General features: G+C 37.3%; 1 protein-coding gene across 3 annotated transcripts; it reads right to left on the reverse strand.

Annotated features, from left to right (window-relative positions):
- Nucleotides 1-4,313: 4,313 nt before the first annotated feature.
- Nucleotides 4,314-55,687, reverse strand: LOC149795121 (uncharacterized). 3 transcript variants are annotated; one of them, XM_089964039.1, is made up of 3 exons: nt 55,486-55,687; nt 40,455-40,511; nt 4,314-4,593 (listed from the first exon to the last, which is right to left on the reverse strand). In XM_089964039.1, the coding sequence occupies exons 1-3, from the start codon at nt 55,585-55,587 to the stop codon at nt 4,567-4,569; spliced, it is 186 nt and encodes a 61-aa protein (XP_089820165.1). In that variant the 5' UTR covers nt 55,588-55,687; the 3' UTR covers nt 4,314-4,566. The 3 variants fall into 3 exon arrangements, with proteins under 3 accessions (XP_089820165.1, XP_089820164.1, XP_089820163.1); XM_089964038.1 differs by having other exon boundaries at nt 4,314-4,596; XM_089964037.1 differs by lacking the exon at nt 4,314-4,593 and adding an exon at nt 24,444-24,934 and having other exon boundaries at nt 55,486-55,683.
- Nucleotides 55,688-72,089: the final 16,402 nt, after the last annotated feature.

A 72,089-nucleotide genomic window follows, 5' to 3' on the forward strand; every position in this document is an offset into this window, starting at 1 on the left:
TTATTTTCCTTTAAATTCTGGGACAATTTCGTCATTTTAGCGTTACTTTTAGTCACATCCATTTTGTCGTTGTGCATTTCCTTGATTATAGCTATTTATAGCATCATTACAATTATGCAAGTTTTTGAACACCCCAGCAAGATTTCAGGTCTTGGTAATGCTTTATATATAAATCTCACGCTTGTACTAGTGTATGTATTTTTCTGTCTCTGTTGTGTTTGACCCTCTACCATCATTGTCCCTAGACAGTCCCACCATGTTCAATTCCCCTTGACGCTATACAGACCCACCATGTTCAATTTCCATATGTTAAATTCCCTCGAGGCTATATCCCCCAGGGGTTTCCGTAATGATAAATTTCCCATTACAGTCCCACGATCTATTCCCCATGTTAAATTTCCCATTGTCCCTAGACAGTCGCACGATTTATTCCCCATGTTAAATTCCCATTGTCCCTAGACAGACCCACGATTTATTCCCCATGTTAATTCCCCTTGTCCCTATATCGTCCCACGATCTTTCCCCATGTTAAATTTACATAGTCCCTATATCGTCCCAGGGGTGTTTTTAATGATAAGTCCCATTGTCCCTGAATCGTCCCCCTTCACTACTCTTATGTAATCAGATACTTGCAGCGAATAACCATAAAAATAATAATTACAATAGAATTTGAAGAAATCGGTAAACAGAAGGAATAAGTCAACAAGTTAATTCCATTATTAATCTCATAATCAATAAATCATCCTCATTTCGATCTCACATAACACTTTAACGTTTATTTTAAGATGAAAGCAAATGCAGAGACGGGATTATTGTTGTTATTTCTTGTAGAATCTCAATTTCCTCATCATTTTATTTATTTAATTTCCATTTTCCTTCAGTGTTCGTCTTTTTAGTTTTAAAAGGAATTATACAATCCGATTGTATCGATGCTTTGCTCGTGCAAAAGCTGAAATATGCAAAGATTAAACGGACGATGCTGATCTTTTATAATATGACAGTTTTGTCAGCGGCAAGAAATCACATAAAGACCATTACTGGTTGAATTTGTTCGTTTGAAAATACCATACTCAAATAAATTTTATATTACACAATACTCTCCGGTCAATACAGTGAAAATAAATGTCATGCTTTAATTTGTAAAATTGTAGTCCTTTCCCCGAAGAGTCTGCCTGGTTGCGTATAGATGGAATGTCGTTTAATCAACTCTAACGTAGGACTTTATTGCCTGTACTTGTTTTTCACCATCCGTCAAGCGGTTAAGCAAACTCACGTCTCAAGACATGTTCCAGAACGCTGCATTCCACTCTACGCCAGTCATATGGTGAACAATTTGCAATGGGCATTGCTGAGAATAAATATAATATATCTTCCACTTACACGTCTGTTTGTTGGTGTATTGGTTGATTGGATGTGCTTGTTTGTACGTATTCCTAATCGATATGCCTTTTTAATCTAACCTGGATTAGTTTTCTAAATTTTTGTTCTATAGCGCCGAATCCGAGTTGCTATTTAGCAGGAAATAATTCTGTGTGCAATTTCGAAAAAGACTCGGAAAAGTTTTCGTGCAAGACCTGTTTACACGGGAAATAGCTGTTTGTAGCATCTTTAATTATGTTGAATATAAATCACGCGGTGCAGTAATAAGCAATGTAAATGCGTCTTATATAGCTGTAGTAAAAAATATTAATATTATTATTATTCCTTGTTTCCTAATACGGCAACTTATTCACGTGAGGGTTTTACTTGGCTCACCCCATTCTTTATTGCACGGTCGCCATCAAAACGTTTACCAATAAAAAATACATGTGTAGGCTAATGATATTCTTGACAACAATGAATTGACTCAGAGGTAGATGTATAGTTGTAGGACTCACGGTAATAATTCCGTTCCCATGGTAAACCTATGCAAACACCATAATATTAAAATTCAAAAACTTAAAATTTCTGAGTGCTCATGATCAAACCTATATTTATCAGTATAGATGAAACATGGATGTCAGCTTCTGTGTAGAGAAAAGGATCTGCGTGTGTTTGAAACGTGTGCTTTTAATTCCGCACCAAAGAGTCAGGTACTAATTTCAGTTGTTGTTGTTGTTGTTGTACGGTTTAACGCCATTTTTCAGCACACGGCTATACATGGCGGCCAGTATTAATGGTGGAGGAAGAACTCGGGAAAACCCGGAAAGAACCACCGACCCGCTAGAAGCTACTGGCAAGCTATTCACATACCCACATTGGCCGGATCCGGGACTCGAACCCACGCAGACAGAGGTGAGATGGCAGTGATCTGTAACGGAGAGCGCTTTAGACCACTCGACCACTCGGGGCCCCACTAATTTCAGTAATGAGTGTTCCAAACCAAAGACTGTTAAAGGACTTAAATTCCATCATCAATGTCTCTATTTTGTTTCACTTACAACTATGATAAGCTGTCAAAAGATTCTTTTTCCTCAAACATAACTTACAATATTAACCAATCCTGGCCAGCCAAACCGATATATTCATTATTTTATGTTCACCCATTTCCAGGCTGGTTCCCATTTTACCATACAATTAGTACCCTGTGTCCTGTATAAACCCTGCTTTTCTTGACGGCCCAAGGAATTGTAGTGCAATACATAAGTATGCAATGTGCATAGTTATGCTTGTCAAAGATTACATCAGTGAATATTAAATTACATTGCAAGATCATGTCCACCTAAAGAGCAATGGTGCATTTAACGCAACATTTAAATATTTGAGATTTATCTAAGAAAATCAGAAAAAATATTAAAATAAAGCTTTTTAATAGGAGTCATATTTTCTAATATCACCACTTATCTCTCTTGAAATTAATACTGAAATATATTACCAGCCTTGTCATATTATGAAATTAATGAGTAAAAGGTCAAGGTGATCAACTAGATGTACATGTATTATTACAGTAAAAGAGATTTAAATGAAGAAAACAATACCTAAAATTCCTCCTAGAAAACATGATTTAAAACCAAAGTAAGGCAGATGTAAGTCCATTAAAATGCAAAATATGAACTTTCAAAACATTCACTGAAAGAAAGTGGGAAGCAAAGTCACGAGAGGTCATCACCACTAAGCATGGTGGAAGAGAAATAAGTGATCATATCTGAAGCATTACGTTTCAAAACACAACTAGGAAATACCATATTGCTTACCATAATTACTCTATAAATATATACTTGATATATGTATTGCTTAGATATAAACCAAAGTCCAAAACACTCCACCTAACAGTCAAATTTACACATCGTACCCCCTTCCTCCTTCTTGGCAACAGTTGATAGATCTAAATATGTGTTTAATATCCCACTGAAAGTCACTGTGGTTTACAAAAGGTATTAAGTTTGCTTGTTATCCACACATATAACCGTATGATTGCATTTATAGTACAGTTAATTGCACTTGCATATGTAGAGTCACTGTGTATTGCTGAAGCTGTCTATAGGACTCACGGTACTAATTCCGTTCCCATAGTAAACCTATGCAAACATCATAATATTAAAAATTCAAAAACTTAAAATTTCTGAGTGTTCATGATGAAACCTATATTTTTCAGTATAGACGAAACCTGGCTGTCAGCTTCTGCATAGAAAAAAGGATATGATCAGCGGCATTTTCTGGACCTGCAAGTGTTTGAAACATGTGCTTTCAATTCTCCACCAAAGGGTCATGTGCTAATGAGTGTTCCAAACCCAAGACTGTTCAATGACTGAAATTACATCAGTCAAACAATGTCTTTATTTTTCTCACTTACAACTAGGATAAGCTCTCAGAAGATTCTTTTTCCTGACACATAACTCACATTATTAACCAATCGCGGCCAGCCAAACCCATATATACTCTATTTTATGTACACCCATTTCCAGGCTGGTTCCCAATTTTCATACAATTAGTACCGTGTGTCCTAAACGGATGATATATATATGTATGTATGTATGTATGTATGTATGTATGTACATGTGTGTGTATGTGTGTGTGCGTGTGTGTGAAATACAGTTGTGTATTTACCATAAACGTTGACGGAAGTATTCATATATTCTGCTTAAATAAAAAACGACACGTTTAAGATAGTGAGATGGCATTTTAAATCCTACGTGCTGCGAGAAAAGGTCACTGTGTCCATCCTAGTAACACAAACTGTTTGAGGAAATTTGAGATGTTTAGTAAAATTGGGTGCTAGAAGACAAAGGAATTGTTTTTGTTGGGTTTCCTGACATATTATAATGATGATTCTGGCATTTGAAGTGCACAAAGCTTACTGGTAGTAAAAATAAAATACGAAAAACTTTAAATAACTTAATGTTTATTTAACTCACCACCAACATAACTACATGGGCAATGTATCTAAATAGTCACGTAGACAGTTTTATCTGTGTAGAGTGAAATGTTGTCAATCGTTATACATCAAATTGTACTATATGAGTTCCATTTTCAAAGGAAGTAATTAGCAACGGGTTTATGAAAAATGTTGTCGGGATATCAAGATGACACGTCACTATTCCGGTTTCAAAACACGGTACTTGATCTATGAACATTTTCCACAGAAGTCTAGAATAACTTTGGCATTTGCTTCTTCTTCTGGAAAGAAACGAATGACAAAATAAAATATATTTCATCATTACACATATATAGATTAAGCACTAACTGTTAGGCCGGAATTCTTAATATCCGTCACAAGTCATTCTACAGAATTATAGCATTTGCTTTTAATAATATTTTTTATGATATTTAACTTTTTGTGCATCAAGAAGTATTATTTTTATACAAAAAAATCATAATTATTCTTTGTCTTGCTATTTCAAATGGCATCAAATTTTCCCGCTGATTACCTAAATCATTATGCAATTCAATAACAGTTTCTTTAACGCGCATTGTATTGACATAATACTTTTGCAGGGGCATACTGTGATATACTCTGGGATAAATATACGTTCTTATTTTGGGGTTCCTCTTTCCAGTAAGATGCTGCCAAAACGCATATCACACAAGAAATTTTTTGCACGAGTTTACTAAATACTTCATCTATTTTTTCTCATTAAATTCAAAATATCTTTTCACTTCTTAAATATGCATGTAGTTGCTAAACTTAGATAAACTTTACGCCATGCTTTTCTACTTTCATAAAAAGTGACGTATACTGAGACATCTAATAGGAACAAGGAGAATGTCACGTTTAATTTTCTCAAAGTAGCCAACCTTTTTATTACAGTGAAACAAAATACCTCTAAATTCTATATGATAGTTTTGCTTGGAATTCAGATGAATTAATAGGAGCAAAAGGCAAAACAAGATTTTTTATTTTTTTTTATTTATAAATACAAAACGTATTTAACTTAATTCAGAAAGAAAGCGATTTCTTCAGCTCGTCAATATTCTCGTCACAGTAGTTAAAAGCAAAATAAATGTAAAGAGGCATAAACGGAGAAATAGACAGTATTAGACAACGATAATGAGATTTTCTTTCAACAAATAATATTTTGCTGCCCATCTAAAACGTGTTTGTTTTTATTATCTTATAGTGAGCACCAAATAGTATGAATAATTCTTTCAAAGCATTTATGGTCAATTTAGGAGAGCATTGGGATCCATCAAGAATAGAAAAGCGTCATCAGCATATTGACCCAATTATTGTTAATTTATGCCAAATATTACTCCACATACATCCACAAGTTGCTTAAAATTTATAGTTAAAATCACAAAGCACAATGATAACAAATATGGTGTAAGGGAATCTCAGTCACACAGCTTTTTATAGTCTAAAGAAAGATGGTTTATGTTTATTTTCAAAGCACTACAGTTGCGATTATTACAAAGTGATTCAAACCATTCACAGACTTCTTTCCACGTTTAATTTGCAACTAGACAGTATTAACCTGTGTGTATTGAGTAATATAAAAATTTATATAGGGTTGGGTATTTTTAGACAAAAGATTCAACCAGTAATGGAATTCATGTAATTTCTTGCCGCTAAAATGACTGTCACATTATAAAGGATTAGCGTTGTCCGTTTATTCTCTGCCTAATTTAGCCTTTGCACGAGCAAAACATCGATACAATGAGATTTGTATAATTCCTTTTAAAACAAAAAAGACGAAAGCTGAAGAAAAATCAAAATGAAAGAAACAAATACGGAGAAAAATGAGATGCTAAAAGAAATACCAACAACAACCCCATTTCTGCATTTGCTTTCATCGTAAATTAAACGTCAGCGTGTTAATTGTGATCTTAATGATGATGATTTATTGATTATGACAATTAAGAGAGTACAGCTGAGAATTAAATAAATAACTTGTTGACTGATTTCGTCGGTTTACAGATTTCTTCAACTTTTATTTGTATTAGTATTGTTATGGTTATTCGTTAAATGTTATTGATTGAACGAGTAAATATATATTTTTTATTGAAAGCTATCGTCAATCACTTAATTGATTCTCGTAGCATGCTTCGTTACATGCTCTTCAAATGTGCCAAAAACATTAATATAAGAAAATAACATAGTACTTATTTATATATAAATTGAAAACTATATATAGATAGCTGTGGAAAAGTCTGGTGTCTCGTGGACTTGGTCTCTTTGTCTTGACTTTTGTCCATCCCGGATCCTGAAACAATTGCTAGGTACGACCTAATATACGATGTGGACACGGCCCTAAGACAACAGCAAAGTTATAATGATACAGATAGATATACATCACGTAAAAAACTTTTCCTGTTTTTACTAGTGACCAGGCGTAGGTTGATTAGCGATTCCGATATGCTCTTATTTGCTGAGGAACTAAAAAGATTTATTAGGGCTAGCAACCGGTCCAAGACTGGAATGCTACAAAAAGTTTGTTTCGCGTGCATATTTCCTCACCTGAAAAATCATAGTAGCTGCCTTTACTATTACTACAGTATATTCTCTGCTGAATCAAGCAAACAATGTGCAATAAACAACGGATCTGAAGGCTATCTTTGAAAATTTCACGAAGGCGCAGAAACTGAAACAGAAGTCAGCAGAACGGTACTCGATTATGCCTACCACAGTAGGCGGCTCTGGGTTGGCCACAGTTCTTGGTTTTTCTCCATTTACCTCGCCTGAAGACGTAGTCAGAAAAAACTTGGCAAGTATCAAGATTACTTTACCTTCCCTGTCTCAGAAGAACGTTATATGAGCCTGTAATTAGAACGTTTATTCATATTTCCATGGAAGAGATAGTTATTGGCAATGGTTACTGCGCCAGAAATACAGACGGCTTTAGATACTGTCCACATGCTTATACTGTAGGCTTCTTGAATTCAAGCGTCCCGTCGTCCGAGACTGCAACTAACTACCTGATTATGATTTGTCGCATGAATAATCCGGTCTAGACGTTTATGTCACAGTATCATAGGGACTTCATGTAGACATGATTTTTCTCACGCGTTCGCTAAGCCAGTCTGGGTTTTATCAGGAGGAAAAAATTAAAATCACATCAGAGGCTATGGCAGACATGAAGAGGATCCCATCCAATCATAAGATCAGGCATCAAAAGATTGTTCGGCGAATAGGATCATTTTATTGGCTTAGACCAATCTACCTAAGCAGAGGTATCATCGTTTCTGAAGAAAAAAACCCCATCTGAATGGAATATGCGGCAACGTTATCATAAGCATCCAACACCAGCCCGGCTGTATTGGTACAGTGATCGCCGATAACACCAACACATATCCTGTAGGAAAGCTAGCCGTTGTATAACCCTGAAAAATTTTGAAAATCAAGTACACTTATATTCATCTATTGCCTGTCTACGGCAAATCGAGAACGCTATATCAAAATTGCGAAAGATTATATTTGAAGTAAAGACAAGAAAGAATTAGAGACAAGAAAATCAGAGTGCTATAATGTATGATATTTACTTCGAAGAAGAATGGCCGCATTATAACGTTCGTAAAATAAAGTAGCATTTGCCCCATTGTGGAACGTAGAAGGCGTTCGCTGGATGATACATTGAATGGCTCATACATTTCTGTAAAGGATGATCTCGAAATAAAATAACATATCATCCGTGCAAGGAAGATCTAGATCACATTGATTTTTACGCGGCAATTGTCATTGAGCTTGAAATATCAAGACACATATGGGGCGATAAGTACAGCAAACTTGGCGGCAAGAAATCTTTGAACGATTTTGTTTAAACATGTAATGATGGTACAAGTTTTATTTCACATCGCATTTATTTTGTTTCGCCGTAGGTTAGAAAATTACCATTAGTTTCTGTGCCAAAGCATTAATTTTGAAGCTGCGGTTCTGATATTGTTTCGGCATATATTATTTCATATTTGCTTGCAGAAACATGACTTAGTTCAATCACGATCATGTCGACGATTTGAATTCTTTAACCAAGCCTGTCATGTTTTGGCACGGAAGTACGTCATGATCTGATTTAGAGTTTTCGTTTATGTGATGTAAGCGTGTTCCCACATAGCCTTTCTGCTTTAAATTCTAGGATCCACTTGTGTGAGGGCGGTCTACGCTACGTTCCCAGCGTCAGAAAAAAAAAAGAATTTAGAAATGATCCCGTGCAAGCAAAGCTGCAGCAGTTATTGCATAGGATATTGCAAACAACAAAAATAATACTTGTTTGTAATAAATATACGATTTCATGAGCAGTAAGCTCGTTTGTGATAGGCGATAATTTCTTCACGCTGTTTTTTTTTTTTGATGTGTCAGCTAATATTATTGACGTCTATATCTTTCGTCGTACATAATTTGTTTCAAAATTAAGAGTTATGCTGAAAAAGCAACGAGTTACTAAGCATTACCAAAGTTGTATTTTATAGTAAAACCTTCGCGCAGAAGCTGCTATCAAATTCTCCGTCCTCCAATTTTTTTGTTGCTCTGAGCATCACCTTGTGGAGGATCAATATTTTGTGACAACTCGATGAAGTGTTGACTTTCTGACTGCACTTCCGTATATTTGATAGACGCAACAAGGGAACTGACATCAATACCAGACTGCATCAAATACGACTTAATCTAAAATTAAGCCTCCGCTAAGTTTTATCCTTTTTTTTATTGATACAGGAACCGCTGCCTCAGGGTTTGGCTTTTCTGCTCCATTTGTTGATTGTATAATTTCAGGTTGTGGCTTCGGCGGCTCAAGCTTTTGCTTGCGGTTTCTGTTTTAATTTTGCAGATGATACATGAATAAATACCGGACACGTTTTCGTGCAGACTATTATGTTACAGTAGCATGGTATGTGTTTCATGTTTCTAAATAATGCTTGATCAGAGAACCAAGAACACAGTTTCTTCGTGGTAATTTCTGTTTAAGCCGATGATCTCTCCTTACGCATAGCTATTCGCCATCAAACTTAGATCTAGTAAAATCAATAGGGGCTTGAAGATTATTGTCATCATATATATGCTTGCAGTGATATTTAAAATAAGATAATGAGTACCAATTTAAACAAATGGCGACAACTCAACGTATAATTTATCTTTGATCGGCTTGTAAAAGGTATTTAGTCTTAATTCAAGATAGTCTTCATGCTGCTTAATATAGAATGTGCGGTCTCGAAGGTGATTATTTCCACAACTGGATAGCCTGACCCAATATAATATCCACTAGGTATACTCTTATCCGTCATCAAACTCTACAGGAGCTAATTTGTTTTATATTGATAATTTTCCAGTATGTTCAAGAGCCGCATCAGGACACTTGCTGACATAATCATCATAAATGTTGCACTTTACGATGAGGTAATACTCTTCTGCAATCTTTTATTTTAGAATTTCAATAACTTCCATCTTGATATGGTCGCTCAAGTTTTGGCTCTGGTTGTGAAATTACTGTTTCAGGCTCAGGCTCGTCATCATCAGGTGAATATCGTTCCTCAGTTTGTTTATCAGAAACATTCATCACCTGCATTATTGTTTCTACGTGAGCATAGTCTACTTTTGTTCATGATCATAATTTAACTTGAGTTTCTGTCAAATCGTCTTCAGCTGAAACTTTCTTGCACTTATCGTTTTTTTTTCTTCTTCAGATTTGATAATCTGGCCTGCTTCTCCATGCAGCCGTGATCTTAGCTATGGGCATATTTTTTACTTTGGCACTGATACTTTTGTATTTTTGTTTCTGGTTCCGCCGATTGTTTCTAAGGTTTCATTGTTCAGCTCATTCACCATACTTGACGTAATCGTCTCTATCTTGTTAACAAGCTTGACTAACTCTTTATCATTGCTAATCTTTTGATTACCCTATCATTCGTATCATATTCATCTAGCAGCTAATTTTCTTACATATTCGCGAATAAAATAATATTGTTCATTTTAGCGTCTACTTTAAAAGCAACTTGATTTAAACGAATCAACTTGGCAAGTTTTATGTGGTGCCTATCATGGGATAGCTAGTTTTGGCCAGTACGTACTAAAACTCAGTTGCATCATGCGCTTTCTCAAGCAATAACTTCTTATGTCCTCACAGATTCTAACTTAATTTTGATTGGATTCAGTTTTCAAATGCTGCGTCAGGATGGCGTGCACGATGTTGATGTTCCAGTCAACATCAGTGAATTAAACAGTCGCTGATAAATTGTTCTGCGGCCGAAGGATCATATGATGTGACAGGTGACAATAACCATGCGATTTATAGTTACAATCACAATGCGCCACCCGGATCACTAATGACAATCACGCTTTCGCCGAAAATTTATTATCCGATAAATAATATCTACACTATACAAAAATTGCAAAGTCAATTACATACCAATCAGTAAGGAATGTGAAGTTGAATAACGATTGCGTAGCATGTTATTTGCATCTGTGGATTAAACTTAAGCAAGGCGCTGAAGTTCTTCCCGACGCTCTTTCCGCAGTTGCTCTAACATCAGCTGAATTTGGTGAGGGTATACTGCTTTTTCTCGCAGAAAATCTTAATTATAATATTGGATTTTCTACTACACGTAGTCGTTCTGATCCAGATAATGAAGCATGCATGATGCTGCTTTTGAGTTCTATTTTTGCGGGTTTTCGTTCTGCCGTGAAATAGATTCAGTGTTTTGAGGCTTAAAGCAGCACCTTTCTTTGGTGAGAGATAATCAAATCACTTGTAAGGATCACGCAGCAGCTGGCGCGGTCAATTGACAAGCTGTTTTACAAAGCCATATATCTCGATGCCGAGGTAAATCCTTCTTCAACCGCTGAAATGAGTTAGCACTTTGACTAGATTCAGCAATACGTTTATTCTGAGCACAAGCATCGCGAATCTGCTTGCGCAATAATCAGCAACATGGAGAATAACCACGTGCATCGACAGCGAGTTGCGACGACATTTATTTTGTAGCGTTTCAGCGTGCCGTACGCAGCCAGGTATTTGCCCATTTGAATTTGACTCGTTTTGCTGTCGGAGTAAGCAGAAAATAATATTCCGAGTGAAATTTGATCCTCTAAGTACAAATTATTGCGAGAGTGCTTTATGCTTCAAGAGTCAATGCAAACATATCCGTTCGTAGATACGAAAACTCAAATATCATTGGACGCGTATTTCGCTTGGAATTACAGCGGCCTCTGGAGCGATATCAGCGCCACATAAAATTCAATGAGCTGCAGAGAATTTCGATACATGAAACAATAGTTTTATTTAGAGCTTTGTGCAAACAGATCTTAGAATTTATCTTTGTCAAGAACAATTAAACTCTCTGCTTCCGGAGGCAGTGTGTTATCAATCAACGTTCAATAGAACAGCTGACATTTGCCCAATATAAACATATGTTGATAAATCTCAGCATGACAAAGTGAGAAAACAAAGTGCAGAAGGAAAATGCGCTATGTTAATTTGTCTGCAGCGCAACTTGCAAAACAACTGTTTCCACTATGTATTGTCATCGCTACCAGGATAAACTCTGATCGTAGAGTAGACACGAAAGAGAGCGATACGAGTGCAGTATCCTGGAACACAAAGGCGCAGACCAGATTTCATCCTGAGAAATATTTGAAAGGATGCAAAATTATTTCTCCGCGATTTTTTCAAGGAGATACTGCTCGAGATAGTACGCTCAATGAGAGCTGCGTAGACAACATATAAAATAATAAATTTGGTCTCCTTTGAGAACAAGCTTTATGTCAGCGACAAACTGGTCTTTATAACTCATCAAAATTTAGCATGTTGATAGTTCAGCTTGATGTCACTGTTGTATTGATTTTATCAGATCACGATACCAAGGAAAATGTGCCCTTGATATGTTACTCGAACTTAAAGCGCCGCCGACTTTGATGACACCCAGTTAGTATTGAGTCTTAAAATTTAAGCATGATTACAACTTCGTGTGCTTATCATGGAAGAAGAATACGGATAGCCTGGAGGAAACATTATCTCAAACTAAGAATGATCATTCCTTTCGTGGTGAAATCAATATATGATGAATATTGAAAAGAAAATCTATGTGTGTCAAAGCACCTGCTGGAAATGGTAATATCTAGCAGCCTGTCATCGTCTTAAATATTTAATATCAGATAAACGTGTGCTAAGTTTTTCCTGATACAAACTTCAGTCGTCCTGGATAGCTCTTATGTTTTCCTGACATAAAAATATATGCTGGTAACTATATCAATTGTAATATTAAAGACAATTCCTGTACAATAAAAGATACCAGACCTTAGTGATGATCTATTGCTCGTCCATTGTATGAGTAAGAACTATCTCTAACATGTGTATGACAGGTGAGACCTAAACCGTTTGCACCCTACAAACAATTATATCTACTAGATACGTACTGAGAAATAATTGTGCCGTATTCTTCCAGATTTTATTGCTGACTACTTACTTGCACACATAAACCTTATCCATCAGCTCCAGCGTCAGAAATACTTCAAGGATGAGATAATATGAATTGACACATTTCTCTCGTCCTGGAAAGTTCAGTGTGAGATAGCCCTCTCAAAAGTTTCGTTGAATGGCGCTAATTCCTAATACGACAGGTTAGATCGCGCTAATTTATTTCTGTTATGCTATTTTCTAGATCGCCTATGCTACCTTGTATAATTTATGCTGGGTACTTTCAACATGATTGTACTCGAGATAGTCACGAACAATCGCTTCTTCCTTTTCATCTGAGTCGCATATATTTAGTAAACGTGGTTACAAAAAATCATGCCAAATACAATTATTTATATTAAACACATTTACCTAGAACGTACAGAAATTATACTTTACGATATCGCGTCATTAAATCGAAATGCCGATGCATACCGATCTCACTGCAGTCTTGTCAACGGGAAATTCTAAAATCAACCTGTTAGCAAATCCGTAGCTTGAAAACCAGACGTTGGGAAATTGTAAAACCTACGGATGTTTAACTTGGGTATTGCTTCCAACGGAGCAACAATACATGCTGCGTACGAGTGACCAGCCTTTCTTCCGCCATGGCAACAATCAGCCCAGACGCCATAGTGTATGCTGCGCCAAGAAAAACTATTTGTTGGCGCCTCTAGAAATTATATTAGAAAATAATATACTCATTCATTTTTATAACAAATATCCATAAACTGAACTTAGGTATTAGGAGGCGTGCCTTTGCTGGCTATGACAAAACCACGCATATCAGTACCGTATGACATTTTGTTTACTGTGGCGAAGTCAGCTTTAAGAAAGATTCTATAAAATCAGTTTCGTGGATAAAAGTTTCCTGTACGAATCAGCGCTGTGTTTGACAAAACAGATGATACAGATGCAAACATCAAAGCCAGTCAGAGAAGTATAAATGTTAAGAATAACGACAGTAAATGTTTTATGTGGGTTGTGTTGTCCCCGCCGAATCGTGTATTAAACTAATTTTGCAGAACGAACAAACACGCCGTTTATCAAAATACATGACAACTCGAAAAGGCAATCCTGGTACAAGGGTGCCTAAATGGCTAAATTATGTAAAATGAGAATAACACAATAATTGCAACTGATGATTTTATTTCACTCATCAATGAACATTAATTACATAAAACAATAAAATACCTACTTTTGTCTAATTAAAACATGAATATAAATTTTTTAAAATATGTGATCCTGTTACATAACGATATTCATAGATCCGCTTCTGTTGGTAATTGATAGTTTCGACTGATAGAAGGGAATAACAAGGAAATAGAAATGCAGATAGCTTCTTTGTGGTATTTACTATGAAACAATCGGGTTCGTTTAATATCCATTAGTCGCATGAGAGCTATTCGCAATCAGAAACTTTGTTTTCCGTTATTAGATTTGTATCGGTAATGTCCCCCTTATATGTTTTCATAATCTGAACCATCTACACTCTTAAGTCTGGCATAATGGGGAAAAACTATTTGTAATAAAAGTTAGGGATGAGTGCCTTTCGTCATATACTTATTTGATGATGTTTTATTTGATTGTAGTAGATTTTCAAAATCGCCAACATAATATCTTTGAAATATCACAAATGGGATTAAAATATTGATCGTGAGACTGAAAAGCATTGAAACATATACACTACGGTATGCGAAAAAAGTCGACTTCAAACTGTTCGTTGATATTATGATACGTGTTTTAATGTAAGTTATTAATTATTGGCACGACACGTCAGCAAGAAGGATATGTCACCCTTTGAAGCCTGTCATGGTTCTCCCAAACTGACCTTTCAACTATCATTCGCTATTTACGCATACTAGATTCATTAGAAATAAAAGGTTTTCATATGTTTTCATGCTAAATCAGCACTGACTATTATCTGTTAAAATGTAATTGAACTTGAAAAAGGTTGACAAATTATAGCAATTTAGATTTGCGTTGTGTGGGAAAACTTTACGGAGGCGTCAGAGTTTGGTGTTTGGCCAATAATGAACAGGAAACAAAGAATTGCATGATTTCCAATCGCTCAGGCCTATTCGTTAAAAAAACTTTAACATGTTGATTGAAAGACGTTTCATCAGAATTATAAATGTTATTCAGATATAGAATTGAATAAAAGAAAAGTTTTATGATACAGGGAATGTAGTTAACCAGTTCTAAAAATAATTGTAGCAAATTCACTGTTTTGTCAACTAATGGACCGCAGGGATGAATTCATTGAAACTAACATTGCATTCCACAATGTCGTAAAGTTGTAATTTAAATCTTGGTTTTATATTCTGTCACACGTGTACTATTTAGAATTATCTCTCTCTCCCTCTCTCTGTTTCTTTCTTTGTCTGTCTCTGTCTCTGTCTCTCGCCTGGAAACTTAAAGGGTCATGCTACAACACGGATTTGAAGCAATGTAGTATTATTACTATATCAGGTTTGTAGATCAAATAATCAGTGATACACAGTTACCTTGGAAACAGGGTAATATTACTACATGGGTTATGTGATTACTACATCAGGATTTTGGAGGTCACAAAATGAGTGGTACAATTTCACATGGGAATAGGGAAATATTACTACACGGTTTTGGTGTTTACCATTATGTAGTATGTTTACTACAGCATGGTTTGGAGATTGAAAACTCAGTGTAGCACTGTTCCCTGGAAATAGAGTAATTTTGTTTTACATGGGTTTGATAATTAGCAATATAGTATTGTTACTGCATCAGGGTTTGGTGATCACAAAAGCAGTTTTACACTGTCACCTGGAAATATAGTAATATTACTACATGGGTTTGGGAGATAGCAATACAATATTGTCACTAAAGCAGATTTTGCTGATCCCAAATTATATTTTCACTGTTACCTGGAAATAGCATAATATTACTACATGGTTGGGGGAGGAGACAGCACAATCAATGTTTAGGGATCAATGTTGTATTATTATTAATACAGGTTTTGAAGATCCTAAAATCGCCAGTTACCTTGAAAAAGAGCAATGCTATTATTTTCATGGATTTGGTGATAGACAATGTAATATTGTTACTCCATCAGGTTTCGGAGCTCAAAATATCAGTGCCTGGAAATAGGGTAATATTACTACGTGGTTTGGGGGATAGCTATGTAATATTGTTACTACATCAGGTTTTGAAGATCACAAAATTACGTGCTTGGAAATAGGGTAATGTTACTACATGTGTTTGGATATGTAGTATTGTTACTACATCAGATTTTGGAGGTCACAAATCAGTGCCTGGACATAGGGTAATGTTACTACATGGGTTAGAGGGATAGCATTAGAGCTATGTAGTATTGTTACTACATCAGTTGTAGAACTGTTACTGCATCAAGTTTAGGATCACAAAATCAGTGCCTGGGCATTGGGTAATGTTACTGCATTTGTTTAGGTGGGGTGCTATGTAGTATTGTTGCTACATCAAATTTTGGAGATCACAAAACTTCGGTGCTATGGAAATAGGGTAATGTTGTTATATGGTTTGGAATTCACCATGTAGTAATGATACTAGTAAAATTCCTTTAGAAAGGACAAGCAAACAATTCCTTTTGTTATTCAGACAGCCATTATACGTCGGATATGTAAGGGGAGTATAAGATAGCTGGCAGATTGTTGAGATTTAACACTTAGTGACAATCCGTCACCCGTTATGACGATTCAGTATTGACATATCCATGCTGAACTGACTAGGGAAAAGTGAGTTATGTGTTGGCAAGTAACACATATAATTACAATCCAACACCTATCTTATTATCCAACACTCAACATTGTAGACTCAATCGATGAAGGAAGGTAGAATTCAACAAGTATTGGTTGTCTGACTTGGTCTTAGGTAAAGGTCAGAGACTGTCTACAGTTATTCTGCTACAAAGTTCGTCAAATACAAGAATAGGTTGCAGATGAGCGTAAAGTAGATTCTGATGAGGTTGGCCTACCATTTGACAAGTAAGATCTACAACATTCATAAACAACAATTTTAATTGCGGCCATAAAATGATTTAAGATGTTATGGTCAATCGTATTGGCTCCTACATGATCAGTCAAGGGCGTTTCATGGGTTAGACAAAGGATTTACCATCGAGTTGGGCTTAGGAAGAAAGTTTTGACAACTCACTAACTTTTTCTCTTTTTTGAATTGGGATTGCCATCATTTCTTTTGGGGTTGAAGCTTCTTAACTCTGTTTCAATCTGCTGCTTTAATTTTATTTCATTTCAGAGCCAGATAATGATCCTTCCTAATTACTCCCCAAACACTATTGTCAAACATATCGTATCCACAATATACCGAAATGTGATTTTATTTCTTATCGTAACAAAGTTGATTTAAGTTCTGAAAATAGAATAATATCTGGCAAGCTGAACCAACTCGCGCTTTCTCTTGTTATTATTATATGGTCTTATACAATGCACAATGCAACATTAAAGAGCGAAAACCAAAAGGTTTAGTAAAATTCAACAAATAATTTATTTCCAAAGAATGCAAAGCTAAAATTTAAAAAAGAAGTTTCAGTATTCTGAATTAAATCCCAAATAGTCTTTAAAAGTATATGACAAGTCCAAACGTTAAGAGTGATCCGAATGAATTTCAGTGCTGCTCCGAATGAATTAAATCTTGAATGTGTCAATGTATTAATTCATAATATCTTTAAATGAATTCACAATAATTCCAAAACAGTAACATAGTCCAAAGATATAAATTATCACTCTTTAATTCCAATGAAAAATTAGATAAATAAATCATCTAAAACTTGTAACTGAAAACAACTAAAATATTTATTCAACTATAGATGTTAAAATATGAATAAATAATGTTTGATGTAAATAACATTATATACAGACTGTCACCTACCTTATGGCACAAAATAAATTTCCATCCTATTCGTAAACAAGGAGAGATCTGTTTACTGAAACTTTAACAAACTACCATCCAAATATCAGGTACACCATGTTTTATTTCCAAGGAAGAAAGCTCCTGAGCTCCAAGCCAAGTAAACATGTTTTAAAAATGACATTAGTCAAGTTGGCCCAAATTCCTACCCTCTATTATGGACAAAGGCCAATCACGCAATACAAATTAAATCTACGTAACATGATGGACAAAGTGGTAATTGCACATTGTTGGTGCGAGCAAGCCGAATTTAGAGAGAAATTCAGAATTTGGTACTGCCAAACGCTGTTAGGTTGCATTAGTTTAATTTAAGTAAGTCCGTAAGTTAAGACTTTATTTGGGAGAATACGGGTAAGTATTCTTAAGGAAGCTGTTTCTTGTAAGGCAGTAAGAGGTAGTAGATAATTGAGATAAGTAAATGTGTTGGTGATACAGTCGTGTATACTAAAATGACAACGAATAGGCAATTGGTCAAAGAGTTTAAATCTCTTAGTAGAGAAGAATTAGGTTAGGAAGGGACCCAATTAGCGGAATTTGTAGAGCGAAGTCTCAGGGAATACAGAGAACAACAGGCGGCAGAAAGGAACAGACAAGCCGAGGAGAGAGAAAGAATCAGACAAGCCGAGGAGAGAGAAAGAATTAGACAAGCCCAGGAAAAAGAAAGAGAAATCGAGTTAGCCAGATTGCAGGCCGAAGAAAGAGCCAGGGAGAGAGAACACACGTTAGCTATGGAAAGACTAAGGATCGAAGCTGAATCTAGGAGGGGTGAAGAACTGAATGAACATTCAGGACCCACAAGCAAAGGATCAGAGGTTATTCATATCGTGCAGATAACAATGCCGACGTTTAACGACAGAGACGAAATCATCGACAACTTTTTAACCCTGTTTGAGAAGTTAGCTTTAATCCATCATATACCCAAAGACCAGTAGGCCATTAATATATCTGCATTTTTGCATGGAGCTGCCAAGGATGTGTGTCATAATATGGCACCGATTGAAGTAGATGATTACGACGCTCTCAAGAAAGCGTTATTAAGGCTGAAAGTTTTCTTAAACTTTTCAGAGAGTCGTTTAAGCGAACAACAGAGACACGTGCAATTTCATACTCGCGTACGCGTACTTTTCGATAAATGGATTTAAATGACAGGCACCGCGCTCACTTATAAAGGCATACGGGTAGAGATCTTGAAAGAACATGTACTCAGTACGTATCGGAAAGACCTGATCGTATTCTTAGCGGAGCGAGATTTCGCTACCTTAGAAGATATCTGTGTGATAGCGGAGCGATATGAGAGTACACACTCCCGTCCAACCACCTAGGATGGCAGGGATCGGCCCAGCGTTACTGACATTAGGAAAGCTAACGGTTTGACACCTCATAAGCTGAATGGTCAAAATGGTGGGAAGTCATGGGCTGATAATCTCAGCTAAGGGTATCCCTACTAAGAAAGCTGAAGTGGTATGCTACGGCTGCAACAAACCTGGCCATATTCTCAAAAACTGGAGGAAATATCGTCCCACGATAAATGCAGTGACATCAGGCACTCGTAGAAGGTGTAAACCAGTAGAATGGTCTAATACAGCAACAGCTACGGTAAATGGAGAGAAGGCAACCGTGTTGTATGACACCGGATGTAGTTATCCAGCCTTGGTGGATAGCAAATTTGTCAAAGATTATCTCCCAGTTGTATACATCGACCTTGATTCGCCGTATGTGAAAGGCCGAATTCAAGCAGCGTGCTTGTCTGGATTGTCGCACGACGTAATCCTAGGATGTAGGTATGTGTTGCCACAGCCTAATCCTATGACGTGTACACCTGTGCACGTGGGATCCATAGAGACGAGGTCTATGAAGCGAAAGTCAGGGTCAAAGCCCCCGAACCCCTCGACTATGACCATATATAATTTTCTACCTGGTGAATTAAGGAGACGTCAAGAGGAAGATTCTACCCATAACATGATATGCGGGTATGCAAAGGAGGAATCCGTACGGAACTTGTCAGACGGTGAGGTAGAGTTCGTACTGAAACGGGGTATCCGAAAGGTATAAGCAAGTGATTGTATCTCGATCGAAGAGAGAAGAAGTGCTTAGGCTAGCACATGAGAGTTTACTTGGTAGTCACATGGGCGTGGCAAAGACGAGAGATAGGGTAGTGAGGGAATTCTACTGGACAGGTGTGAATGGGGATGTAGGGAGGTCCTGCCTGTCGTGTGACAAGTGTCAGCGGGTGGCACCTATGATCTCACATCTCCCAGTGCCATTAGGAACCACCCCTCTGATTGATGAACCTTTCTCGTGGGTGGCGATGGACTTGATAGGTCCGATTAAGCCTGCGTCGGAAAGTGGTAATCGTTATGAGTTAACGATGTCGGTTATGCTACCAGATACCCGGAGGCCGTTGCGTTAAAGAACATCGATTCAGTTACGGTGGCGGAAGCTTTGTTAGTTGTTTGGTCCAGAGTTGGTGTACCTGAAGAGATACTAACCGACCAAGGGACGCAGTTTGTTAGCCAGGTGATGGAAGAAGTCAATCGGTTACTTTCCATTAGGCGCCTGATTACTACCCCTTATTATCCGCCGTGCAATGGTCTAGTAGAGCGTTTCAATGGGACGTTGAGGCAAGCTCTGAAGAAATTGTGCGAAGGTCGACCCAAGGGCTGGGATCGATACCTTCCCGCGATACTTTTCGCGTACCTCGAAGTGCCCAAGCTAGTCTAGGATTTTCACCTTTCAAACTAGTTTATGGGAGGACAGTGAGAGGACCCGTGGCTGTCTTAAAATAGTTGTGGACGGATAAAAAGGCATCCGAGGAAGTACGAACAACGTATCAGTATGTTGTTGATCTCCGTAACAAACTGGAGGAAGTTTCCAACTTGGCCCAGAAAAATCTCCGTGACGTACGAGGACGTCAAGCCAAGTACTACAACAATAAGGCGAAGGAACGGAAGTTTGAAGTGGGTGACAAGGTGTTGTTGTTACCATTGGAGCACAACCAACTCCAAGTATCCTGGAGGGGACCGTTCGTTGTAACGGAAAAGAAGGGTGGACAGAACTACCGTGTCCGGGTAGGAGATAATGAGAAGTTGTATCACGTTAACCTCTTTAAACGCTATCGTGAAAGAGAGACACCCACTGAGTTCGTGGTTGCTACAGTTGTGACTGAAGAACCCGAAGACAAAGGAGGAGTGGCGGAAGTACTTTCTAGTTGTCCTTTGACGAGGGTTGAAACTTACGTCGACGTCGTCCTCGACGTAACGTTAACGTCAGAACAACGTGAAAAGGTGGAGGAGATAACTCCACGACTACTCAAGTGTCTTGACAGAAAGATCAGGCAAGACGGATTTGGAAGAGTTCAGTTTGAAGCTGCTGGATGAAACGCCTGTGAAACTGAAACCCCCTATCCACTACCTTTTGCGAAGTTAGAAACTGTACGGGACGAAATTAGAACTATGCTTGATTTAGAGGTCATTGAACCAACCGAATCTGTATATAGTTCACCGGTTGTTTTGGTCCAGAAGAAGGATGGTGATCACCATATTTGTGTCGATTATCGGAAATTAAACAGGATCACAGAATTTCAAGTCGAAATGTTACCGGATCCTGAGTCCATAGTTGCCGGAGTAACCAACGCCAAATATTTCTCTAAAATAGACCTGTCCACGAGATATTGGCAAATTCCAGTTCGTAAGGAAGACCGTCAAAACTTGCCTTTGCAACACCAGATGGGACATACCAATGGGTAGTCATGCCATTCGGGGTCCAGAATGCAACCAGCATTTTCACCCGAATGATGAGGAAACTGCTAGAACCTTTTAGAGGGACCGGAGTTTCAAATTTCATGGACGATTTGTTATTGGTGATACCTACTTGGGAAGAACACGTGGTCTTACAGAGAAAGGTTCTGGAACGACTTAGACACACAGGGCTCACTGCTCGGCCGTCTAAATGTCATCGGATTGGGCTCACTGCTCGGCCGTCTAAATGTCATCGGATTTCGGAGACTGACTTATCTAGGACACACACTCAGTGAAGATACATTAACAGCAGGCATTACTAAAGTCGATCAAGTTCAGATCGCCGCACGTCCAACTACGAAGACAGAAGTGCGATCTTTTCTAGGATTTGCAGGGTATTATCGTAAGCATGTCGCAAACTTCAGCGCTATTGCTAGTCCGTTGACTGACTTGACAAGGAAGAAGGCTCCGACGGAGGTTATTTGAACAGACACTTGTGAGACAGCATTCCAGACGTTGAAGGATGGGTTGACGTCAGACCCCGTAGTGAGACTACCGGACGTGACATAGGACTTTGTCTTACGTACCTACGCTTCTGACATAGGTCTTGGTGCAGTTTTATGGCAAGAACATGATGGGAACTTGTTTCCAGTTGCTTATGGTAGCAGAACGTTATCACCAGCAGAGCGTAGTTACTCTGTTACCTAGAGGGAATGCCGAGCTATTATCTTCGGAATCTCTATAAATACAGCGCTATCTGTATGGGCGAATGTTTTTTTTCTGGAAACTGACCACTAAACACTCGCTTATTTGGCCCAAGGTAAACTGACAAATGGACGTTTAATGAGATGGTCATTATTTCTCCAGCAATATCAAGTTCAACTGCGTTACATTAAGGGAAACGTCAATGTAGGAGCAGGTTGTCTTATTAGACTAATTTATTCTGAGGTGAAGGGGTCACTTCAGGACATGTAAACAATAACTAGGAAATACAGCTTCAAAAGTCGGACAGCACAATCCCTGATTTTACTCTTAAAGAGGGGCCTATGTGAAGTGTCGAATTATGAAGTACAGAAAATTTAAAGATGAATGCATTTAGCAATTAAAGTTATCGCAGTTAAGCCAGGAAAGTCTTTGTGAAGGGTCACTCTGAACTTTGGTCCTTCATCTCCCCCTATGTCAGTGTAAACTTCAAAGGAACAATATTTCTGAACCAGTGAAATTGACCGGGGTATCTTAAACAGTTTTTAGAAATAAACATTTGAGCTACCGACTCTAACCGCTTGGTAGGAACCTATGTCCACTTATCATATTTTCAAAGGGAAAATTGTCACGCACTGTCGTGCACAGATTCTGAGCTGTCTCAATCTGATAAACGGAATTATTTCTTTGGGAAAGATTATAAACCCTTGCCTACGATTGGGTAGAATACATTAGGGCGTACATTTTGGAGCTATCTTACTTTAAAGTGACGACCCTAGTGTAAATTCTTTAGCCTGGAAATTTCCTAGGAGGGGAAACTTTGTCTCTACTCCGTGGAAGCCTAAATATTAGTGCTTTCCTCGTGAAACAAGAAAGGCATGTTTAGTGCTTGGACGCACAAGTCCTGAAGGAAAGAAAGAAAAGAAAGAAATACAGCGACGAGGTACGCAATTTTAGTTTCACGAAATATTATATTATTTGATTGCTTGTTTTATGCAAATGTGTTTGCTATAACTAGGTTTCTATGCTATGTATCGTTTATTCAATTCATGGAAATGTGTTGATGTTAGAGTTGTTATGCAATTTACTTTATTCAATTTTATTGAAAGTGTTGATGATAGAATTGTTATGCAATTTACCTTTTTAATTTTACAGTTATTAGTTCATTGGTAGAATTGATTGCATGCGATCCAAATTTTCATATGTGTAAGAATTCATATGGTTATATGAAATAACTTCCTTTGTTGTTAGGACGATACAGATCATCGTGAGTTAACGATAATTATCTAATTATATCTGATTTTGTAATGCTTGGATAATCATGTAGTTAAGGAATGCCGTGAGTTACATTTCTTTTGAATTTCATGCAATAGTGATCAAACATGTAGTAGCATATGTAAATTAATACGGTAATACTTAGTAATCATGTGGTAATTTAAGATTTGCCACAATGTAATACCGTACTAAGTTAGAATTTACTCGATGTGTGGATAGCCACAGGTTCTGAATAACTTTAAGGGAATTGTATGTACATTTAAATATTATGTATACAGTATTATGGGGTGAATTTGTCCTCTAAGGAACAGCTTTCGGAGAGAAGGACGAGACAGTCAGAAAACAGGAGGACGGAAAAGAAAGACAGAAGGACGAGGCCAGAGTAAAGGACCAGGAAGTCCATAAAGGGGCAGGACCTAGTGTTTGGAAGGATGAACTATGAGACGTTGATATACGGTCAAAGTGAATGAAGGTGATGCAATCAATCGTGGATATTGCACTCTTTCACCTCTCACTATGATGATGTGATAAATCCGAATTTGACACACCTGTTAAATTCTACTTATATAATCTAACTTGAATTTAAATTACCGTTTTAATTTTTTCTGATTAAATTTGTTACTTTCTTGTCGGGGCTCGTATTGTTTATTTCTTACCAGCATTCTCGCTCAGTTCTCTGTTGAATTCCATTCCTCTGGATAACGCAGCCAAACCCAATTAACCATCCCTCTGTATAAGAGGGCGACGTTACAACATTCCTTTCTTGTAAAACGTTTACGGATAGTTGCTCAGGAAATAGAAATTAATGTTCTCGAAAATACAGAAACTGTGAAAGACAGCATGGAAACTTCTAATTATAAAACCGATCAACACCTATAGAATAACGTGAAAAGTTTATAAAGAACATTGACGCATTACAGAGTTAAGTGAAAAACTGCTGAATTATTGCTTTCAGTTTAAAATGAAACAGATTAATATGTATGAGACCGTATAAAGAATCGTATTTGATATTTTTTATTTTCATGGACAAATCGATCGATCGATCGAAAGAGAGGTTTACATGTCATACCATTTTCGAGAACCATTAGTTCATTACTCGCATGGAACTGCATTATTGTTCTAGCAGAAGTATATGACGCCTTAATTGAATCAACTGCCGTAGTTGTCATCATCACTTAATTGATTATATCATATGTTCCAGAGCAGGGGCTCGGCAACCTGTTTGACTTAATTTGCCACTTTTTTCCCGAATAATTACAAAATGAACTAGTGCCTGCCGCCAGTAGAAGAGCAACACTCTTAAAATCGAAAGTTTTGGCTGCCTTGTGCGTGCCACGCAAAACCTCTTGACGTGCAACCATGTTGCACGCGTGCTGCAGGGTGTCGACCCCTGTTCCAGAGATTACTTGGGATTTGATATTGCTTTCTTCGTCGCATCAAGTTTTGACTGTAATCTCGTATATCTTTGCCATTGTCTGTATGCTGCAACGATATTGAAATAGTAGCCAAATATACAGCTGACGAAATTTATACAATGATAAACGGAAATGGAAGATAAATTTGTACAAGAAGAAGGAGAGAGGAAGAAGCGAAATATCAAAATCCAGACAATCAACGAGGAACAGAACAAGAATCGTGCAAGTTTGGCAACTTCAGGAATGTATATTTGATAAAATCTTGGTTGAACTGAAACAGTTCATAGCATTATACGAATCGCTTTCATCAAGCCCAAGAGAAAGGAACCCGCCTTGCAGTACGAATACAAACTAACCATGACAACAACCACCACTACGAATACAACATCCACAAAGACTGGACCAATTCATGATGGACATTTTAAACAAAAGCCTCTTTTCAGGGTGACCCATGTGTCTGGAAGTAGAATGCTAATCAATTCTAATTTGCGTTTGCGTTTGTGTCTGTTCATTTGCATAAGCAAATGTTTGTCAGCAAATAAAAACGTTAGGATTCCCACCTCTTCAGAGTTTGAATTTATTGCAATGGCATAAGTAGTGCTCTATATGTATGTTCGTGATTTTATGTGTGCAGAATAGGAAACAATAGCCATTTATACCATTTAGGCTGTGTGTACGTACGAGTGGTGGTGGTGCGTATGGATGTGTTGGATTGTATAGATAAGTTCTTATCTGAAATTAGTTAAACTTGTGTCCGTACCCACCTAATTCAGCCCGTTTGGTATGTATGTATGTATGTATGTATGTATGTATGTATGTATGTATGTAAACTAGTGGGTATGATCTCAGAGGCATTCGCCAACATTGTGAGCAAAATTGTTTGTTGGAAATGTCGAAATGTGTGCAGGCTGAACAGCATCAGTTCAACATTAACGTTACTTAAACTTCTTGTTTTGTCTGCGTTTGTGAACGGTGGTTTAACCTTGCATTTTAAATTATATAGGTCTCGTTGACAGAATGCACCTTCACGAATCAAGAAAGTACAATCCATATTTACATGTGGACAGTACATTACGTAATAAATGGAGAGAGTGTTATGGAGAGTTCGAGAACCCCCTTTTTGACAGCCGGACAAGACATAATTGATATGCAGCATTCTCATGACTGGAATAATGTTTCCAGTGATCCGTCGTCGGTCTTTTTATTTGCTTTGTTTTGTTTATAATGCTTGCATGGAAGTAAATCATACCCAGGAACTGGAATAGGCGGAACAGGTAAACCTTTGATAAACTAAGTCCATTTGAGTATCTCCACATGAGAATCGTCTATTGCTAAACGTTTAACAGGCTGAGTTTAAAATGCAGACGGGAAATATTTTTAGTACACAAGGCGTGCCATCGGCAAAATTCAATCAGAAACAATACCTGCGATATCAGTAACAGCATTATTATAACGTTCTCATCAATACCAATCATAATTTGTCACAAGAACAACCAGGGCCGGTATTTCGCTTTGATGGATGCATGAGTTCATAAAGTTCAGACAATTTCATTAAGAAAACTGATCGATTAGACCTCTCGATCACACGATTGAAGCAAGCACAATTTAATAGGAAAATTAAATGAAGAATTAAAGAGGCACAGTAAGCTTTCGTCAAAGCCTGTACTATCTTACCGAATCAGCGAATAATTTTAGAAGGAAAGCTTCTGACTAAAAAGAAGAAATCTGAGAATAATGTGTCCCAGTCTCACACAGACAACGAAATCTTCCAAGGTATGCTAGAAATCAGTGGTGAAAGTAAAGAGACATATAGACAATAAAAACAAAATTAGAGAGTACATAAGACATATCTAGATTAATCGAAAGCTAAATTTGAACGAACACCACTGAAATATTCCAGATAGAGTGCTTACTTTGAACATAATCTTCTGCACGTCATGTACCACGTGCAAAAGTTGACTTCTGCCAGACTCCCTCCATTCCGATATATGTATCATATTTCACAGAGCCTTTATTACGTCCATATCCATCGTCAGGACTTGCGAAACATTTGAATCCATCCACCAATAAATTTTAGTTATTTTTGTGTCAAGATGATTACATTTCCCTCATAGCTGAAAATAATGCCAATATTTTCCCAAGAGATAGATTTAGAATGAAGCACAAAGAAAAATATTGTCCCAAACACGAGTTTTTTATTTCAGAGATGGCTCTTGCTATACTAGCAATGTTCGAGCATAATTGAATCAACACTGCATTAAAATTGATTTAGTTCACGAAGAGTAGTTGTGAATCAGCGTAGACGATGAAAGTAGATCAATTAATATCAATTCGCCAAAGGTCAACCCTGAAGTAATGTAACCTGACAGTCGGTAAGGCAACGCGAACTTGATATGCGTATACACATTATAATAAATAATACGATATATAGTACAGCTTCATGCAAGCGTAATGGAAATATGTAAAACAAACATAATCGGGGAACTAACACAAAACATGAAAAAGTTCATTCTTGAGATAACACTGCAGGAAAGGATTCGAAACCTTTCTGGAAAATTATATAAAAAATCATGTTTAATGGAAAAATAACTCGGACAACATAATTTTAACACCTACCCGCTCCAAGAAGTAAAATATAAGAAATATATACAATTTTGAGCAACGTGAATCCTGCCACATCAAAGATAAATTTTGAAAACAACACGCTACTTCCTAAAAAATAAATTTTAAAGACAACACCATGCCACTCAACAAAGGTTTGTAATTTATTTCCCTGTCAAGGCTCCCGTGCTGTTGCATTCTTAGAATGTACCCACCCCACCCGCACCCCACCCACACCCACAACAAAAAACAAACAACCCTAACTTCTCACATATAATGAAAATACAATACCATACCTACACACATAAAATACAAATTACTCACTCTGGCCAACTAACCAACTGTAAAGTTAAGTTTCAAATTAACAATAATAAAGAATATTCGACTTACATGCCGAGGATCAGTTAGAAGCGGAGTCAGGCTTATCAGTATTACAAATCCTGTAATAGTAGTTAAAATAAACACTGAAAAATTAACCACCACTTAATTTGAAGTATAATGAATTTCGAAACAACATATCATAGTTTAAAGCTGCCCACTAATAAAGGAGAGTAATCTAGATTTGAGATATGCAGGACAGTGCCTTTCCAAGTTTCTGAAACAACACAGGTGACCAACCCTACCTAATAAACAACAAGCAACATAACATTGTGAGCATCACTGTGAAATAAAAACTTAAAGCGTAAATGCAGAATAATTGATCAGGCAAATGCACCAATGTGTTGATAAAGTGTCAATATAGAAAAATCGGAAACAATACGTAAACATATGCAATAAGTGAACATACCAATATATTATTAAATACATTAGAACGTCTTCACTTTAATCCAGCGCAACTAATGCGTTGAGCCCAGTTTTGCCCATGATTTGCCCTTGATTTGCCCAGTTTTGCCCATAATTTGCCGTTTAAAAACCCTTAACTTATGAACTATAATTGATATAATACAATTTATATTACATAATTGTAACTACAAAATAAAATATTCTCGTCCCACTACACCAGTTTCTGATTTAGGTAAAAAATAAATTATTTGTGATAAGTAAGTAATGGCCATACCAATGAAAAAAAGCTCACAAGCACTGCGTCTTAAGTAACACTGTTTATTGCTCCATTAAGAGAGACACTACACTAATATTTGGAGAGAAACAAAATGTAGTACTCAGAAAGTAACTTATTCACATGGAATCGAATAAACGTATTTAAAAATATACACTTAAAATCACTTGAAAATGACAATTTACTAAACAGTATGATACATTTTTCTGGCTAAATCATGTTTAACTGGGCGGCATGGGTGGCAACATCCGGATACCGATGCAGTGTTAACATTTACTAGTTTAATCGATACATAGATTTCTCGATTACCTTCCGACAAATAAACCTTAATCGAAATGCCCAATACAATGATATAATGGTCAATTTTTTAATCTGACAAAGAAGAAGATAAATATAAAACAGTTAAATATAACCTGTAACAGTATTTAATGCACAACCTCATCCTGACTGTACAGAGATTAATGGTTAAAAATATCTAATGGCCATGAATAACATAAATATGTACATTAAGGTTTAGAAGAACCTAAAAGTGTGAAAGGTGCTTACCAACGGTATTACAATTATGGCGAAGAAAGAGTTGAATACCTAAGAAATTTATAAAAGTCGGATAAGTGATGAAAAAAGCTTATGCATACTTTCTTCTTCAAGATAGTAACGGATTTAGATAAGTAATATCTACATAAAATCAAAGAATCTTATGTGATATGCATATTAAGCAAGCAAGTAAATAATTAAAACATATTATGATGTCTATTTCCGCTGTTCAAGGAAATTCAAGGTTATTTGTTTTTAAATTTAAATGGACACGATTTGGCTAGTACGGAAACAAAAACAAGATGACTGCAGTAATATTTTTGTTTCTGAAAACTATGATTAAACTATGCTATTGGTGTTAATGACATATTTTTGTTACCATGGTGACGAACCCCGACACCATTAATAGACACTACAATTTGAAACGTCGCCAGATAGACTATAGTAGCAAAGATAGTGCGAAAAGTGCGAACGTCGAATATAATATTGGAATACAGTACTTGAAGCTGATGCACATCATGTGGCAATGCGTCAAAGCTTAAGGCCCTAAGTCTTAAATTGTATAACAGAAACTAAGTGAAACCAATAGTTTTAAGCCAGATCAAGAAGTAAACATTTTATAGTATAAAGTGAACATGTAAGAGATACTAAGAGTATTGTGAACTAAATCCCTCAAAGTGGTAAATGTCTTATCGCAAGTCCAAAAATGTAGAATGAATTCCAATAGTCTTGAGCTTCTTGATATTACACAATAATGCAATCTAGAATGTCTTTGAATGAGTTCACGAAAATCCAAATTGTGTGTAAATATCCAAAATATTAATGATGACGTCAGTATTTCCAATGAATATTGTTGATAAATAATTACTCTAGAATCTTATTTGACTACAGCAATACAACTGGATTCCCAGAGTCTGATCTAAACCTGGAATGAATTATTTGTGTGTCAAATACCTTTTCATGCACACTTTCCCTTAACCTATAACATAATAGAAGGTGAATATTTCCATTTGAAAAATATGGTAAAACTGTCAACAAGACTGACATATAACTCTTGCTATATAAACTTGTTTACAACCTACAATTATGACAAACGTTTGCTCTGCACCGCCAAAGATGAAAGTTAAGCACACAGTATAAAGTATACACAAGAGTATGTATAGAGAAAATGAAGATAACATAATTACGAATTATGCAAACAGGGATGAACAACTGGTACGATTTATATAATAATAACAACACATCATTTGAAAGGTACAGATTACCGAACAAAGAGCGTTTATAATTATTTCTATCATTTCTGGATTTGGTTTAAATCTTTCAGCTAGAATATTATTGTGTTTTATATTCCTGTTCCACTGCTTTGTATTATTTGCTTGATAAATATTATTTTTTAAATATATTTGCAATTAACAAGCTAATAATTGCTAGAATAATAAAATTAGAAGTAATAACCAATACAGAAATATGTTGTTTTTAAATGACTATTTGATTTCACGATTAAAATTGCCAACATTTAGAAATAGCGTTTGCCAAGAGAAATGGAATCTTCTTATCATTATTTGAAACATGTTTTGTCTCATTTAATAATGATGCAACATACATACATACATACATACATACATACATACATACATACATACATATATACATACATACATACATACATACATACATACATACATACATACATTTTATTAATTTTGCGAAAAGAGAGGCGCTCATCAAGTTCTAAAACTGTGCTAACTGAAAATTTCCTGTTATTGGTATCAGTTGCATCTAAAGTAGTTACAAAAATACGTATCTAATCTACGTGGTAATATTTGTATAGTCAGTGTACATAGCAAAGACGCACACAGAGAAGCAAAGACATGACTGACGTCACACAGACGTTTCAACATCCCACTACTAGTAAATAATGAATGTGGATTCTTTATAATAAACATACAACTGTTTTATCTCAAGTAATATAAGACAAATATATGTAATGTATGTGTTAATAGTTAGTGTACACAGCAAAGACGCGCAAAGACAAGCAATGCCACGACAAAAAGACATCACACAGACGTTTTAATATGACGATACTGGTAAATACTGATGTGAATTATAATGTCATAAACATAAAACTGTTTTATCTAATGAAAAATAAGATATATGTAAATACTTTATACGTTGATTCCTGTACATTGCACTTGCTGAAATAAAGTCGTAGAAGCACCACGCTTGTGTTAGGTTATTTATGTATATTACCTACTTGAGATCATATATATTGCTTGAGATTCTTTTAATCACATAGTTTTTAATTCAGTGGAAATTATTTAAATGGAAAGAAGAACGAATAGTTTCATTCATTGTGACATACATTGCACCTTTAATTTGTTGTGCGTAACAATAGTCGCAAAGTTGAACTTGCATTAACGATTAAAGTACATTAAGAACAAGCATCCTTCCGAATAAACATAATATTTTACACAGACAAAATCATTTTTTAACACAGAATGTCCGATGCTCGTGATATCACATTATTTGATGCATCCCTGTCGTTGAGTGTCTTATTCGTATTCTTAACACTTACCATAATTAACTTTTTTTTTTTAAAGTTACACCAGGACATTTTATGGTCAGTCAGAAAAGAAAAAACCAGAGTAGAAGTAACTATTTCCATGTATGAAATAATTCATTATTTAAAGGAAAGAGTGACCAACACCTAAACCAGGACACATTTACAATTCTGATAAGATTGTTTATACAAATTTTGTATCAAGAGTACATAATTTTTAGAGCATTGTAAGTATATAACGTATATAACGTCTCTGCACTGCCTTTGCGCGCTTCTCTTTTGCCAAGTAACTATTTCCATGCACGAAGTATTTATATTATATCAGCGGTAAATATTTTCCAATTTTGTATGTTTGAACGTCCGTTTTGTCGTCATTCCTCTACTTGGCCTGTTTGTGCCCTTCTTTACGCGTCTTTGACTTTGATAGTTTCTATGTCTAAACTGTCCATTTCTTCCATCGAAAAAGTTTGGAGAAAGTTTACTTGGATACTATGGCGTTCAATGAAAAGGAGATATATTGAAAATTTGAAAAGTATTAATAGTATGGTCAATATATCAAAAAGGGATGATGACGTCATTTAATTTGATAGTTGCCAAGTATAAAAATGCAAAGATATTTAAAAAATGCAATAAGAAACATAACAAACAGCTAAGATATTGACGAGATAAAATAAAATTTGAACCCTGAACGAAAACAAAAGACAGAAATATATTTTAGAGGAAATTAATATTCCAACAAAGAAAGAGGTTGTGATGCTAATGGGAAAAAAATATCTTTTGATTGCTTGAATTTTAACTGTTTGAATCGAAACCCTATAATTGGAACGATAGATGTAGATAGACAGTTTGAAAGAAGCATATTTCCCAAGCGCAACTGATAACACAGGTAATAACTTATCCCTGGTATTGTGGAGAATATATTTAATTACTGGTTCTTTCAAATATTTCAAGTATGTTTACATTCGTGTGTAGGTGTGTTTGTGTGTGTGCGTGCGTGTGTGTGTGTGTGTGTGTGTGTGTGTGTGTGTGATGACTAAATATTTTGTTTAGCAATGTTAGCAACACATATCGAACGAGTACCCTTTATTAACACATCTACAGTTTCTGCTTAGCAATGCAAGCGATAAATATAGATTGATCAACCATTTGTAACTACAGTTGAATTTGTTGCTTAGTAATGCTTATCCAATGGGGATCGTGTATAAGTACATTAAAGTATTACATCAGTATGATATCTAAACGTCCCTCCAGAAATTTCACTTGCTATTTTAATTGGGGTAAAGCTAGAACTATAAATCACGTAATTGTTTCCCCATATATTGCTTAGCAATCGAGAAATGTGATTCATATTCATGGAACGTAAAAGTACGAAACATCATAATGCCATGAAACTCGTTGTTATAAATTAACTGACACACTCCAAACACAAAACAAGTCAGGATAGGCAAGGTTCTACGTAGGTTCTGTTTTAATTAAGCTGTATTACTTAATTTGTAATGTACAACCTTCAAACGTACCCAACTGGATGTCAGTTTCTAGTATAGGAACACCGTCTAGACCTGGTAATTTCGATTACCATCTGTTGTAATTAAAGTGTAGTCATGGGAATGCACGAGGTGTTCCATAATCGTTATTAAAATGTTAATGTCCTTTGGAATATTGAGAATTTGGATAAATGCTCTTAGACTATTGCATAAAGGCGGCTGTCCGTAGTTGCTAATACAGTATATACTACAATATCCTAAATAATGGTATTAAAACATGGGCTTTCCTAGTAAAACACATTACGTATTTTGAGACGTAACGTTCATTGACCTCATATGAAAGAATAACCGACTTCAGTTTTTGTATGTGGTCCTCACATTACAGACGCAATTATTGTCTTCAGAAAAACGGCTTGTTTTCATGAACATAGCACGAGTTACACATACCATACAATGCATAAAAGCATGTTTGGATTTTATGGTTTCCTCCTTTTTATGTCGTAAATTAAATTACTTTACATGGCCTGTTTTGTTCAAATAACATAGCGTCTTCACTTGTATTTGCAGTGAATCGTTTGATATTCTTATGGTACGTGTTTAGGCTCGAATAAACAGTAATACAAGAAAGATTGAAAACAACAAGCTTTGAAAAATATTAGAAATAATATATTTCCCTGGAAATTTATTGTAAAAGTGAAAAAATAAGAACTTACGGTTTCAAAAATCAAATCCAAAAAAACAACCCAAGAATAATCCACGAATACAATTTTTGAAGTCCTAAAAAATGTTCTAATGAATTCAAGTTCGAGTGCAGACGAAGAATCCAAGATTGAAGGCGATGACGTATGATGTATCCTGCTGAATGTTGTTGTTTATAATTTCTTGATGAAACACAAAAAAGGAACACTCTGGTGTTGGAAATCCAAAATATTTATTTTTATATAAATGTCTTTGTTCAAGAATTCTGTATTAGCACAAAAATATTTCCAGAGAAACGAATTAATCTTTTATAATTCAAAACATCTGAAGAAAACATAACATATAACTCGAAAATTGGCTATAACAGAAGGAAACGACTTGACATCGAGCGTTTTTAAGCTTAGACTGACTTAATTCTCTCTAAACATCACTTATTTAAACTAACTAATGCGCAATTTCAGAAATGCCTGAATTGCGAAATAGAGGATCACGTGATCATGTTCACGTATAAAAATATCACGTAGCCCCAATGTGACCTTCATAACAACCAATCATTTTACAATTAGAACATAGTTGTTTACTTTACTAAAAATATTTACAAGCCTAGGGTCACGTATTCAATACAGCCTCGATCTGAACCTTATCATTCGCAGAATAAAACTAAATTAAACATAACTTGTTCACGTGGCTATTGCTAATTTTGAATTAAGATCGGGAACCAGGTCAGCCTTATGTTTTCAAAAATGAACAGTCAAGGTAAAACTGTTTTCTGGAAAAAGTATGAGTTCCTAGTATATAGAACTACATTATTTTGAGATATAATGCGATTAAAAAAAATAGAAAGTTTTAAAACTTACAAACAATTAAATTAGATATAAATTAAATCAAATATACATAACACTTCCCCAAAGCAGCAGGGAAGGCGAACAGCCTTTAATTGGTCCACCTGTGGATCGTCAAAATAAGACTTCCTGGAGAAAAATCATCGTAGAATGTGTTATTTACCGAAAATAAAGCCTCCTTGATGATTTATTTGTGTTAGTCAAATAAGACCATTTCTTGTGGTGAGTTTGAAAGCACGCCTTCCCTGCTGCTCTACATTTCATCCAAATATTTTATCTAGTCCCATTCAATATCTATGTTCTAGGGTCATGTAAATTTATTGTTATAAATCCATGCGGAGATGACTGAGCCTGATTGAATAGATTTCTAAACTTAATTATATCCATGTCACCACCACACCAAGTTTGATGAATATTTCTTAGCGTGTGCGTGTCAACTCCATTAAAAACAACTAAAACATTACAATTATCTCTAATCACCTTTGGTATCTGCGTGTATCGTTGAGTCACATAAATAATGTCAGTGTGTTTGTGTCTTCCTCGAGAAAATATTCTAGCAGGATTTGATTGCTTATCTAGCATTACATCATCGTACACAACTAAATTGTTGATAAGTCCATCAATAGAATCAACTGAGGGCGCTTCATTAATATCGGTAATAAATCGATAACATCATCACCGTGATCACTCAACAATTTTGCGTTTTCATTAAAATCTTTTAATACATCATAGAACCGCTGATCATCAACGCTCGGTGCTATCAAATACAACTTGTCCCATTTCAACCACCTCGTTATCAAATTAAGCAGCAACTGTGTCTTTACACTGCCAGATGGACCTATGATGATCATTCTAATAGAATTCGGTAACGCAGGATGGTGCTTGACTGGTTCTCTTGTTCTTGTCGCGGAAAAATCAATTACATTCATGATATAATTATACTCATGGATTCATATTGTGTAAAATGTAAGATGCGTACTCCAACAACTGATCTAACAATTGTTAAAACAAAAAAATAATAGATTGGCTGCTTCTGGTAAATGTGAAAAATGTGGTACAAAGAAATTTAGATTCATTTCTACAAAAAAAAATGACGAGGTGGTGATATCAAAACAAAATTAACAAAATTACAAGGAATTCCTTTTGCTAAATACCCTGGAGAAAAACATCTTCCTGGTTATAGTTATTGTGGTCCCGGAACCCGACTTGATATCAGACTCGATAATCAGGACCATCCAAAATCAGGTGAAGAACCAATAAATGCTATTGATCGAGCTTGTCTTGCTCATGCTATTGCTTATCGGAGTAATAATATCCAAGACAGACATCTTGTGGATATAAAATTAATCCACGCGTTAGATTCCATTCCTGATAAAACCTTCAAGGAAAAATTAACCAGTTGGTTAATAAAATCCACGATGAAAGGTAAATTAGCATTAGGTGCCAGTTATATGTAATAATGGAATCGATTTATTATTCCCCAGCTGGACTCTGGACAGGTAAGACAGTAATGAATAAAATTGCTAAAGCAGCAAAAGTAAAATACTAAATTATGGTTATCAAAACAAGCAATATGGCAAATTTAACTACCACCACCTAAACGAATTCAGTTTGCACATTTTGACGTCAGTGTTCCTAATGAAGTTCATCAAGCTGATAACATGTTTTTACCGCATGATACTATTAATCAAAAAACATGTAAATATGTTCTGACTGTTATTGATATTGCTAGTAGGTATAAAGAAGCAGAACCATTATCAACAAAAACTGCAGTTGAAGTAGCTAATGCTTTTGAAAGAATTTATCAACAAGGACCTTTGCGGTGGCCAAATTTATTACAGGTTGATCCTGGCAGAGAGTTTCTTGGTGCTGTATCATCACTGATGAAACAAAATAATGTCAAAATACGACGAGGACACACTGGAGTGCATAATGATCAAGCAATTGTTGAAAGATTTAATAAAACACTAGCTGAAAGGTTATTTGGATATCAATACGCGAAAGAGTTTATTCAAAATAATGGATCTAACGAATGGGTAACAAGATTACCAAATGTAATAACCGCTTTAAATAACGAAACGACCCGAGCAAAAAATATGAAACCGATTAACGCAATTACAAAAAAATATATACCGATACAGCGACGTAATTTTTCAGCGCAACCAGTATTAGGTAATATCACAGTAAGATATTTATATAAACCAGGTGAAGTTGAAGGTGACAGAAAAAGAGCAACTGATCCTATTTGGAGTATTACAGCACATAAAATATCTGGTGTAACAAGATCAACTGGTAGACCAGCGATTTATACACTTGATTCAACTGCTCTTCAACGTGGATTCACACGCGAAGAATTACAAGTAATTCCCCAGGACACTCAATTACCGCTTAAATCACTTAACTAGCACTGGTGCCAGCACCCTGACGTCGATTACACTCAAGACAGATTAGTATCACATTTTCTCGTATATGACCAAAATTGTTATTTTTTCTGTCCACGGTAAATTGTCTTGTATCATTTTTTGGATACCGCCATAGCATTATAAAATTACAACTGGCGCAGTGATTATTCTGTTGCTGTTTCAACGATATAATAAACTCTACATCAAGATCAAAATCGCGTTTATTTTTTTTTTGTCATTTCGTTTATAACCAGATAATTTTTTCTTATTATATTATCGCCGATTTCATCATTGATCACTGACTTGTCTAGGATTATTCTTTTCAACTGAGATATTTTTCTAACTCGAGAAACTGCAAGATAAACTAAATTCGACCACTCGATGCGCTCATCGACGATCCAAACAACTGTATTAGTAATAGTTAATCCTTGAGATGAATGAATCGCCATCGCGTATCCAAGCGTCCACGGAGATTTATCTGCGTTTAGTGCTTCTTCAACGAAATCGATATCAACTGCAACAATATTATTCAACACTAGATTTTGTTTTCCCTATCCTGGTACATCAACATCGATATTTTGCCTTCGCGTATCTGCTGGTCGATAACACAACGGAACAGGCAGTGTAGGAAATTTTTCGCGTTGCAACTGAAATAATTTTCGTTGAAGTGTGTCTCTTATTATCTTTCTACTTGCAACTATTAAATCATTTTGTCTCCATGATTTAAAAAATCCTTCTTAGGTGTAAATTATTTTACGCATTACTTCACACTGAATTGTATTCGGCTGTAGTCTTATTAATTTTTTTAACTCACTTAATTCTGTATCAAGTGATCTGTGATCGGTATCAATTTCGTCATAGTGATCAACGAAATTCTTCAACCAGTAGTGTGGAGATGCTCCATCAACAGGTGGTGGTTGACCGTGATCACCGCACATTATTACAGCTGTATTTTTGTTAGTAACCAATCGTGAAATGTTTTTAATACCTCTAACGAAACAGTACAGATTTCATCCAAGATAATAACCTTAGGAGCATATTTTTCACCCATTCGATCAGGAGTCCATAAATCACCTTTTCATCTGAAAAATCTATGGTAGGTACACGAACTAACCCCTCGTTGCTTCATCTCTCGCGCGAGTCTGTGTGTTGGTGTTAGCACGATCATATCAGAATTCTGAAATAAACTTATTACTCGTGTTGTTTTACCAGAACCACCTAATCCATTCAGATAAACTATTTTATGTCTTCATACTGGATCATATACTGATGGTTCTAACGAAATTTCTAATATTTAATCACGATAATAATTGCCTTTGATTGTAACATCGGCTGATTCACAATAATCAAGAATATTTTCTTTTTTAATTCTCCATGAACCTCATGATTCATCAGTACATACAAAACGATCTAGAAACGCTGAGTGTTTTTTATCGATATAAAACGGGTCAGTAGCAACTCTAACTGCATCACGAGGAAATTTATTTTTCATCGATAATAAATTTATTGAAACATAAGATAACATCGAAGATCTTAAATGAGTATACTGAGGGGATTCTCCATCAATGTAACTGACAACTGTTCCTAGATTTTTTCCGTCAGATATGTAAATATTTTCTCGATTACAGAATATATTTCTTGCGGCGGTATCAGCGATTATAAAATCCAATTCAGCGTCATCCATAATTAATCGTGAATGATGCCGTCGGTGATCATATGCTCCACCTTGAGTAAATTTACCGATTATTTTTCTACCGAGATCTTTTGCTGTTTTTCACTGTTGTTAAGTTTGATTTTGAGGATATTAGGAGCACCATTCACAATCACATTAGCAGGAATACTGGGACAGTCTCGTGAATACTCTTCAATGACCTCATCAATGGTGATATTTTCTCGTGTTGGTAACCAAATCAAATTTTGTTTTTTGTATGATATATTCGCTTTACTAACCGTCAGCGACGTTAGCATCGCACAATCAAGCATATATCTCAATAGCACTATTGGAACCCAACGTTTCTCAGAAAAATGTCTACCAAACAAAACGTAACAAATCCTATGAAGATCTCTAGCAAACTCGAATGATACCACACGAGCAAATCCCGTCAATACAAAATCTGGTAACGCACCATTAATTGATACTCACGTCATTTCATTTGTAGGATGTCAAAATTTTTAAAAGTATTCAGCGCATTCACCCAGTCCTAAAAAACTTCCTGGATAACACGTGACCATATCAACTGATATGATATTTTTATGATCGTATTTGGTATTCCATAAACCGCCGTGTCCGTTTTCAATACAACTCATTTGGACATCCTCGAGGAATTCAACACGAGTTGGTTTCCACGAGTTTTTTTCTCGAGCAGCATAAGCAGCAACCGGTGGAACAGTAAAACAATTGATTAATAATTGTTCTGCTTTTTCTGAATATTTTTCTGCTAGATTTTTTCATCGTATTATCAACAACACCTTCGGTGTCATGGATAATTTTCCACGTGGACCATACATGAGATGCTGCATCATCATAAAACTCTTTTTTGGCTATATTGATTTCAATCAAATCGTTTTCAACATCATCCATATCAAATAAAGGCTTTGTTGCAGTCATAATATATTTTAAACAAATATCTGATATGAATAATGAATCAGTGCAAATGGTTAATGATCGGTTCATCAACTAACTGTGGAAAACCTTGCAGAAAAGAATTCTGTGGACAGCATTCACAGTGTATTCGTAGAGGTGGTTCAGGCCCAATACCATGCCTGAGATGTGGAGTTGGAGTCAGAGAAAAAACACGATTGTGTTCAGACTGTGGTGGAAAACGATAAAGAGAACTTAAAAGACACTACGACAAAAAAACAAATAATGACGATGATAAAATCATCAAGTGCGAAGAGGATTATATAAAAAGGTTCTTAAACAAACCTTCATTTAGACAAATGGTATTATCATAATGAGCGGAGAATTTGTGAGACATCCATTCATTGAAAACTATGAAGCATCTTGCGATGGTGTGGATAGACACTACAGATAAAAAAGTTGGTAATTTTAATAATACTGGTTATCTTAGATTTAGAATTTGGGGCAAGAAACATTATTTATGTCACCGTTTCGTCTTTGAGTGTTTCTTTGGAGTAAAAAAAGACGGTTTTGTGATAGACCATATTGACGGAGATAAATTAAATAATAAAATATCTAATCTAAGAGCAAGTACTCAAAGCGAGAATTGTACAAGAGGGAATACTGGTTATAATAATAAAACTGCTAAAGCGGTTAAATCAATAAATTTATAAACCGGTGAAGAAATAATTTTTCAGTCGATGAACGCGGCCGGAAAATATTTCGGTATTTATTCCGCTGTGGTACGATTTGTTGCAGAAAATATATATAAATCATCGTTTTCTTACCGGTTTGGTAGCTGGATTTCGTTTTCCTATATTCCTCTGATATTGGATAATGAATAACTGAAAAAATATGCAAAAATATTTATTTTATTTATTTTTCTGAAGAAAATATTATTATATAATTTTTCAGATTGTTGTGTAAAATTATTTAGAAATATATTTAATATATTGAATAAAGAAAATACTGATGAAATAATTACTGCTATTGAAAAATTGGAAAATGACGGAATAAAAATCTCAGACGAATTAAATCCTGAAAAAGTTCTTTCTGATTTTGAAACACTACAATAAAGTAAATACGAAGGAAGATATGTTCTGCCATCTGAATACAGGCTTATAAAAAAAATCAGTCTGCGATGTATCAATTACTGGCTACCGTAGACGAAACTCAGATAAAAGAATTTGTTAATTTATCTCGAGCAATCGAAAAGATCAGATCAGAATTGTCTTACGAATATGAAGCAAAGAAAATAATTGATACTCGCGTGAGACAATTAAGAAAAATTTTGAATAATGAATAGATTTATTTACTGAAATATTTTTTTTACTGAAATATTTTTTTAATACTGAAACATTTATTTTTTTACTGAAATTGACTGATTTTGACTAGCAACTACCCTATCACAATTACAAATTTGATTGATTTTCATGATTTTGACAAACATCTACCCTATCAGATTTACAAATTTGATTGTTTTTCATGATTTTGATTAGCAACTACCCTATCAGAATTGACTTTTTCAATGAAATTTCTTGTTTTTTACTGAATTTTTTTTTACTGAAATATTTATTTTTTTTACTGAAATTGATTGATTTTGACTCGTAAATATCCTATCAGAAAAATAAAATCGGTTGATTTTCATGATTTTGACTACCAACTACCCTATCAGAAAAATAAAATCAACAGATTTGTATGATTTTGACTACCAACTACCCTATCAGAATTGATTTTTCAGTAAAAACATAAATTTCTTGTTTTTCATTGAAATATTTATTTTTTTATTTTTTCACTGAAATTATTGAAGATCTCACGAGTAAATTAATACTCAATGTTTTGTTTCTCAGATCCAATAAATTTCCTGACTGATCAGTTAATTTAAAATTTATTCTTGATAACAAACGACTATCAAATTTCAGATAAACATGATTGATTGGCTCTTGTATAAGTAAATGGCGAAAATGAATAAAGAATAAACCCCTGCTGAGCTTGATTTGATGTTGTTGTGTCGGGCTATAGCTACCATCGACGACATCACAAACTAGGATTAACTGCGACAACAGATGTTATATTGACTATTCCTGGTGAAATATGTCGTCCGCCTCCAGATGGATCGTTATTGTATCTAAGAATAGCTGGAATCGGTGGTAATGATTTTCTCCACGCGGCTAGTATTTTAGAAAAGAATTCATCAATGACATGATTGACAGATTTTCTTAATTCGTCCACGTTATATCCGGGAAATTTACAATTCGGTAATTCAGCTTCTGTTAAATGTATACGCGTTTAAAAATAATCGTTTCATTTCTAAATCTTTATTATCAATTATTACCTGAATTAATTGCTGGTGAATATATTCCATGTCGGACACGAGCTGATTTAATATTTCTACGCGTTTGATAATCTCGCTACATGAACTTGATGTATTAAAAACACACTCTTGAAAATACTGTCGTAGCAGCTGTAGTTATTTTTTATGCTTTTGATTAATTTCTTTGAAGAATTCAATAATATCATTTAGTTTAAAAATTATATTTTTTCTTAATACTTTTGATCCTATTTGAATAAATATCTCACTATGTAAAATCCACATCATATCGTCTTTTTTCTGAAAATAAAATTACTACTATGAGTTGTATGTTTTATCACAATTAAATGTGGCTTGTAACTTGGATTAATTTCGTGATATGATTGCCTGTCCGTGATATAATCAGATTATTTTGGTTCAGGTGGTATTGGTGGTTGAATTTCAGGCCATCCTATGACAGTTCTGATTGTACTCTGATAAATATCAACGGCGTATTCAGGTGAATTTATCTCAAAAACCGCAGATAGCGTTGGTTCATAGACTGTTATTTTATTTTAGATTCCTCCTCTCCGGTAATATTTTTTATTCTACGCTGAAATTCATCATTGATTTCTTCGACCTGATAACTACTGGTTGGTATTCCAACGATGATCCAGTCAGGAGTACCATCTGGTTTATTTTTTATCAGCAAATACAAGTGAATTATTTGATAGTAATCCACCAAATGATTTTGATCTGATATTGGGCCAACTATAATATACTCGCAATTGTGACAACGCGATCTCATTTGCTGAAATTGCAGTTGGAAAATTAATACTGAATTCAGGATTATTCGAACTCACCGAGATCATCGTGGTCTTTGGTGGCTTTGTGTTTGACACGATCTGCTGGAGTAATTCCGTCATTATTAATAATTGTGTCTTTAATACCAGCGCTGTTGTATATTTTTATCATCGATGAAAACTCGAAATCAGATATCATCCCATCGCTGAGACTCGCAGATAGCATCGAGGATAATTTAGAATACGCGACAGTTGCTATGTGTAATTTTATTATATAATCGGATAATTTTTCATTTGTACAGGAACATATTTTTTTGCGATGATATTAAGAACACCTGCAATCGTCGTTGTCACTGAAATACAAATTGTGACAGCGACTGGTGCCATCATTGTCATCGCGGATAATATTACGCCGGTTCCAGCAACAACGGCTGATGATGAATAAACAATTACATCAGCGATAACTAATCGTCGTCGATATTTTTTTATTTTTCCTGTGTACGCGTCGATGATATTTTTTAATGCTGTTTGCCATTCACGCGCTTGATTATATCTGTATCGAGATGCGTCGTCGATTGAGGTATTCATAATTTATTTTATTTAAGTAACCAATTGAGGTGTTTCAGCTACAAACTCTATGCACCACCAGTAAGATGTTGTGGCTGATATCTTATCATCAGCTGGTTTTAAGATAAATTCTTCTTCGGTTCCTTTATTTAATAAAACAGTCACAACCCCCGATGATATATCGGAGGAATATCGCCAGAGGTATTTTATTGTAGTTATTCTGATTTTTACAGGACTAAAAACAGATAACCTGTATACACCAGTGACTGGTGCGGTGAATTTGATAGTACTATCTTGTGACAATATTGCAGATCCCGTTGATACCGTAGATACAATATTACTGATCTGTGATGAGATTCCATGTGGAATTTTAATAAGACCAGTTTTTTCAATAACTCCAGTGATTAATACTCGAATTCCTTCAAATTTTTCGATATTATTCTTGATATGAGCGAGTTTTATACTGATATTATCTGGAATACCGATGAATTCGTTATTGATTTCATTAATTTTTCTAACTTTTTTTCGAAGATTTATGAAATCATTCACGTGAGTGTCATAATCGGTCCGTCGAACTATATCATTTAATTTGATATTACTCGTTTTTAATTTTCCATGCTGGTCTTGAAAAACAACAACCTCATCCGGATCTATTTAAATAATAATAAAATGATAAACGGTTATTAATTTCGTCTTTTGTTGCGTATTTTGACGGATCTACACTAGAATAATTTTTCATCATTCTTGACAGGAGAGATCTTCCATAAATATCGACCATTATTCATTATTGACTGATTTAATTTATCTGCTGTGTATTCGTGAACGACTTTATGATATGGTTTGATTGATTTTGATAACGTGTCAAGAACATTAATTTATTCATAACCACATATCGGAGGATCAGTTAGTTTTTGTGTTGGCAAAGTTGAATACCAAACTGGAGTTTGCGATCGTCGTATATATTTTAAAAACTCAATTGGTGGTGCTATCCATATAAATCAAAATAAATAATTTCCCGCGGATTTATTGCGAAAGCAACCCAGTGAGTTCCTGGACCATCACTATTATCAACATTGATAATACCGGTTTCATTATGATTTGGTTGCTCCGGTAACTGATCTCGCATAAAAACACCTCTAAAGAATTTTATTTTTAGTTTTTTAGCGGCATTGATCAAATCAAAATTTGATAACGGACGCATTGCGTCTGTCAACGCCGTTTTGGATACCATGCTGGAGGGGTTCCTGGTAGTCTTAGACCTTTTCCGTACCATGCCGGAGGGGTTCCTGGTAGTCTTAATCCGGATCCCTTTCTTAATTATATTGTCCTCCAGTTATTTTTTCTGATATTTTATGAGCAGCATATCCAACTCCACCTAATGCAGCTGCTTTTGCAACAACTGGAGGAACAGCAGCTAATTTTGCTGCAATATAAGGTATAGCTGCAAGAAGCGGAAGAAAACCACCTGTTTTAATCATATCCTTGATGGCATTCGGAGACAGATCAAGTTGGATTCAGGTCTTTTCTTGTTTTGCTTTATTAAAAATTTTTAGTCGTGTTTTGGTCAGTGACAATTTATTTGGACCACCGTTGGAAATTTGATCTTCTTTTAATATCATTTTTATTCCACAGATTTTTTGCTGATTTTGATTGAAGTTTGTTTTTACCTGACTCGGAGTCAGATTCACACTAGCATTACTATATGGCATTTTGTAATAAAAGCGATTGATTTAAATTAATCTCACATGTTTTCCACCGGAGCATCAACGACTCTCATTTGTCCACCAATACCCTCAAGCAACATTGTTCTATCGCTGAGTATAACAGCAATTGCTCTGAATCTAGCACCTGGATTTATTTTAGCTTTAAAGTGTATATCAACAACAGAGTGTTTAAAAAAATCGATATGTACTAGTGAAAAATAATAAATGGGATAGAAATTTGCAAAATCCAATTGTGATATCTGTAAACCGGTATCGATATTTTGATCTCTTCCGATAAAACTCATCAAACGATAATAAACGCGTGATACCTGATTTTCTTCAAAATTTAATGAAATTTCCTCAGATGGTTCTTGGTGTCCTTTTATCCTCAATGACACCTAGGTAGCATTAAATTTATCAAATACCATTGGATTTCTTTCTTGATTATTTAATTGATCAGCTCTTTGAAGAGCAATAAAGATATGTCTTGGCGCAGAAACACCCTGTTGTGATGAAATATGCCAAGTAAAATTATTAATTGCATCGGTTTCAATACTACCAACAATTGTCGTTAACCACGACATTATTGATTTACCGCCTTGATCCATAAAAGAGAGCATTTTTTTGTTCTTCAGTGATCGATGGAGTCATTACTGGCATCCATACTGTGAGTTTAGATAATACTACCTTATCAGCATCACCAGCCTCTCTCCAGATAGCATCGTTACTATCACCTTTTCTCACAAGTACAACTGTGTGTTTAGCTCCATAAATAACTTTTTTGACATTTCTACAAAATTCAAAAATATGAGATAATGGAATTGCACAAGAACATTTTCTACAATTACCTACTAACATCATTTTACGTGTAGCAAATCCTAGATTGTGTTCACGATTAACATCAATAACTCCTGATTCCACATCTGTGTCAGCGTTATTGTCAGAATGTTTTTTTGGTCTTCTCGTAATATGTGATCTATGATCAGGACTTTTAAAATTATCCTTGGCAAACATCATAATTGGACCAGCTGATCTAGTGTAATCGTTTGAATATCTCGCTAAGCCTATAAATGTTGTAGCAACGTCGATGTTATCATTAATTGTCTCGATTTCCTTTCCATCGATCATATATATCGCACTCTTAAATAATGCCATAATACCGTTATTGACAAAACCGACTCTGAAATCATCTGCATATGGATTACCGTCTGCTTTTACAATTTCACCTATAACCTCAATGAATGCCTCGCGAGGTAGAATATATCTACTTGTATCCTGAATTCGTAGTTCAATTCGCGTTCTTGTATTTGGTTCTATTGTATCATAAGAATAATGTTGATAATCGCGTTTTGATTCATCTTTATATACCGGTGCATCCATATCAAAAGCTGGATCTGATATCCGTTTAAACATTTTATAATAAATTTGTTATCTTCTAAAACGAAGACCACTTCCTGATATCAGGCTCGTATTTTGTTCGGTTCCTTGATTTATCAACTCGTTTAGTTTTTCATTTGCTGCCTCATTTATTACCTTACTAACATCGCCAGGCATAACCTCAGTGCTAGGTAATTTAACCGGTTGTCGTCGTATTAATCTTTTTATTCTGTCTTTAACCGCATGAAACGCTTTACTAGCGGTACTAGCAATAGCAGCAGGGGCTTTATCACGAACAAAATCCATCGCTTTCATCGATAACTGTTTTGCAATAGGCGCTGCTTTAGAAGCTATCCTTGTAAAAAAATCTTTGATATCATCACCGACTCCGCTTCCCTAGATGATCTTGTATACTGGTAACCGCGAGTTTATAACTCGAACGGGTAAATGTCCACGATGATGTTTGTGTACAATCATTTTATTTAATTACTTATTTATCTAACAACTAATCGCTGTAGTCATCAACGATTTCATCAATGAGATTTCGATAAATACTGATATTCATGATACCACCCTGAAATAATCGCCGACAGATATCAGCTGCTTCATTAATTATTTCTGGTGAATTGTTCCCGGCTCGTTTTCCTCCTATAAGAACCTCCAATCGTGATACATCATTGACGATATTATTAGGACAAATATAATTATTTCCTAAACCACGACCGATAGCACCGGATGCGTCATGAAACTCTTCTTCTGGAGATTGTGGTCGAGGAGGTTGTTGCTGAGGAGGTTGTTGTTGTCGCTGAGGTTGTTGTTGTTGCTGAGTTTGTTGTTATGGAGGAGGTTGTTGTCGCTGAGATTGTTGTCGCTGTTGTTGTAATTGTAAAAAATATTTATCTATTTCTCCAGAATATTGATCATATCTAAAATCAGTATTTCTTACGCTATCAAGGTTATAACGTATACGATATATCCATTTGTACCACATTTCGCGACTAATATTATCACCTTGATAATCGGGTTTTAAAATTCTTGATCGATAAGGATGACTCTGCGCGGCATACATAGCTAAATTTCTTAAGTCTTCATTCTTTATTATAGATTTAATACCATCTTCAGTAACTTTTTCATTTATATCAACCCTAGCCCTGGCTTGTTTTAATTCTGATGCATCATCGCCATCAGGTGGTTCTCCAGCGGGTTGAGCTGTTTCTCCAACAGGTTGAGCTATACCTGCTCAAAGATTTCTTCGTTCCGCTGTTTGTTTCAATAGTGGAAAAATACCCTTATCATCATCTTTATCTTTAGTATCTCCCATTATAACCCTTTCAGTGGTCGCAGGAACTTTTTCAGTAGCCGTGGTGACAGGTTTAAATAATAATTCAGATAATTCTGCGAAACTTCGTTTTGCTTCTTCTCTCGCTTGTATTTTTCGTCTGATAGAATCTCTCACAGGAATATATTTTTTTTATTGCTTCTAGTCGTTCTCGTGCTAATCTAACAGAATGTGCTTCTCCAATATCCATTATTATTGATACAATAATAATTTTAATTCATCGAATTGGACTAGATACATTTTTTGGATGAAATGTAGAGCAGCAGGGAAGGCGTGCTTTCAAACTCGCCACAAGAAACGGTCTTATTAGACTAACACGAATAAATCATCAAGGAGGCTTTACTTTTGGTAAATAACACATTCTACTATGATTTTTTTCCAGGAAGTCTTATTTTGACGATCCACGGGTGTACCAATTAAAGGCTGTTCGCCTTCCCTGCTGCTTCCCCCATAAAGAAAAAGAAAGATGTATATGATAAAGTTTTCTTTTTACCACAGCCTAAATATACATAAAGTTAACAAGAACTCATAGAAATTACACACATTGTACATGAAATAATACATTGTTATACATGGGAAAGTGCGTCTGCTATTAAATTATCTTTTCCCTTGATGCGCCTGATGTCAAGATTATATCCCTGTAACAATAAACTCTACCTTAATAGTCTTTGAGTTTTATTTTTCATCTTGCCGATGAAAGTAAGGGGATTGTAGTCACTAAACACAATCATCGTAGAAGGAGCTTAAATAAGGTAAACTTCAAAATTTTGTAATACCAATATCAAAGACAAACATTCCATCTCGATTGTTGAGTAATTTATCTGATGCTTATTTAATTTCTTAGAAACATAGCACACTGTGTGACCAATACGATTTTACATCTTCTTGAATCAAAACTGCTCCAACCCCAACATCACTTGCATCAGCGGAAAATTTAAATGATTGGCTGAAATTTGGAATTGTGAGAACTGGCGCGCATTAAAGTATTGCTTTTAACTTGTCAAATGCCCATTGACACTTTTCAGTTCAAAAGATATTGTTTTTCTTACTCAATAAATTTGTCAGGGGTTCAATGACTATAGAAACATTGGAACGAAATTTTCGATAGTATCCGGCCATACCTAAAATCGCATCAGTTGCTTTTAATTAACCGGCACGGGAAATTCAGAGATAGCATTGACCTTAACATCTCTTGGTTTTACTTGTCCATATCCCACGATATGTCCTAGGAAAGTTGCACTAGCACAGAAGAACTCACTTTTGGATAAATTAATTGTCAAACATGCATATGTGAGTCTTTCAAAGAATTCCCGAATTGTTGCTAGATGTTCTTTCAAGGTGTCGTTGTAGATGATATAAGCATCACGATTGTCTAGACCAAAGGCAGTCATATTCATGAGACGTTGAAATATACATGGCGACCCTTTCATCCCAAACGGCATAACTTTTTATTGGTGAAGTCCATCTTTAGCCACGAAAGACGAAATTTCCTGTGCTCTTTCCGTTTGTGGAATTTACCAAGATCCTTTCAAAAGGACAAATATTGTGACATACTTGGCATTCCCGATCTTATCAATACAATCATCGATTCTTGGTAATGGGAATGAATCTATTTTTGTCACACTATTCACCTTCCCATAATCAGTACACATACGGAAAGTGTTATCTGGTTTTCGAACAAGTATGCATGGTGAACTAAAATCACTTTTACTGGGCTCTATAAAATAGTTCTCTAGCAAATACTCAATTTCCTTTTTCAAGTATTCCTGTTTGAGAGGGTTCATCCTGCACGAGTGTTGTTTCACATATTTGGAATTTACAATTTCAACGTCATGAAAAATGTTGTTTGTTCTTATAGGAACATCCGGAAATAAGTGCTCATATTCAAATAATAATTACTTAAGTTCATTTCTTTCTTGCACTTGCAAATGTGAACGTTTGTGATCGAGCTGTTTCATAATTTCTAAATTCCGAAGATTTGTCACTCCAATATCAGTAGAATCCGATGATATTCCTTCACTTAAATTTTCACTGAGTGGGACAGGTACAACTAAATTAATTGAATGTTTAACCTGACTATCTCTTTCAAACAACTGGTATTCCTATAATTTATTCAGATCCCAGGAGCACTTATATTATTATTTAACTCATTTATTTTCTTCTTAAGTTTGTAAGGGCCGTAATATCTAAACTGAAGAAAAATTTGAAGAATGAACAAGAGAGACATAACTCCATTATTACCAAACTCAAAAGTTCTCTTCATTGAAGTTCTGTCAAACCGTAATTTCACCTTTGGCTTGAATTGCTGAATGCCAGATTAATGCATAATAGGCTGGATAGTTCCAGACCTAAAATGTGACCTTTGACCCGACTAGATAGATTTGTGAAGGTCAATTGGGTAAAAAACTTGATCAAAATTGCCTCTGGATAAATTCTTGACGCACACATAATGGTCAACAGGTATTGGTTATCTGACTTTGTCTTATGTAATTCTACCAAATGGTTCGTCAAAGGTAGGCATACGTTGTAGATGAGCCTTGTATATTTTATGATTGGGTTTCTTTACCATTTGACTGGTATGACAAGAACTACAGTATTTCCAACATCACTTTTGCTTTTGGCCAATAGAAGTGAGTCAAGATCTTTTGCTAAGTTTTATTAATCTCTAAATGACCAGCCAATGGAGTTTCATGGGCCAAACTAAGTATTTCCTGTCTGTAAGGATTTGGAACTGCAACTTGATAGTTCACTGACCACTCATCATCAACAGGTACCTCTGTAGGTCTCCACTTTTTCATAAGAATTCCATTTTTAATGAAATAACTGACAGGACCTTCAGTAGCACCAGTTTCCCTAATGGTCCTTTGAAACAAACAGGTGATTTCAGGATCATTGTCCTGTTCGACGACAAGTGTTTATCGTTTATAACCCCAATTAAAATAAAGAGAATGTGTAGTTAAAAGAGGATCACTGTGATCAAACCTTCTGATTAATCCAAACAAAGAGTGAAAGTGACATCATCAAAAGCCTGACCAATACATGTGTCAGCTAAAGGACTACTTTCCTTATCAACATCATTTTCAAGCGCTTTCTTTGCCATAGTTCTGGTAACTGCACAAGCTGGGAATAAATCAGGGAATACTTTTTCAATTGGATAAGATTTTTGATCCATGCAAAGCTTGTCAGTTTCAAGTGCATTAACCACAACCTTGTCTCCAGCTAGGTGGTTGCCTAGGAATAATTAATGCCCTCGATGGGTAAAACATACCCTGTGCCGACTGTCACGGGTCCCTGAGATTAAGACTGAGGACAAATTTACACTATGGAGGGGAACATTAACAAAGCCGCACTCTACTCCCTGAATAAGAACACTCACATTAGAAGAAGGCTTCTCAGAAAAAGGCAAAGTACCTGACAAAAAAGACTCTGAGAAGCTCCTGTGTCCCTTGAAATAATAGGTGTATGATTGACCGAATCACCCAAGAGTTATATATAACCCATCGATATGAATGGTTCAGAATTCTCCATAACAAAAATCAGACTGGGGTTTATTAGTTTCAACATATCAATTGCTTACAATACATGACCGTGACCTTGACCTCTTAGATATAAGAACATTTGGAATAGGTCTGTCCTGATTCTAATGTCTATTTTTCAATTTGCAGCAATCAGAAATAACGTGTCCTTTTTCTTGCAATAAATACACGTAGGAAGAGACAAGGATATTGAATCAAGCCTATCAGAAGGTTGATTTTTAGAAGATATTCCAAATTGCGTTTTAGAGGGGTTTCATTAGGCAGAAATTCATTTCTGCCAGAAGACTGTTCAATATAAGTCTCATATACAAAAGAAACTTTATGAGTTAAGGAATGCTCATCAGCAGCTCGAGCAGCATTTTCCAAGCTTTCAGTCTGATGCTCGTCACGATAAGGCTTAATGCCACTTATGGACACAGCTTTTGAAATCTTTAAGTAATACAGGTTTTTTGCCACTTTCATAATCTCGTTCAATTTTCTTGGTTAAGCACCATCCATCAAATAATTGCTCTTTTCTGTAGCACATTCGACATGAGTTTGTCCAGCTTCTTTTCTATAGTTTCTGAATTTTCGCAGATAAGTTTCAGAGACTAACTCATAACCCTTTAAGATACATTCTTTAGCCACATCGTAGTTACCGCTTTGGTGAACTGACAGTGAATTGTAAATATCACTAGCCTTATCAGTGTGTAACCATTGTAATAACTGAGTCCAATGTTCCCTTGGCTATTTCAAATTTTCAGCAACTTTTTCAAAACGAGTAAAATATTTGTCTACTTTTTCTTTGAAAGGGGGCACTAACCAAATATTCTTTGCAAGATCAAAACTTAAATTCGTATTTGAAGTGTGAATATGCTTTTCACTTGCCAGCTCCATTTCTTTTATTCTAAATTGATATTCCCTATCTTTCTCTATTGTTTCCTTATCTAACTACATTTGTTTTTCTTGTAACTGCATTTGTTTTTCTTTCTCTCTTTCTTCCGCTTGTTAATGGATGTGTTGTTTTTGTAACTGCATTGTCTTTCTTTCTCTTTCTCTTCCGCTTGTAAATGCATTTGTTCTTTTTGTAACTGTATTTGTCTTTCTTTCTCTTTTGGTGCCGCTTGTAAATACATTTGTTTTTCTTTTTTATCTTTCTGTAGTACCAACTTCTTCAGCTCTAATTCCATCTTGTATTTTAATTCTAATTCCTTTACTTTTCTGTCAGAGTCTGATACAGACTTGCTGATCGAAACTAAAGCACTTTTATCCAAAACATTCTTTTCCACCAAATACTGAAACAAAATATTTCTTATTTCTTGTTTCTTACAGGAAGTCTTTACCTTAGTAAGACCGTATTTTCTGGAAAGTTGAATAAATTCATCTTTTTTGAAAAGATCTCATTCTTCCTGGGTAGGAATTGAAAGAAAAATTTCCACTTTTGATGACATTTTAGAAAAGCTGGCCGATTTCACTAAATATTTCAAAAACTAGGGGAATTCAAATAGAAAAAAAATTAAAATTTTCTGAAATATTATAGCCAAAGTTAAAATTCCCGGACGACCAACCCCATTCTTATGCTACGTGTTTAGGCTTGAATAAACAGTAACATACGAAAGAGTGAAAACAACATGGTTTGAAAAATATAACAAACAATTTCTTCCCTGGAAAATTACTGTAAAAATAAAAAGAATAAGAACTTACGGTTTTAAGAATCAAATCCAAAAATAATCCAAGAATAATCCAGGAATAAAATTTTAGAAATCCTAATAATAAAATGTTCTAATGAATTCAAGTTCGAGTCCAGACGAAGAATCCAAGATGGAAGGCGATGATGTATGCTGTAGCCTGCTCATTGTTGTTGTCTACAGTTCCTTTTAGAAACACAATAAATAACACTCTTGTGTTGGAAATCCAAACAAAATGTCTTTGTTCAAGAATTTTGTATGAGCACAAAAATATTTCTAGAGAAATGAATTAATCTTTTAGAATCCAAATAACTTTAAGGAAAATTAACATATAACTCGAAAACTGGCTACTGCAGAAGGAAACGACTTGACATCAATCATTTTTAAGCCTAGGCTGACTAAATTCTTTCTAAGCATCACATATTAAAAATAACTAATGTGCAGTTTCGGAAATGCCTGAATTGCGAAATAGAGGATCACGTGATCATATTTATATACAAAAATCACGTAGTCCCAGTATGATCTTGATAAAAACCAATCATATGACTCCGAAAAAAAAAGTTGTTTACGACACTAAAACTATTTACAAGCCTAGGGTCACATATTCAATATAGCCTCAATCTTAACATTATTATTCCCATAATAAAAATAAATTAAAAATAACTTGTTCACATGGCTGTTACTAATTTTGAATTAAGATCGGGAACCAGGTCAGCCTTATGTTTCCGAAAATTAACAGTCATGGTCAAACTGTTTTCTGGAAAATGTAAGAGTTCCTAGTGAACAGAACTACATTATTTTCACATATAATTAAATTTAAAAAATAGGAAGATTCTGAAACTTGCAAATAATTAAATCAGATATAAATTAAATCAAATATAAATAACAATATCTTATTAACAATAGTCTGAACTGAATAGTTCATTGGTTTTGTCAGCAGGCTTGTAGTACACGCGTACGTTCAAGATTCTACGACCAGGTGCATCGGTATTTACGGCTTTTGTATGATTGCCAGCACATAGCAATATCAGACTGATGTGAGGTCAGGTCTAAACAAAAAACAATCATACTAATCACGTGGTCTTTAAGCAATATGTACTCAGCAACAACCGAAAAGAAAATCGCACAGATATGTTGTTGTTGTTGTTGTAGGGTTTAACGCCATTTTTCAGCACACTATAGGCTATACATGGCGGCCAGTATTAATGGTGGAAGAAGAACCCGGGAGAACCATGGAAAGAACCACCGACCCACGAGAAGCTACTGGCAAGCTTTCTCACATACCCACATTGGCCGAATCCGAGACTCGAACCCACGCAGACAGAGGTCAAATGGCAGTGATCCGTAACGGAGAGCGCTTTAGACCACTCGGCCACTCGGGACCCCCGGCACAGTTATGTTTATCTTCCATTTGTATCTCACACATGCATTTAATTCAAGCAAACATGGAAATATGGGCGCCTAGATTCCTTGCTAAAATGAAACACCTGATTTTGATTTATTTATCCCGTGAGGACACTTTTCTATCACAAATAGTCAGAAATGCCTCCATGGAAACAAACTGGAATTGACATTACGCCATACGTTTACATTAATATACCATTCTGGGGACGTACGGGAAATCCTAAGTTAAAATCGTGCATAGGTTAAACTTTGAAGGTAAATAGTAGCATTGTTACAAGTGGTTGGCATAGACTGGGTTTCATGATAACATTATTAGAGATGACCTCAATATACGTCACAGTAAGTATGAACTGGAGATACAGTATTGTTTAACTTGTCCATAAGCTTGACATGTATCTGACGATATGGCCTCAGACTGGAAATTTAATGTTAACTTGAGGTGTTCTTTAGACTGGTTCCATGCTGTAAATAATTGTGGCCAGAGGACTGGTAATGTAAAAATGTATCGATACTATCATGTACGTTCTTTTTTATATACTGTTCAAACACACACCGCTTCTATCCAGCATCCGATATTTTTTTAATCCAGCACACTACACATAATATCTATCATCTAATTATTGATATACAATCCAAACACTCATCCCTAATAGTCAACGAAAATGGTATTTGTGGTTAAACACACGCCCCACCTACATACAAGCTATCACAAAAGAGTGGTTAGGACTCCAAAGAAGAGGGATTAAATAGAAACAAACACACTCTCACACACAAGCAAAGCGTAGGGATATTTATAGACACACCACTATAACCTCGAACAAACATTCTGTACTATGATACAAGGATATAAGTGTTTACATACGCACCGCTATAACTTTGCACATACAGTCATTCTATACTATCACTTTGAGGTTTTTAGTTTAAAATTTTGATTGTAAAAATAACCAGTGATATAAGCAAAGATACAAATGAAAACTATGGCAATGATTCAAGGTTGACAGTGGCGTAAGGTAAGACTAGATCTCCATTAATTTAGCAGAGTGTCATTTTTGCCATGGATGCACACTAAGTTTCTGCGCTAATTGATAACCTTAATGTTTATAAACCACTTTTCTATTGACATTTATACTAACCTGTGAACTATATAACAGCAGGTGTATACCATATGATGTAGCATCAATTTCCCGATTTCCATCACCACCTGAACATTCCTTCACAGTAATAAAAATAAACATTGATTTCAGCACATTTACGTACTCTATTGGGCAGTCACTGAAGCTGTGTCTCTCAACACACGCTGTTTCCTACTGACTGACATGGACTGCATACTAAATCATTTTTAGACCGTTTCGCACTGATTGACCGAGCTACTTTACATACGAAAGGGAGCATTGTGTTACATGTACCTCAAATCATTATCTCATACACATTTTAACCGTGTATAACCACTGTACTGAAGTGTTTAAACATCTTTTAAAAGGTTTACACTGAACTATTTCGCCGTTAACCTAACTGTTTACGCTAGATCTTAAGGTAAGGAAATCATTAATAGGCGTTTGATTTTTTTTTTCACGTTACGTTATCATCCACAATATGCTATTAGTGTCTGACATAAATTCTAACCCTTGATGTTTGTCACCGGTTGACTTGGCTACATTACATACTAAAGGGAGTAGTGACAAAAGCCAACTGCCCTTGGAAAGGCATTTTCACACTGAATGACCTTGTCACACGAATGGCTTCTTGAGATACTGTGAGTATAGTGCACACAATGTTAATAGATAAGTACTTTAGATAAAGTCACGCATAAAATAGCCGAGTTTTAGTTTTATATTTTAAAGTTGTAATGTTTTAAAATGGACTCTTAGGGTTTCACGTGGTGAGTCTATCTAAAAGTGTATCTAAAACTGTAACACTTGAGCGTGCTATGGCTGGGAAATGTGTTTTTCGTTTTCAGAGCGCCCAGTTGTAGAATTTCGATTGTGTTGCCATATTTTATATAGTCAGTCAATGAGTGTAGTTTTTACAACAAAAAAAAAATAGTTGTAAAGTTAAAGATGATGATCTTTTGAGAATGTCCATCACCCACAGCATATTGAAGGCTCTTGTCTGAAGTGAGAGAAAAATGGAAAACAAATACGTTCTCTAGACATTAAACATAATGGAGAGCAGAATAAAGGTTGGTTAGTTGATTTTAACGACACTGTTAGTTCAATAATTGGTTACACCATGCAGAGGAAATTGGGACTAAGTGTTTTTCCCAAGAACACACTGAGGTAACCATATCGATGCCGACCTAAGAGGGTCTCAAAAACATCCACTGTTGAATTAAAAGACTGACTGCTCGACGCAAAAAAGCTACATAAAAGGAACGCACACAGGGATTATTGCCTGAAAATAACAGGGGATGATAAAAGGCAAAAATATGGGATGTCATTTGTAATATTTTGCGGCATTATTGGTCGAGTAAAACAAAATATCGTTAATATGAGACACAGAAACAAGAACATCACTTGCATACGAAACAACACCAAGCACCACATCGTTAGTATGTCACAGCAGCATGCACAACATCACTTGTATGAGACAGGAACAAGGAAAACATTTATAGTATGAAATACAGCAAGAAACGCAGCAAAAGGCACAACATCGCTGTAAGAGACACAACAATAGGCAAGTCAGTAGTAAGGTGGGATACTTTACGGACAATGGAAATTCCAGTCAAAACACCCCTGGGACACTTTACGGACAATGGAAATTTAACATGGCGAAAAATCGTGGGAACATATACGGACAAGGGGAATTAACATGGGAATAAATCGTGGGACACTTTACGGACAAGGGGAATTTAACATGGGAATAAATCGTGGGACAATCTACGGACAAGGGGAATTTAACATGGGATTTTTTTTTAAAATTTTTTTTAAAAAAGGGGTAGGCAATTCAAAGACTATCTCTTTTCGAGAAATATGGCTGGCCCTGAAAAGGGCCTTTGGGTTTTCTTCTGCTTCTAATTTCTTCTTTTCCTCCACCAAGTTCTTATTTTATCTCCTACACTCTTCTTCTCTTTCTTTTTTTTCTTCTCCTCTTCTTTCTTCTCTTCCTCCTCTTCTTTCTTCTTCTTTTCATTTTCTTCTTCTTTTTCAATTTTTTCGTTCCAATTGCGTATTCTTATTCTTTCCTCTTCATCCTCCTTCTCCTCCTTGATCTCTTTCATAACACCACTAATCTTGTCCTTTGCTTTCCTTAAGTTATTAATTTCCATCTTCACACGATGGGGACTATAGGAATAATGGTCTTCAACCAGTCTTAATAGCATCTGTTCCATTATTCCTAAGTTGTCTAAAACGTCTTGCAAGGTTTGTAATTTGTCCATTTGGTTTGACGCCATCTTCTTTGTATTCTTTGCAGAATGGTTTGAACAACTAATACTGTGGGTTCTTATACGAAAAGCGCGAACGTGAAGGAAAACATCCCCCTAAAACATAAAATGGATCTTACCTAGATGATGACCCAACATCGCGCGGACGTGAAGGAAAACATCCCCCTACTTTCTCATTTCATATAATATAACCCTAACTATACTCTCCACATTTGCTAAAAAACCCATAATCTACTATTCACACAAACATACCTTAGCTCTTACAAACAATTACACTTCCACTATTAATAAAGAGTTAGTGTTTATTTTCACACTACTCTACCTACACACATTGGCAAATTAATAGTTATTTCTTTTCTAGAGTATTGGGTAGCCCTGAAAAGGGCTGTTTTTTTAAAACTCCAGATGCACCTATCTAATGGTTGCACCTTCCTGGCCTGGCGCCGCACACGCATCTTCTTCCCCAGTCTTCTTTCACCTTTCTTCTGGGGAGCGCAGAGGGAGGATGATTCGCTTCAACACCCCAATCCTCTGTTTCAGGAATATTAAACGACATCATCTCTTCTCTTTTCTTTTCCTCCTCTTCCCTCTGTCTTCTCTCCTCTTCTTCCTTCTTTATTCTTGCTTCTTCTACGATAGCCTCCGCTGATAGTTCGTTTACTATCCGCCTGGCATATTCCAGGTGCATCTGGAGTTCTAACAGTTTCACTATTCTGCTAGTCATTCTTCTGGCTGTGTTGATCAATCAACATGGGTAGCTGGACTGCCGAACGAGTTTCAATTTATACTGAAAGCGCGGACGTGAAGGAAAACATCCCCCTAAAAACATAAAATTCATCTTACCTAGATCATGACCAAAAAAACAACAACAACGCGCGGACCTAAAAGAAACACTCGCTCACTTTTTTATGCTACCCATCACTTCAATAGACTATCCACATACTCAAAGCAATCCAATCTAACCCCAAATATACACCTCAAGCAGCCCAAAAAAACAAACATCATTTTAATCTACTATCCACACCAACCTACTTTATCACTTACAAACACAATCACACAAACACATACCCTCAAAATTTTTAAGAAAGAGTTAGTGTTTATTTTCACACTACTCTACCTACACACATTGGCAAATAGATCGTTATTTCTTTTCTAGAGTATTGGGTAGCCCTGAAAAGGGCTGTTTTTTTGTTGTTTTTTTGCTATGGCATTCTTTTTTTAGTTTCTAAGAATGCGATGTCCTCTGAGGATAGACTTTCTGGCAATAGGTCTGCTTCTTCGGAAAGAGAAGAAGAATTCTTTGGTGTCGATACGACAATCGACAAAGCCTCTGTCAGCTTCAGGTTGCTGCTGCTGTTGCTGTTGTTGCTGCTGCTGTTGCTGCTGTTGCTGCTGTCTCTGAAGTCTGTACTTCTCTGTCCATTCTTCTTTCTCCTTGTTCATTTCTTCTCTGAAGAGCTCTTCTATCAGGTCTTCAGTGATTTTTAACATTCTCACATTCTCTATTTCTTCTGGCTTCGGTATCAGACTGTGTCTGACCCTATGCAGATTCACGTAGGCTTCGTTGAGCTTAGCTAGTTTGGAGCACATCTTCTTAGGAGGATGAGTCGACAATGGATGGCTAGACTGGGAACAACCCGGTTCTTAAAGTTAAAGCGCGGACGTGAAGGAAAACATCCCCCACACGGTTTTCGAGCCGCAACGTTCATGAGAGGGATAGTAAGAAATGAAAGAGCATCAATCCAACATTCTTATAGCTAAACAAAAGACAAAGGCATTTTTTCTAAACACAACATTTTTATTCAAAAATCACTTAACACTAAACAACAACATTTTTATCAATAATCCAACACTATAACATCAAACAATTTTTTTCTTCAAATACAATCTACTTTAAACAAGGCTGACAACGTTGTGAATGAAATTGTGATTTCCACTGTTGGAAATCATTAGGCCATTGATGGACACTACGTTTCCTAGCTTGAGACAAAAGATAAGCATAATGGTCACAAAACCATCGATCTACTTTCACATCGTTTCTAGCAGAAGAACGAGGATCGAAATGAGTCACTAAATGTTCTAAGGAATAGCCCAGGCTGCGATGATGCAGAAAATACACACAATATTGTCCACACACCAAGGAATCTGTGCCTTGTAATTTCACGTTATTGAATCGGGTGGTTTGAGCATTTCTTCTCATAAAGTCTATGATATCGTCTTCCAAAGGGGGCAATCCGTACGAATCGAAATATTCCACACAGCCTTCTTGAGGAAAGTAGACGGCTACCCAGTGGGTTCCTGGGAGATGACTGTCGTCCGTGTTGATCACGTAAGCTTGATGGTCTTTAGGTTTGCGATGAGGGAGTTCATCTTTAGCACAGACGACGGGATTCCAAGAAGACGTATACGAACTGTGGTTCAAAAGGTAATAAAGTTCCCAGGTATCCATTGTTTTGTGTTTGTTTTCTTCTTCACAGGTAATAATACGTCGTCAATTCGATCCTGACTTTTTGCTTGAAAATGTCTGACGAATAAACGGTTATTCGTTCTGTTTCCTCACTCTGATTCAGGAGAGCTTCGATACGATGGATCTCTTGAGTGGTTAATGGTGGACAAGAATGTTCACGCAAGTCTTTATACCACTGGTGCAACACGTCTTTGTTCGAGATGAGACTCCAAGCTTCGTCCAGATACTCGTCCAATTTTTCTTCTTGACTTAACATCAGGCATTTATTGTGTTGAATTTGACTGGGATGATCGTTTTGACATCCATAGCAATTTTTCTTGATCAATTCCGTTATTTTGTCGACCAAGTGTTTGGCAAAACAGGAGACTAAATGGGCTTCTTGTTCTGGCCATCTCGACTTCATCATGATATCTTCTTCGTCTTTGTCTTGAGATTCTTCTCCTTCCACGGTCTCCTTACATTTCATCTCCAAAGTTTCCCCACTAGGTAAAGAGGGATAACAGTCTTCCATGGCTTTCTAATAATCTAGAATGACTTCTCTCAAACTGTTGATTTCTATGGTATTATCGAATTCTGCATACAGGATGACGTTCACTGTCGCTGGTAGAGGATTTACAAACTGAAGTTCCACACGAATCTGGCCAGATTTTATAGGGTGGAAATGTCCCTCGTCGCTGCCTTGGTCTGGAGTGAAATCGAAAGCCCACAAAGCATAGCCTCCTGCATAATCGTCATACTCAATGCCGTGACTGGTGTTGGTTCCTAACTGGCCGGTGGCTTCGTACAGGGACAAGTACGATCTCAAGTAATTTTTGTTCTTGTCAGTAAAGTCAGGTTCGAAAGGTCGGGTACACAAGGTCTTGCCATCACGACTGACTTCGATTTTCTTCACTAAAAAGTGTTGAAAGTTGAAAGGATTTTCTTTGAAGGCTCCGTTGAAGGCTGAATTCGTGACCATACCAAGGATCAAACGTTTGGGTAACTGTCCTTGGAACAGATGATCTTCGGTTATGGATTGAAGGTTAGCGGGAATGGTGAACGTTTTCACTTCCACACGTCGGATGGGATACTTGGCAGTCGTTCTGCTCAACGTTTGACTGATGTCGTTACCCACTTTGGGTAACACTTCCACGCGTCGTACGTAGAGTTTGGCCTCCTGGATTATGCTTTTAGGAGCCTTAGTAGGATCAGCAGCTATCAAATGGAAAGCGGCACTGCTGCGATTCAGTCTCAAGCGGACATTCACCCCGTTCAGCAAATATTTCTCTTGCAACCACATGTCCAAATGCAAACGATCCATCAGTTCTAAACTCCTCTTGTTTAAGATTTTCTCTTCTCTTGACTGAAAGCCGGGATTGCTTCCATCTGTTTTGTCTAACTTGCCCGCTTCGTCAGGTTCCCACAGCACACAGGCATTGAGATGAGTATCCTTGGCATCTATTCCGTACGTCAAGAGATTTTCCAGGTAGGCGCGGTAAGGGTATGTATCCATGCTGCTGCTGACTAGTTTGTTATTCAAGTACAAATCCACTGAGCTGAACAAGGAATGCATGAAATTGTTGACGGGAGCTATATTCTCAGTGTCTTCTACTCCACTATCATCTTTTTCTAGAACTTGGACTTTCAAGTACAAGTAACTGCTATTCAGATCGATGTAATCTTCGGGCTGCCCCTTGATTTCAAACTCGATGGGAGCGGAATCGGTCAGTGTGGAGATGGGATTAAATTCCACCCATTGGGATTCTTGCATGGTCATCATGGTGGGGGGCATGGCAAACAGATCCAGTTCCGTCTTGGAACAGGCGCAAGACTCTCGGTGCATCATTTTTTGTTGTTGCTGTGTTTCAATAATCGAAAACGTCTAAGTCTCGAACGGTTCTTCTTTTCTTGGCCTTTCTCGCTTGAAGTCTGGTGAAAGGGTGTTTTCTTCTTCGTCGTCTCTTTCTGCCTTGTCCTTGCTGAATGCTTGACTCGGTAGCGTGCAGGGCATTTATAGGTGTCTCTCGTCGACCCAAAATGTCTTTGCCCGTTTGCAGCAAGACATTTTTGCCAGCCCTCATGAAGGCTTCTTTAGGGTTTTGTTTGTCGATGATGACATTTTGGAGAAATTCTTTGCCTTGTGTCAGTGCCGCATCTTTCAAGGCGTGCAATCCGCGTGTCACCATCGGTTTCAACACTGGGGCCACCGAACGAAAGGCCGATTTTAACATGTCTCCTAAACCGTGTCCTCGCTGTCGAGCCACCCCTCGGTACACTGGATACATGACTTGCTTACGAGTCGTGAGAGAACCGTTTTCGAAAATGGAGTTTCACCGTGACTTTTCCTTTGGTGAATGGAATATTTTGTCCCAAATCTCCTTTTATAGTAATGTTGACCGTGTCCAAATACGACTTGCTGACCGGCAAATAGTGAGGATGGACAAATTCGCGGTGGACATGGTAAGTGTTTCCACCTTCCTCGTCAGCGTTCGTGGCAGAATCCACTTTGAAAGGAATGACACGCAGTAACGGCACGGAGGTGTGTCCCACCACGTTGTATTCCACCACATCGGAGTACACAAAGATCAAATTCAGTCCTTGGTTCAGTTCTACCGGGGTACGAAAATACTGGCCAAAAGTCACGTTGTCGTAAATGACTGGTAATTCGGGTGGTGTTTTTTGTTCTAATTTCTTCCTCAGTTCCATGTCCCCGCCCAACATGTCAAACAATTCAGGACAAAATATAATGGAGACGATTTTACTTCGCTCAAATTTCATCAAGAAGCGACGAGCTACTTTGTGGTACTCCATGGTGACACTTTTGTTCTTGACATTGGCATTATCCTTCTTAAAAACTTCCCCAAACACACCATTAAACTTGGAGGCTATGGCGCTGACCAAATGATGACCACTGAAATAATAGCCTGGCAGAATGGACAAGTTGTAGGTCCACGTTTTAGTTTTCTCATCATAGGTTTTATTGGTATATGTGCTAGTCTTATCCAACTCCTCTTGCAATGGTTTGTCATGAACTTCCACCTGAAAACAATTTTGCTGGGGAATGACATTGAGGACTTGGGTCGGGTGAATCATTTCCACTAAAGCCACTTCCCAATGGGCTTCGTGATCTAAGGGGATGGCTTGAGGTAATTTGGCCGTGTAACAGCACAACGTGTTGTTGGGAAACACCTCCATGGAACTGTCACTGGGTAAAGTTAAGTAAAATTGGTTTTGGTTACTCATAATTCCAGAGTTCTGTGGCTGTCCGAGGGGTTAGTGGATGTCAGAGGTGTGTCTCCGCCCAAAATGGGGTTCTGGTTGTGGTTGTTGGAGTGGTGACTGGCACTGGCACTTGACACAACGTTCCCGTTCGAGGAGAATTTCAGGGAGGGATTGGGAAGCAGGTAACCGATGCAACTGCTCAATAAAATGGTCCACAATTGTTTGTCTCCTTGTTGCAAACTCAAATTGGCGATGGCTGCCCCGATGACACAATACACCACGAAGATTTGGCAGAAAAAGACGATTTGCGTTTTAGGCACACGTTCTCCACACCACACCCACAAGGGTTGTTTTTGTAAATCTTGCACAGAAGAACTAGGGGAAGAAGGAGTGGTCGACGTAGCTGCGTCTGATGTGTGAAAGGGCATGATGGTCACTTCTTCTTTTTATAGTCGATGACTTGCGAAGCGTCGATCCAAGAATCGAAACTGGGTGGATATCCTTTCCAACGTACTTTGACTTCTTTGACACGTCGTTTGCCCACTTTACGGGTTCTGCGTTCGAGAATGCTTTCGATGTCGTACACGTCGTCTTCTTTTTTGGTGACAAGTTGTAACTCGGGCAAATAAAACGTTCCTTTGAGTACTTCTCCGTTCATGTCTTCCAATTTATAGACGGCAGGATGACGGCCATGTACTCGTCCAGTGACGCGAAACAGTTCGGTCGTCCAGTTAGGTAAGTAACCTTTGTCGAAAGTGCGTTTGGTTTTGCCAATGCGCACCCAATCTCCTACGGTCAACTCTCCACTTTTCTTGGGGACAGCCCTCGTCGGGGACGCACCGAACAGGCGCTCGAACACCAGCACTTCGTTGTCGGGAGTCACGTCTTGCGGGGCACGTCCGATGCTTCGATGGTAAGATTGGTTGTACGCTTGCACCAGGTGCGGTAAGATGTCGATGTACTTCAGAGTGTGGTGATGCGTAAAATATTTCCACATGCGTTCTTTCAAAGTGCGTTGAAAACGTTCCACGATGCTGGCTTTGGTTTCGGGATTCTCGGTGGTAAAAAAATGAATGTCACGTTTCTTTAATTCTTTTTGGAAAGCTTGGTTCAGAAATTCGGTGCCTTTGTCCGTTTGCCATCGAAGAGGGTGACGACCGCTTTGTTTCAGCACTCGTTGCAGGGCTCGCACTAACTCGCTGCTGGATTTGGAAGTCAAGGGCACGACCCAGGCAAATTTGGAAAAGACGTCGATGACACAAAACAAATATTTGTAACCACGATTGTAGCTGGCCAAATGAGAGACATCGGCTAAATCGGCTTGCCATTGATGATCGATGCCTTCCACTCGGGTGCGACTTCTGGCAAACTTGCGTCGAATGGGTTTGTGTAAAGTGTAGGTAGCTTGTTCTTGTAACCATCGTTGCACTTGAGGTAAACGGAGACTTTTCAGTCGCGTTTTGGCAGCACGATACAATTTTTGAACTCCTGCGTAACCTGCAGGATGGGAGGGATCGTAGTAAATGCTAGCTAAGACTTTTTCCATTTTTTTGTGTTGATTGGTGTGTTAATAAGGCACCCACTCTTGGAAGAGGCTACTCTTTTTCTCTTGGGGTATTTTCTTGGATTGCAAGGCTTTGCGTGTGCGACCGGCAATAGGTGTCGAAGAGGAGGAGGATGTCTGAGCGGGGGATATCGGTTCTTGTTTCACTTCTGTCTTCACTTCTGTCTTCACCTTCTTTTTCTCTTGTGAGGAAGAAGGGGTGGCCATCATCTTTTTAATCCATCCAATTCTGGAGGTAGGTGGTGTTGTTAACTTGCGTACTTTTTCTGGTGGAGTTTGAAACCCTTCTTCTTCTTCTTCTTTCCCTTTTTCTGTCTTGGTCACGGGTACTGGTGGTACTGGTACTGGTACTGGTACTGGTGATGGTGCTGGACTTTTCATCAAGGTCTTAAAATCTTTCAGAGTGGGTAGAGCTGTTTCGTCTAAAGCTTTCTGGTGAAAGAGTTGCAGTCGTTGCAAGAGTTGACCGTACTTTTGCGATTTTTCTGTTTCGGACAAATCTTGGCGATCCAGCAAGGATTGCAATTCGTGTTGTAACTGGGACATCTCGCTCAAATTGGGATTGGGAGGTAAATGCGGGGTGCGTTGTTCTTGCCACCGATGGTATTCCATCCATCGTTTGTAAGGCACTAAAGCTAGTTTTCGTCCTTCCATGGGGTTGTCAGGGGTGAATTCTGAGATCTTGGGACTTCCGAAGGCCTTTTTATCTTGCTCCCATCAGTCCTCCCAACATGGTTCCCAAGACTCCTTTCAGTATGGGGCCTAACAAGAGAGGTAAAATGCCTCCACGTTGGACCAACATCTTCTTTTTTTGACGAATGGGAATTTTCTTTTGAACCATTTTCCGAAGAACGTGACGATGTTTGCCTAAGCATTGTTTCTGGTGTTTGGACAAAGGGATCGTGCCTTTCAAAACGTTCAAACAACATTCGCACACGGTATCGATGACCTCTTTGGAGGCCGTTTGAATGAGTTTTTTTCGTAGGGGTGGAGAAGCTTTGGACAGGACAGATAACAGGTCCCCATGTTTGGCTAAACGTGGTGGTAGTCCTTTTCTTTTCTTTCCTTGGGGTTTTCTGGAGGGTGACATCTTTGAGTCTTTAGGAGCACCTAAAAACACTGATACCCTACTCGGTCACAGGCCTTTTTTATACTGGAACGCGTCGCCACTGATTGTCTTTACGTTTTATCAGTTTGAGGACAGGCATGACACGTCGTGCAGGGGTACGTAACGGACTAAATCGAGCCAGTTCTTGCTTGGACAAATCCAGTAAACTTTGTAACATGCCCGATCTTTCTTGAACTTTGATTTTGGGAGAAGGTACTTTGTGAGCAGCAGCCACTGCCGCTAAATGGGAAGGTCCTGCCACTGGGGAAGTTCTTTTGGGGGTCATCAACGGAGAAGTTCTTGGTGTAATCAACGTCTCCAAGTACTCTTCAGTTCCTGGTGACATCAACGGAGAAGTGGACAAACGTGAGGCTGCCGGAGACGTTGTGGCAGGTCGTGGCTTGCGAGTGTAAGGTTGCGTCCTGGCCGAAGTGCCTCTCTTGCGACTAGTTTTCTTCTGTGGACTTTTCTTTTTTTGAGGACTTTTTCTCTGTTTCTTTTTCTTGGGGCTTCTTTTCTTTTTCCGGGGTGATGGTGGTGGTGTCTGGTAAGAGGAGGGTCCCGCCACTGGAGAAGTTATTCTTCTTGGGGACTTGGTCTTTTTCTTTTTCTTCTTGGGGCTTCGTTGGACTTTTGTCTTAGGGATAACTTTGGGGGCATTAGGATCCCATCTTAAGAGTGAGCGAATGATGACCCCTCCTAGAGTACCGCTCCCTCCAGGTTTCAAAATGATTTGTTTTTTGGTTTGAGTGTCGATGCGGGGATCGGCCAGTTGGACCAAAGCGACTTTGTTTCGATCGAAAAAGCGTTGGGTTTGATGAGGAATCTGAATGATTCCTTGGAGTAATTGACGTGCCGTCACCGTGAACCATCGTAAGACTTCTTTGAGACTAGCTTCTAAGACACGGGCTCGTGTTTGTGGATCTTTTTCTCGACTGATGCCATACAAGGCACGAATCAATTTGACGGGAAGATGCGACTGAAGGGACGTCATGTTCACACTGTGTGAGACAGACGAAAAAGGGTCTGAGGTTTTTATAGATTTTTTTTCATGGGGAGTGAAATGAAGTCGAGGACGGAGACGTGTACAGGACAGGCCCTCCGTCTTGGCACCAGTGGTGAAACAAGTGGGTACGAAATCGCAAATCCTCGGGGGTCGTAGGTTTCAAATCGACGAGCAAATAGGCGTGTGGAGTTTGAGTGGCATCGTCGTACGCCTGAGTCAGCCAAGGCGTTCCTAACTGTTTGGCTAAGACTTGCACTTGCGATTTATCTCGAGGGCTTTTAAACAAGACCACGTAATGCGCATTGAGACTGATGGTGCGATGGGCTTTACTTTGTTGAAACAAATTTTGGGTGATGTAAACGACACTGGCACTACGGTGATGCCCTTTGCGCGTGAACCACAATTTAATTTCTTCTTCGTCTTCTCCTAACATGTCGTCGAAAATGACCAAATGGGTTAGACGGGAGTCAGAGACGATGCCATCGTCTTCTTTAGGAATGCCTTCCACAAACACGATGGAATCGCCTTGACTTTCTCGCAAGAGGTTGTACGCCGATTGCCACTCTTTGTAACACCACACGATCCGTTGAGGGGGCCGATCGATCAAATGATGTTTATGTTCGATCAAACGTTTGACGAATTCGGTTTTGCCTGAACCGCTAGGTCCAGCAATGAGCATGTTAAAGGGATGGCGAAGATACAAAGCCTCCCAACTGGCACGATCTAAGTGTTCGTCGATGACTTTGACAGTAGAGGAAGAGGGAGCAGAGACAGCAGAGGTAGCCATGGTATGAGAAATGTCACTTGTGACACGAAAAAAAAAACAAGACAAGAGTTTATATACTTTTTCAGAACACGTTTATTGAATGTTTCAAATATGAACACGAAAGACAAAAATACATACAACCCAAATAGTGATGTACAGGAATATAAAACACAGCAAAGCGATCAAAGTGGAATATAAACAAGTGTCTGTACAACATGTTCTGGTTAACCAAGATGTCCTAGGGACAGTGTGTCATGTTCTTACAGTCTCTACATGAGGTATTGTCACACAAGTGTCCTCCCGGAATGACCTTTCAGGCATGTCCATGACAGTCCTGTCCTGAAGCGAGTGGTTGTTCTCGGTGACGGGTTCTTCTGGCACCGTCACTAACACGGGTTGAAAAGTAACTTTTTTCCTTGAACAACTCTTGTGCATACTGGGCCACTTCTTGGGTCCAAGCCTCAAAACCCCCCTTTTTCCAATCACGAACATCTGTCCAATGAGGGTGTAAGTCACAAGCTACACACACATCGTCATACACGTCTTGGGTCGCTAAAAGTTGACGAATCTTTTTTTCCTGTTGAGGTCGAGAAGTATCCAGATGAAAACGCAAGGCTTTGAACAAAAGGAGTTTTTCGTGACCATTTAAGGCCATGGAGGTGGTAAGTACTGATCGTAAAGAGTCCACAAGGAATCGGCTGGTAAACGAAATCCCAGAAAACAAGTCACTAAGACACACACCACTTGTCGTCCAAAATTGAATGGATACAGTTCTTGTAATAATTGATGGTAATGATCCACGGTTTGAATATGGTCATTGAGTTCCTTCCACGGAATCTGTTGGATGACATGTGACATAAACCGTGGCATGGCAGCCTGTTTTTATATTCTCTTTTTTTCGGATGCAATAGACGTACTTTCTAGCCAGAGATCTTCGTTCTCCAGTAGGGAATCTAAATCTTGCATACTGTAACCGAAACGTCAGAGTTCGTTTAGGTGTTTCCTCCTCCTCTAAGTAGATTCCACGTAAAATATGTTGGTAATCCTTTAACTTGTCTTCCTCAATGCATTGCACTAGGTGAATCTCGAAGTAACCATAATCATGAACATGTCGATCATTAGCGACCTCAAAGTTTTGAACAATGTCTGACCATTGAAAGAATTTCTGACGAATCAGTTCTCTTATACCCTTCAGGTACCAGTGGTTAAAGATCTGGTGACGTATCGGATGCAATTGTTCTTTACGTTTCACTTGTATTTTGACCAGCTCTCGGTAAATGCGTTCTCTCAACTCCACAGGCAAAGCACGAATGTTCTCTTGTAAAGTATCCATGAATAGGTCATACTAAATCCTCTTTGGTCTGACACAAGAAATGTACTCTTTGCACAAACATGGTTTCACTTCAGTGTCGAATTTAAATCGTTGAGTCACTAATCTACACATTACAATTCGTTCAGAAGTTTCCTCTTTCACCAAGTTGACATTGTGTTCAAGATGTTGGTAATTCGTTAACTCTTCCTCTGGAATTCGATGCAGTACGTTTACAATGTAGTAGATAAAATCGTCAATACCAAACCATTCCTTTTTATAACCAGGAGGTCGTTGATCAATGTCTGTCCAATGGAACACTTTCAATTGAATCAGTCCTTGTATAGCCTTCAGGTACCAGTGGTTCAAACACCGGTGACGTATCGGATGCAATTGTTCTTTACGTTTCACTTGTATTTTGACCAGTTCTCGATAAATGCGTTCTCTCAACTCCACAGGCAAAGCACGAATGTTCTCTTGTAAAGTATCCATGAACAGATGATTATGGTAAAAAGTTACTTCAATGTCTCGGTCCCACTAAAGGTAAGTAATGACAATTCGGTGACCATCGAGCATGTTCTACGTAGGCCGAATCTTGCGGTTCCCAGTGGTGAAGTGACACACCGCAACTGAAGCACTTGACTTTATCTCCTTCGCCCAAGTAGAAAAATCCGGCTCTGGCTAATTCTTCGGGGGTCGGTCCTCCCAGATACTTAGGCCATTTTCCTTTGAACGATTGAAGACGATTTTCAAAGTCGCAGTATTCCGACAAACGCACAGGAAACGAATATTCGTTTTTCACAGGTTCGTTTCGATGAGGGTTGAGTGAAATGGGCAGGAGTTTGCTCAGGGCTGGATGACATCCGTAGGGAGGTAAACGTGAAGGTCGACATTCCCCTTTAAAACGAAACCCAGTAAAATGTCCAAGAGGACGAGCAGCATCGCTTTCGCATCCCACAGGTTTGACACGCACAGCATCACTTTCCATGACAGGGGTAGGGGCACTTAAGTTCCCATGATGCTTTACGGCATCGCTCAGGTCACAAGGTACAGCATCGGTCCCATCGCAAGGCTCACAATCGCACTCGTCTGCAAACTCCGTTACGCAATTACAATGGTAACCACATGGACAATCGCAGTTTCCTTCCGGACATTTTCCGTCGCAATGCATGGGTCTTATCCATCCAATATTAGTCACACTAGAGGAAGATACAACTTTTTTACAATCCCCAAACTGGAACGATGTCTTTTTCAAAGTATTCATCTTGTTCGCTCGGTCTTGGTAGTCACAATGAACTATCGATCTTGACCATAGCCCCCTTTTTATACTAGTCGCAATGCAGTCTCCAGCTTGTACATCTTTCCTTTTTTACGTTTTTTATGTCTTGTTTCGGAAGGTACCGTCTCTAAGGTACCGTCAACATTGTACCGTAGTGTAATGGGTGGAAAGGCCATAGAAAGGTAAGGGCAGTGCGGAGACCATCGAGTATGTTCCAGAATAGCTGAATCTTTATAGATACATAGATCCATTCGTAACTTCAGTCCACAAGCGAAACACTGTACCTCGCATCCCAATCCTGACTCAGGTCCCAAGTAGACAAATCCTGTTCTAGCTAAAACATGCGAAGAAGGTAATCCTTCCCTATCCGTAGGCCATTTCTGAAACGTGTCCAATCGACGGGCACAATCACAATAGTCAGGTAAGAAGACTGAAAAATGGTAGGGTTTGAACTTGGAGTTCTCATCGGGTTTCTCACTCGATTCTTGCTGTGGCGAAGTCATCTTTCTGGTGAGTGGCTATCCTCTTACAACCAATGTTTTATACCAACGTGTCCATACGGTAAGGTGAAATGATTGGGAAGTCGAACTCGCTTCTGGTACACGATTTGATAAACTTTTTCCAAAGGTCGACTGACGATGTGGTGAGTGGGTAAACGTACAATCTTGTTCGGTTGGTAAGTGGTCACTTTAAAGTTTCCATCCTCTCCCGATTGCAAGGCTTCTTTCAATACCCCAAAGTTGACCACTCGACTGGTACGATAATTCAGAGTCAGTCCTTTCACTTTGCACGTCGTGTGCACTTCTCCTTGTTTGTCCCGGTATTCGTAGCCGTAATTTTTGGGACCGCCACTGACGAAACTTAGAATCTTGTCGTCGGGATGCTCGTCTGTCCAGGCTCCTAAACGGTCTCCTTCGATGTTAGGGTGATGTTGAATTGGGTGATGTATGTAAATGCAACTGTCCGTGTCAAAGTACAGGACGCGTTCTTCTAACAGTTCTAAAGCTTCGTACAATTTTAAGCGAGCATGGGCTGTCACGTAAGCCGCAATGATGACATTTCCAAAAGGGTCGTCTTGTACAAAGTCCAGATCTTCTTCGTAATTGACCAAGATCAAATTCTCTCGAACGACGTCCACGTGTTTCATGTATTTGGTTTTGTCGTGAATCATCTGGAAGTAGCGGGAAGGTTCTGTCAAATATTCCGTCTTGGGTAAACACGGTCGTTGTGCCATTTTACCCCACAAGCAATTTAACATCACTTTGGCAAACGATCGCCTGCCTTCGTTTTTCTCGATGTGGTCTAAAGTGATGCCTTCTTGTTCGTAGTATTTCTCTTTGAATTGTATTTGGTCTTCGGGAGTGTGACACCAGGAAGGATAGCCGCTGGCTTCTTGCTTCAGTTTCAAAAAGGCATCCACGTAGTCTGCGAAAATGCCTTTCTGCGTGGGGTCACCCTTGCGGTACTGTTGTGTCTTGGGAAAGTGGCAAATTTCGTACACTTCTAACAGTTGGTATCCCATGTCCAGAGCTTTGAACAATTCCACGCTGACCCAGGTTCCCGTCAAGGCCCGTTCTTCCTGGCTGTGATGACAAGGCTGATCTTGGTTGCACGTTTCGGCACAAGTACGACACAAGGGAAACATCAGTTTGCCT

This window comes from Sinohyriopsis cumingii, chromosome 7, assembly GCF_028554795.1.
Source record: "Sinohyriopsis cumingii isolate HCF-2022 chromosome 7, ASM2855479v2, whole genome shotgun sequence".
In the NCBI taxonomy this organism is placed as follows: Eukaryota; Metazoa; Mollusca; class Bivalvia; order Unionida; family Unionidae; genus Sinohyriopsis; species Sinohyriopsis cumingii.

Coding starts and splice junctions, on each gene's coding strand:
- LOC149795121 (XM_089964037.1), bottom strand. CDS start 55,587: ATGTTTATTTTTATTACTGTGAAGGAATGTTCAGGTGGTGATGGAAAT. Junction 40,512..55,485: donor TGCTGTTATATAGTTCACAG/GTTAGTATAAAT, acceptor ATATTTTTTCAG/TTATTCATTATCCAATATCA. Junction 24,935..40,454: donor GAAATCCAGCTACCAAACCG/GTAAGAAAACGA, acceptor ATATCGTTGCAG/CATACAGACAATGGCAAAGA.